The sequence below is a fragment of the Stegodyphus dumicola genome, chromosome 6, assembly GCF_044657685.1.
Source record: "Stegodyphus dumicola isolate Sdum_Otavi_A_Nest chromosome 6, ASM4465768v1".
NCBI classification, from domain to species: Eukaryota; Metazoa; Arthropoda; class Arachnida; order Araneae; family Eresidae; genus Stegodyphus; species Stegodyphus dumicola.
The window spans coordinates 113,952,205-114,024,293 of NC_140773.1; the positions used below are offsets into that span (position 1 = coordinate 113,952,205).

The 72,089-nt window shown below is 31.4% G+C and overlaps 1 protein-coding gene across 1 annotated transcript; it reads left to right on the forward strand.

Annotated features, from left to right (window-relative positions):
• The first annotated feature begins 3,432 nt into the window (after positions 1–3,432).
• Positions 3,433–46,769, forward strand: LOC118193994 (uncharacterized). Its single transcript, XM_035365166.2, has 3 exons — positions 3,433–5,208; positions 37,585–38,050; positions 43,029–46,769. Exons 1-3 carry the CDS (start codon positions 4,977–4,979, stop codon positions 43,423–43,425), a joined length of 1,095 nt encoding a protein of 364 aa, XP_035221057.1. The 5' UTR covers positions 3,433–4,976; the 3' UTR covers positions 43,426–46,769.
• Positions 46,770–72,089: the final 25,320 nt, after the last annotated feature.

Here is a 72,089-nt window from a genome sequence, read left to right on the forward strand (position 1 = left end):
ATGATTATAAGTAGCTAAATTAACTAGAATCAAAGACATAGATGAATAGTTTGCTTAGTACAGGAAAAAACATCATGAATTACAAAATCGCTTATTGCTCACAAGTAAGAATTATCAGACAAATGAATTTTAGCAAATATTTAACAACTGTTTCATTAAAATGGGCGCAACTTATTTCGAAATAATCTGCTATGTTTTATTTCATCCAATTTAAAGTGTGGCCTTTTATTAAAAGCTAATATAAATAAATGTCTTAAAAATTATTTTTAATCTTCCTTAAAGTGGAATCTCTCGTGGCTACCACCTCCTAATTTGTTCCTAGCAATGCAAAAATGAAAAATACTTCTGAAAATGGCTAATAATTTCCTTAATAGTAGTAATAAATAGTGTTACTGAATATCATCTCGCGAAGGCGAGCTTTACAAAAGACTAAAATTATCTAGAATCGTAGTGCTTCTTTGTAAATTTTATTTTAATTAACACTTTATTTTTATGTTCATACTATCCCTGTATTTACATTTTTTTCTGTCAACTTCTGCAAAACTGTAAATTTGATCTCAAAATAGAGAATTAGGGAGAGATTTTTTGGCAACGTTGCTTTCATAAACCACTCACAATATACGTATATTGAGTGTCATCCGGTTTTTATTAGTATCTCCCCAGACGGTATAGTGGTTAGGGAAGGTAAACCGCTGAGTTGGCTTCCGACCCAGGTATAGATATATCCATACAGAATTGGTTACCAACTCGGCGGGAGTCAATCACTAGCTACCAGGCTGCAGCCCTGGGCAGCCCCGGCTGAGCAGATGACATTTATAAAATGCAAAAAAGAGATATACATATGCATACAAGGCACTTGAAGAAGAGTACAACGATGTACAAAGAAATATATACATGTGCATACAAGGCACTTGAAGAAGAGTACAATCAAAATATATGTATATACATATAAATAGAAACTTATATACAGATATATACACACTTACATACATAGATATTCCGAAGCAAATAAAAGTACACATACTCTCACTCATATTGATATATAGACACATACATATACGTTATCATAATAGTTAAAGTTTACAAGAATCATGCCATTGAGGTACTCGTGATCCTTAGTATAAATTAGGTACCATAAATAAAAGATATAAACATGTACAGATACATGATTTTATTTAGCATTAACTTATGATCATAAGCAAAGAAAAACTTTCGATCCATCGTATAATTTTGTAAGGATCATTTTAATGAATATATTTTTTCTTGGATTACATCTGCTTTTCTGTTATTTCATCTATTCTGCTAGAAAATGTAAATGAAATGAATTTAAATATGGAACGAATATCTAATTATAGGAAAGTAAGTAATCACAAACGTATCACCTTTCATCTTATCGCACTAAAACGTCATTTGCGTCACTGAAACTTTTCCAGTGTTCAGGAGCGTAGCTAGAGGAAGGCAAAGGGAAACATCTGTCCCCGGGCGCAGCAGCATCCAGGGGAAGCCGAAATCATGTTACGGATTTTTAGAATGAAATGTTACCCATTTTTGGCAAACAAGAGAGGCGCGAGATCTTCAGTTGTTCCCGAACGCTGAGATCCTTAGTCACAACTCTGCTGGTGTTGCTTGTTTTCAGCATTTAGGTACAACTTAGTGAGCTTGCTCTCGATTGAAATCACAGATTAAATTTTCTCTTGCAAAGAATTAGAATTTTTTTTTTTTTTGTTGTTTGTTCAAAGCGCAAATAGCGGAAGTCGATTTTTTTTTTTTAGTTTCTGTAATTCCAAGCTTAAGTACAAATAAATCTTTTAATTATTACACATTGTTATGATTACTTACTTTTCTGCCATTGAAAGGTAAAGAAAGGAAGAGAATCCGTAAGGCAGTCAAAGTAGGTTAGAATAGTGCTTAGATTAAGACAAATAGACACTAATTTATTCCTTGTTAACAAACTAAATAAAAAAAAATACTTCAAAGGAGAGTTTATGTATCTTATCAAAGCCATTAGTAATTTTATTCTCGCATAAGTCATCTCAACTAGAATTGTGACTTTTGGAATTAACTTTGATATTTTCTGTTCAAAGATACGTATGTCGTACAGTTCTTGGTTTACGTGTGACAAATATTCGTAATAACGAAGCAATAGGTTTAAGTGCGAAAGCGACAATATTTTTTTTTTCACCAAATAGATAAGTTTCTTTAAATTAGTTAAATCAAATAAGTTTCTGTTAAATATTTTATGTGATGTTGCGATTTTTTTAACAAAAAATTTGTATTAAATAATCGCAACTGGATTACGTTTGCTGCTTATTATCATTAAAATTGCTAAGGACATCTTTCCAAAAATTTGGGATTGTTAGGTTATGATGTATCAACTTATGTAAAGTCTCATGAAAAGGAAGCTCAGTGTGTTGTAAAGCATAAGATTTTTAATTTATCTTTCATATTTAATGAATACGCAATTGTTTAACCAAATGGACCGTTTTAAACTAGTAAATTCTATTCTTAATAATTTATATATAAATTTTGTTTTCAGTAGCACATCTAATTTACATAATTTTAAATATATTTAATTTATTATATGCACAACTGCTAATTTTTATTAACATTTTTAGCATCGTTGTTATTAATAAGAGATGTTTCTAACGTCATATTCTACGCAAATCAATACAAAATAATTTGTTTTTTAATTCATGCTATTTGGAAAAGGGTTATCACTTTCGTAATGTATCTTGAATGTATTATATTCTCCACGGAAATTGCTTGAAAAGTTTTTATTAATTGGAATATATGACGTAATTTTGAATACATTTTTCAACTTTTCAATACTTTTTTTTTGTTTGATATACTTAAATGTATAGATTATACTTAAATGATATACTTAAATGTATAGATTTATAGATTCTTAAAACAACCATGCCTCTCGAAGGGATCTGTCGTACGCTAATAATTAAGAATCTCTAACTGAGATAATTTGGTTCAGCCGACACCAACATTTGCAACTTTTCGCGGCATGGAAATAAACAGCAATTTCGTATCGGAATATTGACCCATTTCCTCCACTAGCCTGGCATCACTTTTGCAACCTGTCAGAACTTCTTTCAACACATCACCGACCCCCCTACTTACCATCGGCCAGAAAGCAAACAAATAGAGAAAAACAAGAAACGACAACAGGACGGAATAAAGAAGGGCAGGAAAGGGCCAACGAAAAAAAGAAACCTGTAACAACACGACGTTTGGCGCTTGAAGTCACTCCTCCCTAAAGCTTCTTTCTCCTTCTCCAATCCTGAAGCAAAAACAGATCACCCTCTCCCCAATAGCCCCCGCGGGGGTGGTCCTGACTTCGTCCGGATCGACGGACAACACCCATGCGCCGTAACGCCGTCTCCGTATTCAACTATCTCTCGTCGAGATAATGAAAGTGAACTCCGGTCGTTTCAATGTGCGGCAAAGCAAGCAGCTGTTTATCGTTAAAACAAAATAGATGCCGTTTTAGGCAGTTGGAAAGTGTTATTGACATTTTGTGTTTCATGGTTATTCGTTTCCGTTATTTAATCTTAATGTAAATAATTGTGCAAATGCCTGTTTACTTAAGAGTTATCGAACTTTGATTACTTAAAACAAAACTCTAAAAAACTTCTCTATTTAGCTATCTGCCCGTTTAAAGTGCATTTCATAAGGTGTAAGCAATTATTAAAGTATGTAGGTTCAATAAGTAACAAACTATTCCGGGAAAGACCAGAGAAAAGTGTGTATAAAGAGTGAGAGAAGAATATCCCCATTTCTTTCGAGATTGTTCCAGGTTTCCAAAAATGTAAATATTTTCATCATCGGGATCTGGAAACTGAGTCTGAAAGCTGCTGTCGATATATTTTCGAAAATTGTGATTCATAAGTGAGGAAAATTCTTTGTGTTTTCAAAATCGGAAAGTTTACGGCGATATAAAAATATATATAATTGAGATAGTGGATGTATTTTGATACTCATTGGAAAACCCACTGTTGAAAGGCATTATCTTAAAAATTATAGTTTGTTATTGCTTAAAGTAAGAGCAATTGAATCTAATTGGAAACTGGTGGTTTAATTAATATAAAAGTATAGTTGTATCTCACCTTACTGTGTGACTTTTTCTTAATCATTTGGAACAAAATAGCAGTTGAAAACTGTGATGACATTTCAAGATGTAATAATACAAAAAGTTAAAGATTTTGCAGAAGCTGAAGTAAGAAAATCAGTTATTTGAAATACTGAATTCTCCGCCGCAGTTACTGCAGATGACTGGTCAAGCTAGAATTCTATTCAAAAAATGGGTCTGATCACTAATTATTTATATTTTAACACTTTTGCCGACAGATAAATTAATTTGGATAATTTTTCTCAAAAATATGACAAGTGTGTATTGGATAAAATAAGTACTCCAGTCGGCTCAGCTGAAATATAAACTTTCTGAAAATTATTGCCTATGTATTATACAATTATTAACAAGTATGCATTTAGATAATAGTCAGAATTAAGATTTAAAGAAGTCATTTCGAAATAATAAATTTTTTTGAGAACAAATAAAAACTTGAAATTTGAAACAAATATTCTTATGAAGAACCATTATTGTGCTTCTGTATTTTGTGCAGACTCAATACTGTACAAACAGTCATAAAGCACTTAGAGTTTAGCAAATTATATCTGGAAAACATATTAGTTTCTTGACAGAATTTATACTGTTTGTATTAATAAAAACTACAGTTTTCCGAAACTCATTCAACTGGTTTTAAAGAACACCTTGAGAACGATACATTGAAATTTTCGTTTTTAATAAAGAGGGAAAAATAAGAAGAATTGAGGCATTGAAGAATTAACAGTGAAATTCCAACAAGAGAGCAAATTATTAGATTAGATTTGTATGAAGTAAAATTTTTGCTATGGATGGAAGTGCACTTCTGCTAAAGTGTTTGTGGAATGTAGTTATTTAAATAATCATGACGGCCACCACTAAACCTAGCGGATTTAGTGTGAGGGATATTTTGGACCTTCCAGAGGGTAAGCATTCCCAGCATAGTACCAGTCCAAACACCAGGACTAGTCCAATACCTAGAGCGCTGGACTTATCAGATGTGACTATACCTGCTCTCTGCTACGGTGGACTTTGTCCGGAAGCAACGTATTCCAGATGGCTGACATCAGAAATAATACCAGCATACGCCGCCCTGCGTAAGTAGACAATTTTATGCTTTATTTGTTTCCCTTATGCTAAAACTAGTCAACCAGATATTGATTTAATAGTCATTCCAAATAATTTCAGTACTTTTTCTCGATTTTTACTTTTTTCAATTTTAGGATTTGGGAAAACCTATACATTATTAATAGAGTTATTAATTCGTATAATGTTTAGTACTAGACTAAAATTGCTAAAACATATTTGGCAAGCTATTGTAAACTATTAAGCAGTTTAACTAGTTTCTTAACTCACTGTGACAAATCTGTTTTAAGCATTATTTTTTGTTTCTGTCATCGTTGGTACAAAGGGTTTTGTTTCTATTAAATCGATTTCAATGAAGAGAGCTTTCGCTAATATAATATTCCAACTTGTTACAAAAAGGCCTTTCTAGTGATAGGAAGTAAGCTTTCTTAATAAGCAAATCATAAGAAATACATTCAATAATTAATAATTCTTCCAAATATCTAATTACGGGTTTCCGAGAATTTTAAAAAATACGAAGTTTTCAAAATTATATGTCAATTTTTAGCAGTTAAAGTTTTGATTTCCAATAAACAAATTGGAAATGTCCATTAATGAAAAGATAAGAAAATTTAATACATTTTGAATTTCAATGGATAAAAATATTTTATTACTCAGTAAATTAACAGATTTTAGCTATCTTTTTAAAATCAGTGTTTTGTAAACTTTTCTAGCTTGGTAATTGCTTGTTTGAACGCAAGTAAAAAGCAGTTGCGAACATTTCAATCAGTGCCTTTTACTTCAAGCTTATTCTAGTCAAGCAAATACCAATAAAGCAAGAAAATGCACATTGAAGTAAATAACATTTTAAGTAAATATTCTTAAAATAAAATAACCATAAAAATAAATAACTAGAAGACTTACATTTTTTTTAAAGTATACTGCATTACCCAGTGATTTCCTAACCAAATTTATAGAAATCGCGAACTAATTGCAGCTGAATGCAAAACTGAAAATTCATAACAGGTTTTATTACTTTAATACTGTAAAAAAGTCAATGTAATTTTGATTAAATAATTTTTAAAGGAAAATAAACTGAGACAACATTTTCCATAAAGCTTCTCTAGATGTTTTCTATTTTTTTTTTAAAATTTAGTTTATGTTATTATGTATTTAGTTTCGAATTAAGTTCATATTATATATGTATTTTATGACAAAAAGTATTAAGTCATATACTAATATTGGTTGTATTAAAATATAAATACCTACAACAATGTTTAGTTTTTGTCATGGAATGAGAAATTCAAAATCGAAATAGCTGTTAGTGCCACTTTCATTGTTTGTAAAGACATTTGATGTTTTAAGGGGACTCGGCACCTTTTGAATGATTTTTTTTATTTAAGCACTTTCATCTACTTTTTATGAATAATATTAAGTGGTTTTATGAGACAAAATAGTTTAGCTGAAAAAAAATGTTTTTGCTTTCAATTTTTGTTTAATTTGAATTTTTTTAAAAAAAATTCAACATTTAAAAATTCTTTCTTTTTCCACAATTTTCAATATTTTTCTTCAAATTTTTTTATTGTATTCATAATAGTGTTCTTAATAACTTTAGGGATCGATTTTTCAATTAATGAATTAGTTTCTGAGAAAAAAAAATAAAAAGCACATTTTATATGAAAACTTTAAAAAAATATGATTTCAGTAACATTTTTACTTCCAATAATTTTTCTTTTCATTATTTTTCAAATCCCATTCTTGAATCTATTTAGTATATAATTTTAAATAAGCAGTAAAATTATTAAATAATGTGGTCCATATCTGAACAAGTTTTAGGACTTTAAGTAAAAGGATATATTAAAAAATTGCAAACTGAGAAATCGCAGTTTAAAGAATGTAAACTGTCTGGACGGTCATTAAATCATTTCCAATTTCTTAAAAAATTTATAATAAAACTTAGTACTGCTCAATTGATTAATATGAATATAAATTACAAGCTTTTGTTTAAAACCTTATCTGGCTAGAAATATTGCAAAAATATCATAAAATAAAGTAGAATTTTTCTTTACCTGTTTTTGTTTTTTAAAACACGCTCAAAACAATTTTAATGAATGAATTAATTATAATATATTTTCTAAAACGCTTATAATCATTATTAATAATATTAATTTGTCGTTTTATTCATTTTTTAAAAAGCAAAATTTGAAATTTTAACGGACATTTGAAATTTTAACATTTTATTTAAAACCACTCAGCAGCTTATGTGATTTCTTCTCTTATTTTAGCCATTTGTTCTCGTACATAAATTGCATTTTAAATTAATTTATGTGCATTTTAATTAATTAAAAAGTTTAATGTTTGTTCCAGCACTATTTCAATAATGCTACGGTCAGAAATTTGATCACTTTCATTACACCACCTCTTTCTGTTCGTATCTAATCACAGATAATTTCAACTTTTGAATAAGCATAGCATTTTGGTTGACTGATAATACACATAAAATTATTTGCTGAGCTCAGTATAAATATATAAACTTGCCAGTTTAAAGGTGAAATCCAACTTTAATTTGTATTTAAATAAATCAGTATATACGCATAAACAGAGTTTTTTGATTACACTCCTTTTCATTTACACTGATTTTTAGTAAGTTACTAAAAAAATTAAGAAGTAAAAAAAATATAAAATAAAATAAACACTGAGGGGGTGTGGCATTTAAAGGGGTGTCAAAATTTTAAAAAACCGTTTTATAACATTTATTATTCTCAGATCATTTCAAAATTCCTCTTCAGTGTAGTAAGTGTATTAAGGTACTTTTTCAGCAAAAAATTGAAAAATCGGTAATTTCATTGATTTTGGGGTACCTAGTCCCCTTAATAAATGAAAAAAATATAATAAAGTATTCGAATAAAATATACGTAGCACAAATGACCTTTGAAATGGGAGAGATTATGAGTAGGAACATCTGCCGCGGTTGCAAAAATGAATATAATTTTTGTCTTTCCTAAACTTAACTTATAACTGCTAATGATCATATATTGTACCAGTAATGTAAGCAATATATCAACAGGCATTTTATATATTGTTGTTGTTGAGGAAGGGAAAAAGAGAAAATTGTAAAGGTGAAAAAAATGCGTCTATGGAACTATACTGAATTCATTAGTAGTCATACGTTTGAAATCTTGAATCAACTGTTATGGAAGCGTCTGAGTACCTGGCAAATAGAACTTTTGTATAATAAGTTTGGTTTCGTTTTATGGTCGCAAATCATAATGTAGACTAGTATCTAAGCATATCCTTAATCTTATGCATTTACCACATAACTAATTTTTAAGCTTTGTGATATTACATTTAAAGGTTACGTGATTTCGCTAGTTTTATTAAACTGCTGTAAATGTTAAAAAATTTCCAAATAAGCTTATTGAAAAACTTCGTGTAAAAGTGAATTAATGCAGTACAAAGCGGCTAACTTCATGGATCAATGACATTTCTTTTTTTATGCTAAGAGAAAGTTAGGTTTACCTGAACACATATTAGTTGGATTCAAAAGCAATTTAGATCTGGCATACATGTATGAGAAATAGTTGAAAATAGTCTACTAAAGAGTCTCATTTAGTGTTCAGTATGCAAGTAGAACGTTCACAGCAATAATGGAAAAAATATTGATGGTTCAAAATAATCTGCATCTTGAGATTAAAGACATCAGCATAAGTATATTCCTCAACTGAAAAGATTGGAAATCAAAGTCTGAAATCTTTACTACACTTAAATGAAATCTCAAATGGTGAACTCTTTCCCGCGTATCCAAGATAGATGGAAATATTTTCGAAGACATCTGCTCTTGATCATTTAAAATCATTTAACCGTAATAAAATTCAGCAAATTTTCGCAAACACATTTTATATTCACATGAACCTTTAAGGAAGCTATACGAATTTTCATTTTCTTATCGGTATAATTAAGCACGCATGCATAAATCTGAATCTATTAAAAGTTTCAAGACAACCATATTTGACAAAACACATCACTGGAGTAAGAAAACAATATATCACAGACTTCTACAGGTACATTTAAGTTTAGTGCTGTTATATAACAAGAAAAATCTTTTTCTTTCTTTCCTTTTTTTTTTTTTTTTTTTTTTTGTAAACATCTTAAAGAAACATATAGTTTTGGTTATTATATAAAATTACATCGCAGCAAAATGAAACCCGTAAACACAGTCATGCCATGGAAACTGACGAGCAGGAAGAAGGAAACGAATCTAGTAGAGTACCTTTGTCAGGTAATGTCCTGGAGCTAAACATAAGACTTTTATCTTCCACGCGCTCTTGCGCATAACGAAGTCTCAAAATAAATCGGCATAAGATCTTTAATTTACCGCCCAAATTTAATAATTCTGTTATTAATTAATAAACTGTTTCAAAAATAATAGCACTTTTTCATAATTTAAATCTTTACCTTACTTTTTTACAATGTATGACCCTGATTTAAATTAAAATGCATTTAATTTATAGCACGTCCAAGTGGAAATTTTTATAATTTTTAATAATTTAAATTAAGCCTAATTATAATTATTTTGTATTATTAATTTTTATTAATTAATTGTAATTAATAAAAATGTACTTAATACTACATATTGCGTAACTGGTACAGAAACATTAATTTTTTTAAAATACTTTTATTACATTTTACAATTTTTAATATTAAAAATGTTTTGCGCTATTTGGATTTGAGTTATTTTTCATAATAAGATCTTCTGCTAAGTGTTAAATGTAATCTAAAATTTTAAGAACGCTGTTTTTTTGATACAGTGAGTATTTAATTAAATTATGAACAGCATACATACAATCAAGCATTATCCTTATTATAAAATATTAGGAAAAATAGCACGGTAGGGTCTCCTTTTTTTAATTTCATGCAATAAATAGAAATACATATCATAGTTGGTGTTGATTTATAGATAAACAGTTGTAGGCTTCTGATTAGTAGGTAAATAACAAAAAAATTAAAAAAAAAAAAAAAAAAAAAAACATTCACATACTGCCGAAATTTGCCGTTTTACAAGTATGTGCATTTAACAGTGTTATATAAAGTAAACACTTTCAAACCATTAAAATCTTTATATCAAGATTGACGGATGTGAGAAACACAAATTACACACCTGAATTCATACAGTGATTATGCAATATTTTCAAACATATATGTATACAAAACATGTAATCAAAGCAAGCAAGCGGATTTAAAAGAATCAAGAAATATTAAAAAATACATTTTAAATAAATACGAAATATTTGATAAAATACTTAAGTGAAAAATGCATGTATGTGAGGGCTAAATAATTTTACTTCCGCTGTAAAAAATATACTTTTAAAATTCTAGAATTAATTTTTTAATTTCACACTTCCCAAAATGTGATGCATACCCAAACTTGTATTACTTAATTTACTCCAAAGTCAATCTCATATCAACAAATGAACAGCTCAACAATTACCCGTTTGAAAATATTAACAAAATTATGCGCCAAGAAAATAAATGAACCGACAAAACAAGCGAAACAAACTAAACGAAACAAACTTTTTCCGCTATTGTTATTTTGATATTCTTTCAGTAAGAACGTATATCTTACTGAAAGAATATCAAAATAGCAATAGCAGAAAAAATGATTTTATATTTTGACTCTTAATAAAAAATTTAATAATGCAAATTTGCATAATCATCTTTCTTTTTATAATCTTTTGTATTTCCATGAATAAATAATAATACGTTTCAAAAAATAATTAAATAAAAAATATTTTTTAATATATAACTGCGTAAGTTTGAGATTCTTTTGATTACTACGAGTAGATGTAATTTTTCTACTTTTATTTTGCTTCTTTTTTCCTCTTTTCCTTTTCTTTCTTTTCTTCCTCGTTTACTTTAATTTTTCAGCTAAAGATTAATTAATTCAATGAATTAAAAAATTTTGGGTAATATATCTAAAAGTATTCCTAATTTTTCTAGCTCTTCCTTCTTATTACAACAGCGAATGCACATTTCAAACTTACGAAATCTGAAAACGCATGCTGTGATATTAACGTCCTGCGATAATTGTGTAAACTGCTTTACATTTATAGCAATGATTTTTGCGACGATATTTTAAAATCACACAGCTACCATGAGGGTATAACCACGATACTTAAAAATTGAAAAGTTCTCTATTTTCTTTCAATTTTACAAAGAAGTTTGTATGACGATGAAACGTTTCCGTCAGCGAATTTTTGCGGCGATGTTCAGTGAATATCTTACCAACTGTCGATCGCAAAGTGCTTATCAGTCGATCATAAGCTATTCATATATTCCATTATTAGAATATTACTTTAAATTTTTATTCACTCACTAGTTGATCGCGACGTCGTACATACTATAGAAACAATTAATTTAATTTTACGAAAAGGATGAGAGCCTTAGTTTAGGGACTATAGATTTTCCAGTGAATGTTTTTGCCTAATTACATGTGCAGCCATGTGAAATACTGTTACAAACCTGGTAAATCATGTGCATTATTTATCTGTTTTCTACAACGAATTCAACAATTCTTCAGCGATATGTTTAGATCTTTTTAATATTACTTCAGATTGGAAGAAGGAATTTCTAATTCGGTATTTATTCCACCCGGATTTTCCTTCAGTTATCTAAAAAAATTTAAGCCACCTGGGTTGTTGAAAAGTGAGTCAGATAATGTTTATCCACACCCTTAACGATATGTAATCTTTGGTACTTGAAGAAGTCAAGATAACGGCTACTGGTTGAGCTGCTGATGTTTACGGTGCAAACAAAAACTGACAAGTGTTACAACGAAATTTTTACAACAGCTCTGCGATTAAAATACGGAATCAGTGACGTGTCGTTAAAGTTCAATAAAAAGTCGTATTCGCAAATCCTAGAAATATACCTTAATGCTAATTTTTCCATCATTTTCTTCTAATAAACTAAATTTCAGTTTTACCTTTGATGAATATTTATATGTGAAGCAAACATACAAACTCCAAAAATTCCAGATACAAACTCCAGAACGGAATTAAGTCCAATAGGAATTGAACAAAAATTTTCATACGGAAGAACAGATGATGGTAGAATTTTATCGATTATTTTTTAAAAGCTAGGGTCCAATGTTACTCAAACTCTTAATGATTAAAATAGTAGCTTTAAAATCTGACGTAAAATAATAACAAGATTGGACTACTTATGGTTATTACTTGGATATACGTCAAACTACTTTAAAATATGACTTTTTATTAACCCATATTAATAACTAAGTCGGGTTAATATCTTGTCTAAATACGTAAAGTAATCACACCATAATGATATTAAAATCAGCAGTTAACTCTAAATATTAATAAACTAGGGCTTTTAAACGGAAGTACTTTCCTCTAGTCATTTCAAACTGGCAGTCCGCGGACCGTGCGCAAATTTATTCGGATCGCGAATACTTTTCAGCTATGTATGTATTGCAAAGATTTCAAGTTTTTTAATTATTTTGAAGTCCTAATTTACATTACTTTCATTACCATTAAAAACTAGCAAGAAAACCATAAAACTGAGCCAATTAATTTACAATATGATATGAATCTTATTGAAAGATTTGAAGCCACGGAGCTGATTAACTTTTATTTTTTTTATTGTAAAAAGTCAACACACTCAGTTTTTCGTTAATAATAATCGTTTTGTTTGATGAAACATATGTGAACAGTTCTTTTTCAAAATTAAAAATTAATAAGAAAAGAGCCTGATTATGAAACGAGCAGATACAGTTCATGATGAAAATAATTTCTAGTAATTTTTTTCCAGTGCACGGATAGCGTACAAACAAAAAGCCCACCAGCGGCCGAGTGGTAAAATCGTTGAACAGTAGTAGTTCAGCCCTGGCTTCGAATCTAACCAAACGGGCTGACGGCAAGGGCGTTTTCGAGATTTTCCCCATGTGTAATGTGCATACGAGCCATTTCCCTTAGAAAGTCCTCCATGAAGGCACCCCTTAGGCAGATAGCTCTAATGTGCTTTGTTATAATAAACTAAACTAAGCCAAACGAAACCAGGATAGAAACAAATCTTGTATCTGCATGCAAAATTTAAGATTATTTACATACTAATATATGTACTTTAATTTGCATCGAAGAGGTTTTAATGCATAAGGGAAAGCGATTAGGATGTCGTTACTTATTCTCAAGTTTTTTCTCATTCGGAAAGTTTTTGTAATTTGTTTATTTTAAATTTAAATTAAAGTGATTTATTTAATGATTAATTAAACGTATTAGAAATATTTGAAATAAATATCTGTGTGAAATATGAATATCTAATTGTCAATATTTTCTAATTACAAAGTTTAATAAATAAAATAAATAAAAATACCTTGCAGGTACCAAACGTTGGATTTCATTTAGAAAATAAGCATAAATTTGAATTAAATTTCCTTCGTATTATTATTATTATTATTATTATTTACGTATATTTTAATAAGTATTTAGAAAGAGAAATCTAAAATTTGGTTATTTTTTGATAAAAGTTTTTATTTTACTTAAAAAAGAATTCTTTCCCGTCAGTTGTCTTCAGTTAACATGCATTCGGCCTGCATGCTGTTTGAGTATGAGACTACTGCTTAAGCAACACCAGATCAGTTTTCTTTCTGCTATTTTAATCATTAACTTATTAGAAAATTAATAATTTTATTAATTTTGATTTCGAAAGTTCCGCATTAATGGAACTTACGTGCGTTACTCTTCTTTACGGTATGAAACCCCACATTCTGATCAACTAGAATTTCACTTAACCCTCTCGCTGCTCATCCCGCCAATTCCACGGGCAACATAAAAGTAGCAAAATTTGCAGAACCCGCGATTTCCGAATTTTTGCCGTCTATTTAACTGTGCAACACGCTCTTTCTGTGATTTTTAATTTTTTATTTAAATGTGGGCTAACAGACGGCGTTAGTTGGCCACATTTCTGCCAAATACGCAAGAATACGTAATGTAGCATTTTGCGCACACTTTTCAGAGCTCAAAGATGTCTGACAGGAAGCGTTTCGAGAGTGATATAACCTATATTTCTGACGAAATTTCCGACACTGATAGTAGTTCTAACTCTGATTTCAAGTATACTAATGATAGTTATAGCGAAACAGATGAGAATTTCTCGGATTTCTCTGCAGATAATGATGAATCTGAAAATTCAGTTTCTATTGAAAGCGTTCGACAGTGGTGCAAAACTGATATGCAAAATATTACATTATGCAGATATTTTCATAAGTATATATGTTTTACCATTGTATTTCATAAAATAAATCATAATTTAACCAATATTAATTTTCAAAATTTTCCTCTTATATCATTATTCTTCAATTTCAGTATTCTGACAACCTTTTTCTATGATCTAATTCTATATTGAAAAAAAATCTTTTATAAAAAAAATTTGTATATTTTAACACTAAAATATATGTAGATTTGAAATATGTTATAAAAAAATACGCAATTTTTGAACCTATTTTGATAAAAAAAAGTACGCAGTGAGAGGGTTAACTAACAAGCCTCTGTTTTCTTTTACCATTTTAATTTAATCTGCACAGGTTAAATAAAATACGTATACCTAATGAACGGGCATAATTATAAGCCACACTTGGTATACATATGAGTGAGCATAAAGATACATTTAATTTCGTCATTTTTCATTTAATTATACTTTATAATACCAAAGCAGAATAAAGTACAAAATGAAACTGAAAATTAAAATTTTAATTCCCAGCAGGTTTGAGTTTTATGATCACTTCTGAGTACGGTTTTATTATTTATTACTATTTTTCATTCTTCCATGAAGAATAGCCTACACGTGCATATCTTTGTACGAATTAGAAGCTCCAAAAATGCATGCAATTATAATACATGATATTTTGTATTCTGAATGAAAAACGAATTTTGCTCACAATATATGTAGTTCAAATATAATCACTGTAATATTTTCAGTTTAAAAATAACTTAATACTGCAAATTCATAATAACATTTCTTTGCCATATAACATTTTTTCACGATAGATAACTTTGCAGCTAAATAAAAATCTAATTATTTTGCATGTTAAGATTAAGTAATAATTTTAATACAGAATCAAAACATGCGTTTGTCTTTAAACAGTTATCACGTTGCGTTATTACAATATGAATGCTATTACTATTTATCGATGGAGAATGCTGACAATATGTTGATAAACGGGAGTTTTTATTTTGTTATCACTCATGTAGCTAATATTCGAAATGCTTTAGTAATTTGGAACTGAAAGCATATACAGATGTTATATAAACAACTTACATTTTCTGCATCGCAGATTGGTTTGTGTGGAATGGATTTTTATATGGTACAAACAAATAAATTCACTTTTTGCGTATAAAGTTTCTTGGGGAAATAGAAACATTTCTTCTCAATGTGGTTAGATACGCCAAAAGGAATAGCATTTAAAATTTCGTATCAAAAAGCACTAACCCTATACTTGAAAAGAAGAGATAAATAAATCTTTGATAAGTAATCATACCAGATTAGTCAAAATTCGATCATTTAACCAGAATTTTGACTTGATTCTGCGATAATTATCGACAAAACTTCTTCGATTAGATATTAAGTTTCCCTGAAACTTTTCACATTCATAAATTTCATCTTCTTAATAATATTAATTTCAATCCAACTTTTTCCGAAATTTTCAAAATTCTAAAGTTTTAGCTTTTTTATAATTCCCGTCTGACTCCCCCCCCCCGATAGAAGCGGGTTATATTCATTGTCTTCTAATCCCACCCATTGATTTTCTACAAAAATTTTTGCAACTTAAACCTTCATTTTTTTTTTCTTTTAAAAACTGATTTATATCAGGTCTCCCTGTAACAATCCGGGGACTTTCATTACAAATTTATGACAATCTAAGACTGCTTCTTTGCCTAATTATGTTACATCTTCGGGAAAAATGTTTACAAAGCCATGGTCACTAACACATGCCTACCTATCAAACGTTTTCTTTAATAATCTGTATTTTATTACTTTATCCTAGATGTAAACTCGAAATAAAATCAAAATAAATAAATAAATAAAAATTAAAATGAAAAGTCTATTACTTTCAGTCAAAAAGGTGACACTTTAACATCAAAACAGAAAAGAAGCACGCCAAAGTGAAACATAATTAAGAAAGCAACAGCCAACCCTCTATTTGGAGGAGATTTAGGCAAGATCTCAATAGATTTTGAGGGCTGAATTTTATTTGAGTTAATGAAGGATCCTTTATGCCTTCCGCCTACCAGCGGCCTATCGGTAAAGTCACTGAACACTGGTAGTTCGGTCCGAGGTTCGAATTCCGCGAACGGGCTGGCTGCATGGGCGTTTTCGTGGTTTTCCCCGTGTGTAACGTGTATACGAGACAGTTTCCCTTAGAAAGTCCTCCACGAAGGCATTCCTCCCCTTAGGCAGATAGCCCTAGTGTGCTTTGCAATAATTAAATAAACCAAACAAAACAAAACCTTTATGCCTTCCTTCAATTCATGAATTGGATTTTCTTGAAGCTTTTCACATTTACAAAGGTTTATCTTTCTTAGTTAATGACTTTGTAGTACTTTAAAGACTTAGTGATAATTCACTAAACAGTCTGCTAATGTCAATCTCAGTTTATGACACCGAAGCATACAAGACGTTACAAGCTTTAAAATATTGACCAGGAGAACGCTTTTTAAAATGAATTCCATAAAACAAATTAGCCTCTAAACTCATTGTTCCTCTTCATCAGGAGAAACGAAATCTGCAAGAAAGGAAAGCAGGGGACGCAAAAGTCTTATTTATGACCTACAGGCAGTAAAGTGAAAGAGAAGGTAGCGCCATCTATCGAAAAATAGTAACGACATTGAAAAATTAATAAAATCTTAAAAGCGTTATAAAGGGTTGGATGGACTTTTGGACTTAAAGTCATTAACTAAGGAAGATAAACCTTTGTAAATGTGAAAAGCTTCAAGAAAATCCAATTCACGAATTGAAGAAGAATTTTTGAAGACTGAAAGTAAAAATTATAAATTCTGAAGCTTAGAAGGGTGGACAGACCATTGTTGCGGTCAAACACACATACCTTGATAGAGTCTCGAACCTGATAAATGGAGGCCCATACTGCTCGATTCTTAAAGATCTTTCGGTACTTTTCCGTTTCGCCGGCGCAAATCTCGCCTAGCAGACTTTATTGGCGGCAACATACGGGATACACATAAAAAATGTTAAAAAATGTTAGTTCTTAAGAATTTTTTATTTTGAAGGCATAAACATTTTAATATAGTTTAAAATTTTATAAAAAGCTAATAAATAAAGACAATAAATTTGTCAAAAGACATTAATTCAAGAATTTACTATGCTTTTATGATTCATATCACGAGACCCCCAAATGATCTTATCTCACGTAAACTTCGCTACAAAAATCTAATTATCTCAGTAATTATCTACATTAATTTCAAGTTAAATCTTAATTTGGAATACAAGTTTAAATGAAAGAATTATTTGAATTCGTACGAATAGCTTACTCAGAAATTATATAAAACCGCAGTGCTTTACTTCGCTAGTGCATTCTCGTTAGAATTGATGAATTTAACCCTTGACTTTGCCTTTTCTATATTTTCGCCTTCGGGTGTGCGGTGTGATTGCATCATAATTGACTTAATTACCGCGAAGGGCCAGGGCCTTAGGGCATAAAATTGAACTATCTGGTAAAAATTCTATGTAATTGTATGCCAGTATTGAAAGAAACAATCAATCTGATAAGAAATGGCTGGGACTTGTTTTGAAAATGAGGCGCAAAAGGCTACCAGCGAGGATATTCCGTTTGGCATCAGTTGTACCATTGCTGGCGACTTTATCGGCTGCGCCGGCAAAACGGAAAAGTACCGAACTTTCACCTTCTGGTTTCACGAAAGAAAAAAAAAAAAGGCTGTTCATTCTTCTCATATTATCCAACTCAGTTAAAGAATATAACTTTTCCCACCTATTGCTAACTGCGCTCTGTTCTATGCTTTTCCCAAAGTCTACAAAATTGGAATTCCGTTTCGACCGATAGTTTCGAACTTTAGAACGGTATCATATCCTTTGGCCAAATATTTAGTCTTCAGATTTTCCCCAGCAATTCATTATGGTTTCTTTTGATGTTAAAGGAGTATTAAATCAGACGAGCACAGTCGAAGGAGCACTAAATTGTCTTTAAACTAGGATTCAAGAATTCCATTTCACACACTGAAACTGAAGAATTGAGTTCTCATACAAAAATCTCTTTGATTAAACACACTTTGTTTTCCAAAATGAACGTTATCACTAAATTCAAGGATTAGCTATGGGTCTCTCCTGAGTCTTGTACTTGCTGACATTTGCGTGCACTATTTCGAGGTTAATTATTGGAGAAACTATCATTTCCTTTCTGGATTTGCTACGCATATGACACTTTCGCGCTTTTTGATGGTAATGAAAAAGATTTATCCGAGATTTTATCTATTATAAGCTCGATTGATTCAGCCATCCAGTTCACTTTTGAAACTGAATCTGACAGTACCCTTCCCTTTCTCGATATTTTTATATTTCGCAATGAATGTGATTCCACTACTATGGTTTACAGTTAACCATTTTCTGTTTGTTTATGGCCCTATGCTAAGTCATGTCTCCTAGTTAAGCAAAAAATGGCTTCTTTTTACTTTTATGTATTGCGCGCTCTCAACGTTTGTTGCTCAGAACCATTGCTTGCTAATTAACTCTATTATTTGGGATCAGTTGCCACTAATCGAGTATTTTTTTTCCATGGTTATTGATAAATCCTTTAAAAAATTTTAAGCTTATCATCAAAGAAGATATCCCGCTATTAGGTATAACATTAATAAATTTGTCCATTTCATCCTACTGTCAGTTATAAAATTGCACGGATTCTTCAAAAGTTCAGTTTTCAAGTTATTTTCTGGCCTATCAGTAAAATATATGGTTCGAATTTTAAAAAGATCCATTTCTGACTTTGATTCTTGGGTATTTTATAGCTTATGGTATGAGTGTGTTTTGAGCTACATCGGCCAAATTAAAAGAGCTTAAAGTTTCATATCAAGGAAGATGAATCTTGTGTCCAAAAAGGCGAAATTAACAAGTCCTCGATAGCTAACCATAGTTAGAAATTTAATCATAATTTTGACTCTGTGTGTGCAAAAATCATTCAAAAAGCTTTTCCAGTTAGTGAATTGGATTTTTTTGAAGTTTCTACATTCACAAAGATTTATCTTATTTAGTGAATGACTTTAAGTCTAATCCACTCCTTTCTAACGCTTTTAAAATTCTATTAACTTAATTTTTCAATTTCGTTAATGTTTTCACCGACAGATGGCGCTACCTTCTAGTTCGCTTTACTACCGTAGGGTATACATATTACCGCTGCGCCCGTTACTTTCCAGTCTTGCAAATTTCTTTACTTCTGATAAAGAAGGGCCTGTACCTGTTTGACTTCAAAATCGATTGAGATCATGACTAAATATACACCAAATATAGGGTTGCTCCTTCGGTAGTTTTATGTTACACTTTAACATATTAAAAAAATATTTTTGATGTACCATCAGCAAAAAATCATGAAACACATGGATATGAATAAAAATACTTTATTATTTAGTTTCTATTGTATTATTTGAATAAAATATTCACAAGAAGACGTTAGGAACAATCAAATGAGAAATTATTAAATCCCAAAGAACATTCTTATCCAATTACGAAACATTCTGAGTTTAATTTGTTAAACTTAATGAATATTTTGCTTCTATTACAAAGTTTTAAGAAATAAAATTCAGGCTTCTGTGAAATCAGTTTAGATTAGATCTAGGGTTAGAGGGGTTTTGAAAATAGAGAAATTAGCCGTTCTTGTGATCTGAAGAGCAAAAGGAGCCCAATTAATGAAATATTTTTTATAATGTAATAAATTAAATATAAAATTTCTCATATCTTTATATATAAGATTCATAGAAATATTATTAATTAATATTTTCATCGAGTCAGTCGTAAATTTAATAAAAAATTTGTTTTCCCGATTGCGGATTTATTAATGCCAAAATGAGGAACATTTGTTTGTGAGTTCTATTGATGAAAATCTAATTTAAGTTGTTTAGTATAGAGAACTTGCAGAAGATCTGAGCTAATGAATTTGTTCTCGGTTGTGTCTAATATTTCATGTAAAACTGCAAAACACTTTCATGTAAAACTGCAAAAATTTTAATTAAACGCTATTGAATATTCTATTGTTTGAATGTCTTGCTTTATATGAACCGTATAAAAAGTTTTGTATTTACAAAGCTTTTCTAATCTCTCAGTGCTGAAAATATTTGCAAAAATTACTCTGTCTTAGTTTAGAAACGTTGTATTTTGGGAATATATGTTTAAGATCAATATTTAAGAAGATAAAAAATTGAGCCATAGTTTTTTGAAGACTATGTATGATTAACTGAGGTACCAAAAATAATTATTTAGCATTACATAATGATTCATATTTTACTACTACAAATATGTGAAGAGATTTGAAAATGTAAAACCTATCGCATTTTCGAATCTCATCCCTGAAAGTGGAAGAGGCGTTCCGTCACTTCTCTTCGAAAAGCAAATAAAAACTTTTAACTGTTACGAGCCACACGTAAGATCTCTTGGAAGTGCAAGTTATTTGGAGATTTTTTATCTTTGAATTTTGAATTGTAGATTTAAAAACATACGCAGATTATTTTTCGTTTGTACTTTTGCATTTGGTAAACATATATTATTGATTGAACCAACGAAAATCTAATCAGTCTTCACTAATAATAATAAATAATTTTTGCTCTTTCTGCTAAGTTAGGCAATACATATCACGTCTTCCTTGACCTCTCATCACCCTTGAACAAGTCTACTTTGATTTCTGATCTCTCTTTAAAAGCCAAAATTGTGCCTAAGAACTTTGTCTCTTTAGCCCAAAGTCGAAATCACGAGTCTTTCTGTTTTACTAGTTAACATTACTTAATTTGCCTTATGTGCATTTTCTGAGCTAAATTTTGGTGTTTTATACTGTCGTAAAAGAAGCAGATGTACAGCATCTCCTAGAATAAATGGTGGATTTCATGAACTGTCTTTGAAGTTTTGATCACGGAAATATTAGTAAAATTCAATATGTCAGTCACTAACAACACGACAAAGTTCACAACGATATTTTATTTCGGTTCATATATTTTGTTTCTAGCAAGGAAACTTGATGTAATATTTGCAGTTGCTTGCGTTAATCTTTGCTTCAAGTTGTCATGTTTAGTAATGCTTTCACTGTAAATATCATGTTTGACCGAAGGACCAAAGGAGAAAAAAGTCTAGTGAGGTAAGTTCAGGATTTCCTTCAGGTCATGGAAAATAGCTCCATATTTGCCAATCCACCGTCTTAGAAATCGAAGACCTAACTCATCTCGCACATGATTCTCAGAGTGGAGTGGTGCTTCATTTAGCTGAAAACAGGTCTACAACTCAATATCATTTATTTATTTTATAAGAAACAAAAGAACTACAGCAAGTCTAGGTGCACAATGAATTTACAGTAGTTTCAATAGCTGACAAAGTACCAAAACGTTGAGAGATATTCAGCTGCAGTTGAGAAGGTCTTCGGGGAATCTCGAATGTGCTTTTAAATTTAATTTAAAAGGAAGATTAAAATAAGGGCTATTTAAAAGAAGGATTATGAATACAAAGGAAGCAATTCATAATTATTTCAAAAATAACTAGAGACTGAAAATTTTGTTACGTATATCCATTAAAGTTTCAAAGCAATGAAATGATTATGCACACTATGCAAGAAAAAAAAAGGGGGGAGCAATTCTATATCTCCCGTTCTACTGGGCCAATTGACGAAATTCAGCTTGCGTACATTCGTTGTGTACTGAATAAGAAATGTTGATCTTCATCCATAAAAAGGGCTGTCAGAAAGCTTTCTTTAGCAGAAAATTTGAGATAAAAAGAGGAAATTAATGAGAACTATAAGATTAGATTAAAACAATATCAAAGAGTTATTCGTAAAAAATTATAATCTGATTCTTAAGATTCTATTTTAACTCAAGTGTTATTCGTATATTTTTCGATATCTTAATATTATTTTAATAAGTACTGTTATCTAATGGCTAATAATAAATGCATACGCTCTTTCATAAAAAATATTTCATTTAAAATAAATTTTGTATTACAATGCTTATTTAACATCACATATTAGTGCTCAAATCCGTTCTTCATTCTTTCTCTTTTAATTGCTTTTAATATAAAACATAGCTCAACCCAAAAATCTAGGGAAAGTTAATCACAAAGAAAACAAAATGAATTTTCGACGTCTGAACATTTTTGAGGAATTTTAAAAATATCTGGCAAAAATGCAGAGGAGACTAAAAGGAGTAGATTTTGTAATGGAATATGTGTGCGAAAATGGAGTCTTGAGCATCTGGAGGGCGATGCTGAACGGCCGGTAAAAAAGTTCTTCTGACATAAATCGTCATTCCTCATGTGGATTTGAGTGGTATGCATCGCTATACAAATGCAAATCTCGTTGATATGTATTTTATCTAGGGGACTGCGAACGAAAACGGAGCAACTGGAGAATTGTCCTCTGTATCATCTTTGAATAGCTGTTCCGTTTTAGCCTCATTTTCATAGATAACATGCATGTCCGTAAGCTTAACCTTCCCATAGTGATGTACATCGCTCGAAATCCGTACGGAGAATAACTATTTACGCCAGCTAAACATTTTACATGCCACCCAGCAGAGAAATGTTTGTCCACACAATTCCTTACGATTAGTTTTATCGTCTTATATCGTTGTCAGATATTTTTGAATAACCTGTAGGTAATCAAAAATGCTGCATAAAGTTATATCTGCTTACTTGATTTTCAGATATAATGAAAACAAAAGACTTAAATTTCTAAATAATTGAAAATCACTTTTGAACTTAGCCGACTAACTTTACTACAGCGGATATAATATTTACTATCAATGTTCCAACACTGAAGCTGGCACTGAGCTCTGTGTACAGAGTTATAAAGCTATAATACCAATATGGGATGACGTATAACAACAATAAGCAATACGATAAAAACGCATGCTCTTTGTTTGAGAAACGAGTAAAAGAATTCCGCTGCTTCGCGGAAACATCAACACACTTTCATTTATCAAAAACAATGAAAAACTGAATACGCAGATAGACATTCAAGAAGTATCTACAAGCGCATGATCAGTATGACAATTGGCGATGTCGTCCACAATATTATATGTATGATTTCATTCAAATTAACACAAATTTAATAGAATGCAACCATATGCGTGCGTCTGAGTCCATAGAGTTAAATGCATTTCTTAAGATGTTTTATAATTTGTTATTCTTAAGATTTATTCTTTTTTGTGAGTCACCTATTGCATTTCTGAATCTTTGCAATGAACATTTATTGAAGTGATTAAAATAATTTATCTATCAAAGGGTTCATATTTATATTTTTCTAATTCGAAGAGTCTTAATTAAAAAGATTGTAGATATTCATGTCAAGTACGAGCATGAAAAAACTCAAAAGTGATACTAAAGGAGCTTCTTGGATTTATCTATTTATTTTTCTTTAACGTTTATCTAAATTTTACTCATATTTTACATATTTTTTTGCACAAAATCGATTTTATTTTTACCTCAGAAAACATCGCATGTAAGTAGACCGTCCATAACTTTAATCAGCTTTAGAGGAATATATTAAGGACTTCCTAAAAGTGCTTAGCATATCAAACATTTCCTTAATAAGGAACTACCCTGCCGACAGCTTCTGCGAAAACTTAGCTATCGCAGCGGGGCGCCTCGATGAGGAGTGCCGTGGGAGCCCCCTGTCAGAAATAGGATTAGCACCCTCTGGTCTGCATGTCCCTTCCAGATCCTAAATTAAAATGTCCACTGCAGTGAGTCATTCATCTTTTTGGGAGGTGAGAAGTAAGTTGGTGAAAAGAAAAGAAATTTCATATTTTGTATAAAGCCATGAAATCATGCATATATGATTGCCACAACCATTTTCAAGATAGACTAGAAGAGAACACGCTAATGTGACAATCAAAATCGTAAAAACAACCTGGTATTTAGCGTAAGTATAATCTCTCATTATACTTACGCTAAATACAAGGTTGTTTTTACGATTTTGATTGTTTTCAAGATTTTGTTTTTAAAAGATTTGGTTGCTGCATTTTACTATTCAAAATCCTAAATATAGCAATACATTGGAAAGGCAAATAACTGAAGAATAAACCGATTTTACACTAATTTAAGTGAGTTAAAGTATGTATTTCTTTTTGCCGAGATGGTTAGGAAAAATAGAGGGAATTAATTTTCTCAGGATGTGATTGAGCATAGAGAAAATGAAATCATCCTTGGCCTAAAGATAATCCCGATATTACCTAAGCAACCAATATAAAACTCGAATAACAATTTACGGTGCGAAATACTGCAAGATCCCAAGCAATTTATGTTCATTCAGATTTGGGTATTTGGTTTTTATTCCTTCATATTTAAATTTCATTGCATGAATTAATTTTCTGTTCATATATGCCAGCCTTGATTTGTTGTTGTTGTGACTTATCTCACTTGTCTGACAGTAACATCAAAACAGGTGGAATCTTGCACTCTTTGCCTCGATGAATTTCGTAGGCTTGTTCTGATGTTACTATCAGACAAGTGAGAATCACAACAACAACAAGAAATTCTTTAATTCATTGCTTCACTTTTCGTATCGTTTTCTAGCATTTGATAGATAACAATTCTTCGGAAATTTGTTCTTTTATAAATCTCACATAAGCTAATTCCTGGCAAAATTGATTCTTAAGCTGAATACAGAATTCAGATATTTTTAAGAATTCATGCAAAATTTTTCTATGCAGAGCCATTTTGTCAATCCTCCTCTGTACTACATTATTACTCAAAGGAATTCTTATACTATCAAAAGTTGATTTATGTAGGATGCTTTTTATTACCTCATTTACAACTGGTAGAATAAGTTCCTCACCGGCTTTCCGACTTTCCAATCAGTAAAGAGAACCCACCAGCGGCCGAGCGGTAAAGTCGCTGAACACTGGTAGTTCGGTGCGATGTTCGAATCCCGCGAACGGGCTGGCTTTATGGGCGTTTTCGTGGTTTTCTCCATGTGTAACGTGTACACGAGCCAGTTTTCCTTAGAAAGTCCTCCACGAAGGCATCCCTTCCCTTAGATAGCCCTCGTGTGTTTTGCCATAATTAAGTACACCAGTCAGTAAAGAATTGTTATAAGAAGCACGCAGTTCATCGTCATCTCCCCTAGATGTTGTCATGATGACAGTGCTTTCAAATACTTTTTTTGATTGTTTCTAAAAAGTTAAATCTTCATCTTTTTTGATCACTTGGGCTTTGTAAAATGTTCCTGAAGTTTCGATGATTTGTTAGACAAATTTTTATTAAATAGAATGACGTAGGTAAAGTACTATATCCTAGTAACGAAATAAAGCCATATTTTAAATATTCAACACCATATTTATAAGGTAATTCTCTCGCCTTCTTAACATCTCTTCGTGGCGTAATGGTCAACACACTCCGCGCGTATTCGAGAGCTGCGGGGTTTGAGTCCCGGCAATTTTCATCTCTCTTACAGCGAAATAACCTAATGACTCTACAGTGGCGACCGAACTATAAAAGGTGATGAATGATGATTCTTCACCACCAGGATTTGGCGACTGGGTCCCCAAATCCCCAGTCGTCCTCTAAAAGGGAGAGTATATAAGGTTTTCTCCCGTCTTCTTAGCATGACTTTGTGGTGTAATGGTCAGCACGCTTGGCGCCTATTCGAGATGTCCCAGGTGCGAGTCCCAGCGAGAGTATTGCTCATTTTTCATCTCTCCTGCTTCGAAATAACCTAATGTCTCTACATATTGCCTGCATTTTTGTTTCGTTTCACTCATACTGTTATCTCTAAAAAAAAGGACACAGTTTTTTTTTTTAAATTTTACTCAAGACGTAAAACGGCTTTAAATTTTACTGATATTTATTTTTAATAGCAATAAAAATGGGCTACAATTATTTTCTTTTATATTAAACCGTTCGCGGTCCTCTCGAAATTGTCCACCCACCCTCAAATTAACAAGACTCTATTGGAGGTCATAAGAACCCTTAGAGGTCTGTAGGAACAATTTTGAGAGCCACTGATAAATAAAGATACAATTTTATATCACGTGATGAATGCTGCTCAGAATCCTTAGTTTTAGCTCAAAGAGGGTTATTAGTCTCGAAATGGGATTTGTGCGTTAGTTTATTATAAACGGTGTATTATTATTATCACTTTTCGAGTTGTTGCCACCAAACATTATCGTCCTGTATTACTTTTAAAGAAATTAAATAATGAAGAATCTGAATTTAAGTATGTATGGTCCTCGCATTTTGACAAACGAAGCTTCCTAGAGCCAACAAGTTCTGAATAACGTAGACCTCCATCCGAACATGTGTACCTGGAAGCCCGAAGCTTTAATTTCGAATTTGTTTTTTAATGTTTTCGTATTTTGTAAAACTTTAATGAATTATTGATCAGCATTCTCAACGATTTGAAAGCGAGCAGTGACTACACTGTTCGAAATGAAATATTTTTATCTCCAGCGTACGAGACTGTTTCCATCTAGAAAAATATAAGATATTATACAGTTTTAATTAACAAACTCAGCTGTATGAAAGTCCTTTATTGCCGAGGCAGGTAATAAAATACTTTTAACTTACACGTGCAAACAGGTTGCCTTTGGTAAAACCAAAGATACTTTCAAATTTAATCTGGAAGGTTATTGAGGAATAAACTAAGCAATTTAAAAGCAATAAACACAGTTCTTAAGAATATTTTTTTCTACTTTTTAATGGGATTTATTTAAATAAACATGTATCAAGCTCCTGAGTATGGCAATTTCAAATACTCTATTGTGAATACTTTAGGTATGCTATTTTTAAATATTTTGTGATTTTGCCCTTGAATTGAATTTTATGCGACGTAAGTGCGAATAATGTGATATTTAATAAATAAGCTAAATCATAGAAAGTTAATAATAAAAAGGCAAAAAATTATGTGATCCACGTTATAAAAAGCTGGATATTGATATCCTAAACTGAGAATAAACTGAAAAACATAATAAAATTGCATACCAATACTTAACATTGCATCGTGAATTCTAAACATATGCTGCTTTGCAGCTTTTAAACATTTTGTGGTTGAACTGTTTATTGAGTAAGTGTGGAGAAAATGATGTTTAATAATAAAGCTAAAAACACCAAACAAGAAAAAAAAAAAAAAAAAAAAAAAGGGAAGACAGAAAAGAAGAGAAAATGAATTAGCAAGTGTGAGTGCAAGAGCAGACTGGTAGACTGCGAGCTCACCGTGTGCGTATAAAACCTTAACAATCCCTTTTGAGCGACCGTTAAAATATGAAACCTTTCAGATTTTTTCCTTATTGAAGTTTTAGCTCCAGACTTGCTATTAGTCTCGAAGTTCACTTTTTATCCTTATCACTTGAATATCTGAATCACTTTTCAAATTGTCATCACCAGACGTTATCGCGATGTATTATTTAAACATATATATATAGATAGATAGAGAGAGAGAGAGAGTCTTAAAGATTCTAAAGTTAAAAGTAAATTGGAGCCAATCCTGCAGCTATAGCGCAAGATGGGTTTAAAAATTTGCTTTTAATTTTAGCGTCTTGTTATGTTTCTTTTTTTATATATATAAAGAAGAATCTATAGACATGGCTGTATTTTCCTCGTATTGTGGGAAAACGATCTATAGCCAACGAATTTTTTTTTTTTTTTAAATCATGGGGCATGTTTACTCATTACTAAAAATTTCCTTACTTTTTATTTCTCATTACATTTCTATTGACATTTATCTTTTACTACTTTAATTTATTATCAGTTTACTCCTTTTTATTTGTTTTTATAAGTTTATTTCACATTTTTATAAGTTTATTTCAAGTTACATTTATCCATTTTCCATCACTCTATTTTAATTTAATATTTTTAAGCCTTTGCATATATTAATTTTTAATTGTTTTAATTTATTCCTTTCTATTCATATTTTCTGACAGCCATCCACCAGACTCCGGCTCTCCTAATTTTAGTAATTAAGCTTTGCCTTTTTCAGTGGCTAGCTTGCCATCGCGATGTTGGGCCTTTTACCACTCTACTAAGGAGCTGTTTACATAATTCACGTACACTGCACAAAAAAAAAAAAAAAAAAAAAAAAAAAAAAAGAGACAGATCTATACCTCTCGTTCTACTGGACCGATTGACGAAATTCAACATTCGTTTTTCATGTCTTGAAAGCGCCACTCAGGATATGTATTAGATTTATATATAGCATTGTTCTAATATAGGTAGTTTGACACAAAATCGGACTTTTTCTAAAATAATATAACATTTTTTTTCCATATTTCGATTCTACGTCTCAAATTACGCCAAATTACCAAGTTTTGTAAAAATCATACAAGTAGTTTTTAAAAATTAGCTCTCAAAATTTTAGCTCCTCAACATTAATTGAGTTTGGCATATATTTATTAATCTCCCTTTTTTTATTAAACTTATTTGATTCTTCCTTTCACATTTCGAAATTCAGGTTCATTCCAAACAAAATTCACCCATTTTTATTATTTAGTTTTAAAATTTGTATTTTTAAATAATTTTTATAAATTTTTCGAAAAAAATTTAAATTATAATCAATAAAAGCTTTACCACCATCTAAAAGTAGACGTATTTCTAAGCATACCTGCAAAAAATTAGAGTTTTTTTATTCAAAATTTTAGAAGATATACGTGAATTTATATATTGGCGTGTTTTGAAATTTGGCATATTTATTGAAAAGCGATAAAACACCAGATGTGGTTTAGCCACTTTGCTAACATTATTTGAAAGTAGGAACGATGGGACTTTTTTTCCGCTAATGCACAATGTAAAAAGGTAGGAACCAGGTACCTTTTTACCGCTCCGGCATAGTGGAAGGGAAAGGAAAATGGATTGCAATATATTAAGAAGTTCGCTAAGTGAATTATTGGCAAACTGAAGAAAATAGCGCCAAGATAAATATTTGAATTTCTCCGTAAATATCGCACCAAATTTTACAAAATTTAATATCTAGGCATAATTTAAATCGTGAAATCGAAATCTGGGAAAAAATTGGTATGTTATTTCAGAAAAAGTCCGATTTTGTGTGAAAATCATCGTATGTTAGAACAAGGCTATATATAAATATAATATAAATTTTAAGTCGCGCTTTCAAGACATGAAAAATTAATTTGAATTTTGTCAATCGGCGGGGAATATAGAAAAAACTGTCCCACCTTTTCTTTTGCACAGTGTACATGCCGCATACTCACTACATTTTTGCCATAAACATCAATTATTAGCCTATCAATTTCAGTAGGTGGAGCCGAGCTTTTGGATTCCTCCTAGTGTAAGAAATGTGCGAATTTTATTTAATTTAATGACTGGTTTAAACTCATTTTATAACTGAAAAATGCATCAAATAACCCAAAATTAGCACAAATGCATTAAATCCCTTATTTAAAATAAATAATTCTTACAGCATATCAGACAATAATTGAATGCAGAAAAAAAATGTGCAACAGTATAAATAATTTCGAACATAAGCTACCCAGTAATTTATCGAAAACTATTTGCGCTTCGTGCGATCCTCCTCCCTAAGTATCGATTTTCTATTAGTAGGCCAGGGCCCCACTTAAAAGTCTTTCACAAGAGCTAATCGTTGTAATTTTACACATATAACCTCTCAGGAAAAGCTAACTATCCCATCGAGCATTAGTCGCAACTGAATCCTGGGCCTTTTCTCACCCCACTTGGTTATTCACGCGAAAAGTGTTTGGAAAAGCTAAATAGAAAAACAGCACGCAAGGAGCACATTATGTTCCAAGTGGGTCGCTTTTGTGCTTATGTTTTCTCTTCATAAATTCCTGTCTCAGCCGCTAAAATGAGCTTTTAAACCGTTCAAAACAAAGCCGAAACGAATTTTCTGGTATGCACGGAAGGGCTTTTAACAATCGATAGAAAAATTGTGACTAATCATAATCGATTTTATAACTGGAGTGTTGTTTTTGGAGTAATATAATAATGTTAAAAGCTAGTTACAAATGTTGGATTCGGTAGTTAGTATTCAGTTTAAGGTGGAAAATGATTGCCCATTGAGAAAAAGAGTCATCGGAAAAAATATTTTTGGATTTATATATTTCTGCATATTTTGAAGCACTTTTTAAGATTTTAGCGTCAGCACTTTATTGGCAAAATGAGATTAGAATACTCAGTTTTCAATAAATTCATTTTCTTCACTAAAATTCTTACGTTTTGGAGTAACACATAAAACGTTTGAAAATGAATTTTATTGAAAATGTTCTGTTTCATATCTTAGTTGTCCCTCTACTTTCACTAAGAATGTTCTTTGTTTTATTCAAAATTATGATTATATTCCATTTATTTTACTGGTAACATGTATTAGAAATAAATGCTTACAGTAATTGAAATTGATCTAACATTTTATGCAGTTTGTCTTAAAAAAATACGCTAATTTTCTTAGCTTCAAGGTAAGTTATTACACAATGAGAGATTCAGATGAAAGTATTAATGCCTATTAATACTAAGTGCTATTGTGCTTAATATTATATGAGGCAGTAAATCCGAGAAACACGCATAAGATTATTTATCTCATAGTTAATAATATAATTCAATATTGAAAAGAATTTTCAATTTTAAAGAAAGCAGGTACAATTCATTTTCTAAAATTCATTTCTTCCTTCAGTAGAAGTACATCATTTTCCAAAGTTAAGGATACTTAAATTTGATGCTATTAGAAATATGATTGTTTGTTATTTCTGAATATTGGGCGTTACCTGTATTTTGAATTTCTAAGCCTTAAATAGTAGTTTATTTCGTTATTAAATTTATTATCAAGCGCACTGGGTGGATAAAAAGTTTACAGCATACTTATTTTTATCTTCTTTCTTTTAAACGATGAACGCATTGCTAACTGGTTCTATCAATTTGAGAGCACAATTCGTTTGCAATTTCCATTTAGATATCATAATCAGGAAGTGAATAAAATGTACACATGTCGAATAGTGTCCGGGGAAAACGTCGCGGCAAATACATCGCGGACGTAAACGTCATGGAGAAAACATTGTCGAAGCATCGTCGTATGGGACATCGTGGAAGAAAAGAAAGCAAAGAGAAAACATTGTCATAAAAAAAATCTCAGAACTTTCAGATTTATATTACGCCCAAAAAGGTGTTTTTGTTTTAACGCTTTGTGTGTTACCTTCATTTATTAAATATCATGTTCTTCACACTTAATTAAAATTCAATTCAAGAGCAATACCACAAAATATTTAAAAACAGCATATCTTTAGAATTCCCCATACAGAGTCTCGCGCGCTGTAGATAAAAATGTTTTGTTTTCATACAGTGTTGACATTGCTCACATTTAAATTATTTTGTTAATTAAGAAGTTTCACAAAATATGAAATAGATAGCAAAACAAATTCGAAATCTGAAATTCGGGCGTCCAGGTGCTCATGTTCCGGTGGAGGATTAAGTTATTCATTTTTTGATGGCTCTAGGTACCATCGTTTTTTCACAATGCGAGAAATTATGCATTCGTTCATGCATATTCTTCGTTATTTAATTTATTTAAATATAATACAGAGCTCTGATATTTGGTAGCAACAATTTGAAAATTGACTCGCCATTTATAGTGAAATGCCACAAAATGCCATTTTGAGACTAATAAGCCTCCTGAGCTAACGCTCCTTTGGGCTAATAAAGCTGTTCAAAAACTTCGCAGTTTAAACGCCGTCGTCGAAAATGGTGTGGTAAAAATAAAGCACCTACGAAGCATGGCAATAATGCCGCATACAACCGCTTTAAAAATTTTCATATTCGCATAATGATATGTGAGAGTAAGAACGAATGAAGAATGTTTATACTTTTATATTTTACATCTTTGAATTCTAATACAATTTTGCTGAAAACATAAATAAGAAATTTAAGCATTCAGAAAATGAAAGTGAGTAGAAAATAGTTCTAGGTATAGTAGTTAATTGAATTTTAAAACTTTTAGAGTTAACTAATAAAGGACAATGTTTAACTGATATTGTTTACAAAGCTTTATTGCTAATTTTTCAGGAAAAACACAGTCTAAAAAAGATTAGAAAAAGAAGATGTAACTGCATGTGGTTACCTATATAAAAATTCATTAATTAATTATTCTGTTATAAAATTATGTTAAAGGCTATAAGTAGCATTAATTTTCAGTTTTTGAATTCTTAAGTTTCCTTCCGAGATTTTCAGCAAAAATTTATTAGTTCAAAAATATTAAAATAAAAATATTCCTCATTTCTTTTTCACTCATAGATCATTATGCGAATAGGAATTTTTAACCTGAAAAATACATGTCTGCGATATTGTCGTCATAGCGTTTTTATATTTTACCGTGATATTTTCGACACCGAGGTTTCTAAATTGAGAAGTTTTCTCCTTGCTTTCTTTTCTCCCATGATGTTTTCGCCTTGCGTTGTTTTCTCCCCAACGTTTTCGTCCGCAATGTTTCTGCCTTTAACCATATCGAATAAGGTTAGGTAAACTGAAGGAAAGAAACTCAAGGGCTAAGTGCCTAAGGGGAAGGATTACTTCGTGCAAGAAGTTTTATGGGAACTGGTTTGTATCTAGTAATTACAAATGGGGAAAACCACGAAAACTCTTATGTAGCAAACCCCTTCGCCAAGATTGGAACCTTGATCGAACTAAATGCCGAACAACAGAGCGGAGGCAGGAATTCGTGAATTCTAAGGTAATGATTGTAAGAAGTAACAAGGATATAAAAAAGCTAAATTTACTGAATGAAGTTTGATCGGAATTATCTTCATTAACTTGTGATAACTTGTGAGAGTAGTAAGAAGTATTTTCTTCTCCGGATCTGGTTCTGCAAAAAGTATGAATAATATCTTACTAATGATCTGCGAAGCATATTGGACTTTACAAAGTGTTATCTTAAACTGATTAAATGGCTTTCTAAGATCTTTTTGGATCTAATTATGCAAAAACAAAGAATAGTATCTTAATAATGACCTGCAAAGTATACTGTACTTCACAAAGTATTGTCTTAAACTTACTAAATGGCTTTCTTCTTTTAAATATACTTGTGCGAAGAGAAAGTAAAATAGTTTTCGAACACCTACATTAGACCATATAACAATATGATGAAACAAAGCAAATTACAGTGGGGACATCTTTTCTGCATTATAAATTTAACTTGATATAACCGACGACTAAATTAAATATTTTTGTATACTAGAAGTAGTATCTCTCGAGATAAATTAAAATTTCATAACTCTTTATGCAATGTAATATCACTAAACTAACTTCTAAGAACGAATAATGAAAAATAACTGATTAAAAATATTGGATCTGTCAAGTTTAAAAACTGTCCAATTTAGTTTAGTCGAAAACTAACTCAGGTTTTATTGTACCATAAATAATAGAGTAGAGCACAAATAAGTAATGTTACATTTATGCAGTTTAAAAATATTTATTGAATTAATCAATAAATAGGTTCGCGGAATAATTATAATAGTAAAGAAACAAATATTTGAATCTCGCCAGTCTTGGACACGAATGAATTTTGAGACTAAGAAAGAAACATTTAAATAAAAATTAATTTTTTGAATTCATTATTAGTATCAGGGCCAGACAAAATGAAAGGCTTTGAATGAAACGACTGATAGTATTAAAAGTTTCATTAGAGTTCATCTGCTTTTAATCATATCGTAACTATATTTAAATTTTAAATTGAAAGGAATTACAATGAAGATTCAGCAGGAAATTAAATTTTTTTATGTTTTAATTTGATCACTTATTGTTAATTACTTTAAATTATTGATGAAATATATTTCAAGGCTAAATTAGAAAGAATTTCGAAATTTGAAATAATATGTTTTGAAGCTGGAAAGGAATCAAGGGTCTAAAATTTGATTTTTTTTCGAAAATTTCAATTTCTGCTAAAATTGTTTCCAGCTTAAATCCGAAAAAACTAATTTCTAGGAATTTTATATTGAAGATTCATGACAATCGATAGTAGATTATGTTAAATCATTATCCTTAGTCATGTTACAACATTTTGAAGATATAAACAGTTTCCAATTTCTGTTTGTTGTTAACCAACCTCATTACATTTAAGAACGAGTCAATAACTGTCGAAAAAAACAGAAAAGCATATTTAAGAATGTTTATAATTTGTTTCAAGTGCTCTGAATGCTTGGAATTTATTTATTTTAATCAAATTTCGGAATGTAGTTTGTTATTTTACTTTTTGTATCAGTCATATTTAACTGAAAAAGTCTCGATCAGTTTTCCTTTTAAAAAGGCGCGTTAAGTTTACAAATAATTTTAACAAAATTTGTATATTTCTTGTAATAATTTTCTTTCAGCAATAAGAGGTTATACATTTCCTTTTTATTTTTATATGAATTCTATGTCTTAAAACAAAGTCACTTTAAACAAGGATTTATTTTTAGTTCGCAACATATGAAACAACTTAATGACGTTTTCTGAAATTGAACGCTGAAACAGTACAGTTTTTTATAAAATGTTGTTAATATTCGAAGTGATTGTTTCTGATTCATTAATTCTGATGTTAAAAACCGTAACAAATTCCTAATCTTTGAATTTAAAGATCTGTTTTATAATTTTGACCTAATTTACACGACATATCAGTCTTTTTTATATATGGATGATATTTTATTCCAAAAAGAAAGTTTTTGTTTATATGATTTTACGATTCTAATGTGATGTTTCTAAATCATTAATGAATTACAAAATCTCAGTGAATGTTTCTAATTCATTCATTCTGATGTTAAAAACCGTAACAAATTTGTAATCTTTGAGTTTAAAAATCTATTTTATACGTTTGACCTAATTTACACGACATACCAGTCTTTTTTTTATCTATGGATGATATTTTATTCTAGCATGAAAGATAAGCGCTAGATTAAAAAATATACACAAAGCATTTTTTTTTGTTTTGGGTTAAATGACGTTTTGGATTTCTAGCAGTTATTATATTTTGATTGTTTTAAACATGAAAATTTCATTATTCTTAAAAATAAATTGAAATACGTTTTATTAAAAAGGTAAACAAAAATACTTTTATAAATTGTATTTTTTTATTTTTTAACGTATTTTTATAAATAAATTTAACATAATTATAATAAACAAATGAAAAAGTTATTTACATCATGCACTTTGAAAACACCTAAATTTGAAACATTAATTTACTGATTTGAATATAAATTTATCACAAAGGATTGCTATTTTTGTTACACGCTATTTAAGATATTTTTCAATAAATAATATTATGCATTATGTTTTCTTAATTTTCATTATTCCCAACTTTAAAATATATTATAATAATCATTATTTGTGTAACATGGAGTGAGTGAGTTTATTAGTCACTCGAAAAGAGAAATTATATCAAATTGTTTAGCTATTTTGAAATTACTTACTTCTGCCCATAATTGTCCTGTTAAGGTATTTATCAGAAGCTCACTGTGAGTTTAGCACACACATCAATTAATGCTGCTAAAATTTTTAAAGGGAATTTGAGAATTCGCTTAACAGTATAAAAAAATTGCGTGTGTTTAAATAACGATGTTTTTATAGCATACTTTAAGCCAGTGGTCTCAAATACGCGGCCCGCTCATCGCTCCCGGCCTCGATACAATTTTACATGGCCAGTAAATGCATTTGAAATATGCATTTGTTGTAAATACAGCGCTTTACAAATGTAGAGGAATAGACAGAAGTTATATAACCGCGAATGCTGTTGAGGGCAAAAGATGTTCAATGAATAAATAGGCTAGGGTTGTCTCTGTTACCGTATGCTTATTTGCCAGGCCACGTGTTAGGATTTCGCAATTATTGTTGATTTAAGTAGCCATTAAATATTCTAAATAAAGAGTTACAAAGAAAGATTTAACGTGTGTTCATTTATTATATCTGTATTAAAGTTCCTAAAATTAATCTGCAATCTTGGTAAACACAAATAGGCTCAAAAACTTTCGTAATTTTCATATATTTTAAATTCTGACACATTATTTCAAATGAAACATCTCAGAAACATGTAAAGAAATAGAATTATTACGATAATAATTTGAAGAAAGATTTTAAGTTTTTAATGATTTGAAATCCGATTTTAGAGTATATTCATCACTATTAAAAATTAACGTGAATAATGAGCAAAAATTCTACAAAGGGAACTAATTATTTACAGTGTGATAAGAATATTATTATATATATCAAAGTTAAAGAAGTCATATCATATCAAAGTAAAAGATTTGATTAAATTTCATTCGTACTTTTCAAAAGACCTTCAGTTAGAAAATTTTGCAATAATAATAATTATTTTGTTAGGCGAGGAAGCCAGTTTCTTATGATTTTTATTCAAGGCTACATATATTTTATCAGAATGGAAACGACATCAACCGCCATTTTGTAGTGAGAAATAAATATCATTATTTACAAATAAGCAAATGGGTATGTGTCGAGAAAAATTAAAGAACGAAATTAGATTGTCATTATTTATTCTCAGGTTTTACCTGAAAACTTGGAAAGTTTAATAATTTATTCCTGTTTCCTTTATTCAATTATTAGTAATAAATATCAGTCTGAAAATTTAATATTAAATTATCAACACTCTTGATATACAACGTGTAAACAACAGAAACTCCTTTTAGGTACCAACCTTCAGAATTCAGATTCAAAACAAACTTTAATTCGATTTTTTTTCGTTGTGTTATTGTTATTATTATTTTTATTTGTGCTTATGCATGTTTTTTTAATTTATTTAGTAAAGAAAATAATTTAAAATTTGATTAAATTTCTTTTTATTTAAAAAAAAAAAAAAAAAAAAAAAAAAGGAAATCTAGTCTGTCAACTACTTTCACGTCGGTGTATTCAGCCCACATGCAATGTGAGTTGAAACCACTGGTTTAAGCAATGAAAAATGCATAGAATTATATAGAAAACAATTTCACTGAGACATTGCAACTAATGGAGAACAGGAGAGCAATTACAAGATAACACAACGGAGTTTCATTTGTTCTGACAATCAGAGTTGTTCGGAGCTCTTCTGTTTCTTACCTTCATTCTATTATATAGTACCTTCACGTTAAGAAATTCTTTGGGAGTTGGATTGCAAAACTATAAAAAATTTTAATTTATATCACAGAGTATTATATGATAGGAAATTACTGAGACTAAAAAAAGTATTGACTTTGTCTTCTTGATTTTTGCAGCTTTCGCTCATATGGGACTCGAGCCCTGTTTGACGAGCACTGAACACACGTTCCTAACACATCATGAGCTCACCCGGAGTACAGATGAGAGAGATGACCTCGATGAAGACGATGACCTTGAAGACGATGATGATGAAATCGTAGACGAGGACAGCGCTCTAGACGACTTACCAGCCGCTTCATCCTCTCCGCCGGACTTAACTGCGGACGGGGCGGCATCCGTTATCACTCGTGGACGGCGCGCCGACGATTCAGATTCGGATGAAGTCACCTCTTCCCAGCAACCGACTACAAGCATTCTGAACTGTAGCACAAGCAGCAACAATAATAATGTTGGAGGAAATGTAGGATGCAGCAACAACACTCCCACAAGTTCAACATCCGGAGATACCTCTAATCCTCCAATGAAAAAGAGGAAAAGACGGGTTCTGTTTTCCAAAGCACAAACATACGAACTAGAAAGGAGGTATAAAATTATTCCAATACTTTCAATCAATAGTTTAACTTTTTGAAATATTTTATTTTTCACCACAATAGCAACTATCAGCATCTTCATTTAAATTAAGAAACTTTCAAATTTTAATTTCTTAATAATGTGAATGTCGTAAGCTGAAATATTTTCGTAATAATTTAAATATCTCCGAAATGTTGTAAGCTTAAAATTTTATTTATCGTATTAGTAGCTTGGTTCCGTCTCAGTAAGGAGTGGGTTTATTTGAAGGAGACTTGGTAGTTTTGTTGCGTGTTGCTTGCTCATGAACAGTACTGAACTCTAATGCATTTGTTAATAATTTAGGTAAAGATTAATAGCATTATAACGCTGCTAACAATATTAGAAATAAATTAACAACAAAGTGGGATTTAGTTTTCAGTCGCCTTCATTATATGAAGACATAGTTCTTGGTAGCAGTAACAAGCTTATGCAACAGTTTGGAAACTTCCACTGTCTAGCACATTTTTCAGACTGAAATAATCACTCCGTTTTAGTTCTGTTGCATTTTACATCATCTGAATAGTTATGATTAAGGATAATATTAAAGAAGATGCAGAGCTCATGGAGAACGTATAATAGGAATAATGGTATAATGGAGAGATGGTCCATGAACTCCCTGAAATCGAGAGGTTTTAATGACAGACACAGCGTAGATCTCTAAAATCCTTTGATGTAGGATATGGAAAATTACAGTTTTTGAACTGTTAAATAAAAACATTATGGAACAAGTTATTCCATCTGTAATGTCAGAACATGTAGTTTCACACTTCTTCACAGATCGACTATCTAGCTTCAGCGTATCGTGTGGCTAGCCGCATTTGTAATACACTGAAGTTTAGTTACCATACAGAGTTCCTCACTTTGTAATTCTAAGTTACTGTTGGAAGTGAAGAATCTTAAGAACTGATAAGAGAATAATCGCTTGAGTTCGTGTGATAGGAAACAACTACATAGAAGGTTAAACTAACCCTTTATTATTCCAACTAAAGTTTAAAAAAACTCCATCTTGGAGTGTACAATAAGGGCGACACTTGGGCTTGAACTTAAGAGACTAAGAATTAAACTAAGCTAATCTTAACTAAATAGATATAGCCGAAGCTATAAAGATTCTAACAGAGTTGGCCCCTTTACGTTAATAGACTGCGAAGCTATCAAGAGCCTAAAGTACGGCCAAGCGTAATAATAATTTACGAGAGTAGCCTAAAAAATAGGACGCGTGCAGCCAGAATACCTAGTATCTCTCTCACTCAGACCGAAGAACTTCGCGGCTAAATACCGCTCTTCCTCATTATGTATTCAGACGTGATTCTAAAACTACGTTCTGGCCGGAAGTGGAAAGTTGAAGTTAAGAATCGATAGCAAAGGAAATTTAACTCAAAATTTAACTGTTAATAAAATTAACGCAATCCTTACAACCATATTAAAAGTTTACCGGGGTAGGTAAGAAAGTAATTTATTATTCCAAAATACCTGAAAATTATTTACATTTGTAGGAACGTTTCATGGTGGTTGTTTCAGGCAGGAGATACTATCATAAACATCTCTCACGATCAATTCTCATTGAGGAAAATATCCATGTAGCATTTCTGTCACTGAGAATTGAATCTAGGTATATTCAGTAACGTTATCCACTTAAAGATTGGTGGATTCAGGAAAACCTTTAAGGAAAATATTTAAATAAATTAATACTGCAGGAAATTTCACCAAATGTTTAAAAGAAACATGTGATCTCTTTAATCTTGAAGATACTGGATAAAGAAATATAATTAAGTGATTTTGCTTTCTCCCATTGCAAAAAATTAAGTAAGTCTGGAAATAAAAATCGTAAAAACAACCTTGTATTTAGCGTAAGTATATTGAAACACTCGATCGATTTCGAGGGCAGCTAAAGGTCCCTCCTCATCAGGAGAAAGAAATACCTAGAAAGAAGAAAAATAAAGGGGAAGGAGTCTCAGAAACACGTTGTCCTTATCAGCACTGCACGTGGTTATAACCAGATTTTTAATCAGAGTTACACTGGCCGCCTACTTTTACATTATTCGAAGTTCAGATTTTGAGCGTGAAGGTGCAGTTGCCCCTCGCTCCCTACTTTAAACTTCGCTAATTTTTCTTGTCTTTTGTTACATGTTTGATCAGATAGCCTGGCTCAGTAAAAGTAGGCGGCCAGTGTAACTCTGATTAAAAATCCGGTTATAACCACGTGCAGTGCTGATAAGGATCACGTGTTTCTGAGACTCCTTCCCCTTTATTTTTCTTCTTTCTAGGTATTTTTTGGTCCTGATGAGGAGGGACCTTTAGTTGCCCTCGAAATCGATTGAGTGTTTCAATTCACATTTGCGTGTTGTCACATTAGCGTGTTTCTCTTCTAGCCAAGTCTGGAAATATTTGCTTCGAGCTATTCTGCTTTCTTCATATTAAACATCAGCAAAACGCTTAAGTATTTTGATTTTGCAGAAAATCCATCATATTCGTGAATGATTTTCAGACATGATGCTTGCCTTTTTTTTTGTGATTTATTATACAGGAACGTGGATGACGGGATCTTATCACGTACCTATATTGTAATGTTTTACGTATTAGATAAAAATACAACAGAAATCTATAAGTTTAAGGTACAAGGTAAGAAAGCTACTTACAAATAGTTTGACAATTTCAAATTTGTTGCGTATCAATACAAAATGATGATCGTTATCGACGTTCTTTCTCCTATACAAGAGTAGAGAACACCTAAAGTACCTGACAGTATTATACGGGAGGATAGATAGGCGGTTTATTATCTCTGTAAAACCGATACATTATTTTATGACGCAATATAGTGAAATTTATTCGAGAAACTAAACACGACAATGATATGTTCTATATCTGTGGCTTGATTGCTAAGTAAAGCAGAGAAACGCCATTGCATTAAAATCAGCAGAAACTCATAAAACGATAGAAAAGAAGCCAAAATCTCATTTTAGAGCCTCCAATGCGGGACAAAACCTACGTGATATACGCGTATGATTCCGAAATGAAACGAAAGTTCTTTTAATAGAAAGCTTTGTATTCTTCGTGATAAAGGAATTTAGTCAGGTAAGTTGTAAATGAAGTTTAATCTGCTTCTTTGATATTAAGATAATTTTTTAAAAGTTTACTTTTGTCAGAGTGTTAATGTCAAGTTATGTTGCAAAATTATATAGCGTCTAAAACTTGATTAACTTAACAAGGTAGCAAGAGAACTATCTTTTATTCATTTCACTCTGTGTTAGACAATATGTTCTAAAGTCGAGCTTCGAGAAATGTCTTCACCTCCTATTTTTCTCTTCACGATATCATACTCTTCCAGAATGGCAAATTTAGCCCCTTGAAGACTTTACGCTCAGCAAATGTTCAAGAGACAATAAAAACAGGGATGAAAGACTGACAAAAACATTTGCAAGGTGTTCCGTAGAACGAAGGGCGTTATAATTGATAAAATCCCAGAAAGAGAAGCATTTAAGAAATAGAAGAAGAAAGTAAGATCTGGGAATTTAAAATCATCATTATTTTGCTAAAAGGTTAGTCTTTATTCCTCTCTGTCAATTATACTTTATGGAAAGCTAAATGTAAGCGGGACTATAAAACGTTACGCTGTATTGATTGACAAATTTCTTTGACCGAAGTAATTGCTAGAGTTCTGTGGTCTTCCGGCCATCACTGCATGATTCTCCAGTCATTGAGGAATTAATCAGAAATTACCCTTTTGCAAGACAATCATTTACAACTCATATTAATTAGGGCTTACAAGTGAGAGTTGCAAACAGTAGTTTTCCATTAGTTAATTTTTCAGTTATTTTCTCTCAAAATGATTTTCTTGCCTGTCAGTCTACAAATGCTAGTTCTTAAATTAGGATTATATTAGCTTGCGAATCCCTTCCATTATATCACAGTAATATGAGTATCCCCCAAAATTAGCATCAGGTCTGCAATACGTTTAGTAGTATGCCTAGAGATTTGTAATCTGATTTTTTTTTATGTCATGTGTGCAGAAATTGATCAATACATTCATCAAAGATGAGAACTGATTTAGTCTGCTCTCAAATTCTGGATGTCATATGAAATGATGGGAATATATGGTACCGAAATAATGTGCAAGAAATAAAAAAAATGTGGTTTTACCTTTGTTCTGGTGTAAAAACCCGTCGTGATAAATGGACGTGCTGACTTATAAGTGCTATAAAATGGGTCAAAAGCACTTGAAACAATAATATTTTGCAATATTTGATTCTCAGATGTTAAAGCGATGAATTCTTCAATACCATGCTTATTTTCATGTTTAATTTATTGCAATATTTAAAACAAAACATTTCTTTATGATTAATGCTTCAGAACCACAATGTACAACCAAATGCATACACATCTTGCTGGATGCCTAAAATATTAATCAGAACGAATGATCAGCTGCTTTTCCAAATATTAACACCACCGAACACATTATGGAGACACAGTTTTGCTTTTGATTCGCTTTAAAGACACAAGTAGGATTTTATCTGTAACACAAAAAATACTATGTCTTAATTTCCTCAGCTATGCATGAGTCATTTTAATATTAAGTTTATAATGCAGTTACGAGAAAAGCATAACAATCCAGGTTCCATAAGAAGATATTTCTTTAGATAAGAGTAAGTACTGCCCATTCACAATCCAGTTTACCATGCAGAGGTACTTAATTTTCACTGAAACGCTTAATAAAGTTTAATCAGCGAGTGGATAGAACAGTTTTTTATATAATATCTAGATATGTATTCGTTGGTCGCAATGTAATGTTTATATCTAGTAATTACTCAACACGTATAAAAATTAAGGCCATCACCTGGATTTGGACATAAAGGTATTATAAACATCGGTTTATCTTTTTATCTTTTTGTTTTTTATTTTAAACTTCCTTTGATTGTAATATTTTCCATAAACTTATTCAATAAATTTATTACAGATTCCGTCAGCAGAGATATCTCTCTGCCCCAGAGCGGGAGCATTTAGCCAGTATCATCCGCCTGACACCGACACAGGTAAAAATTTGGTTTCAGAACCATCGGTACAAGACGAAGAGAGCTCGGCAAGAGAAAGGCCTGGATGTAAATCCTCTGCCTTCCCCGAGAAGAGTGGCAGTCCCTGTTTTAGTCCGGGACGGCAAACCATGCCAGCCGGCAGGCTCCTCTCTAAAACAGCAACAACAAGAAGGAACACAACACTCCTCAAATTTGGCCACAGATTTGTCTTCGATAACATCGATGACCAACATGGCTGCCATTAGTAACTCTTGCATTGGGACATTCAGCATGATGCCAACGTACACTCATCCTCTAATACACCAGCACAGGTGGTGGTGACATAGCATAGACAATAAAAATTCTGTGTGTAGCAAAAAAGTTGGAAATGTATGTTCCGAACACACTGAACAAAGTGTTTGTGGCATTTTTAGGTCAATGTATTGTGATCATCTCTGTCAGATTAGTTATTTATAGAAAGAGTATATATAATTAAACGGAAAAAAAAAGTGTTAACAAGAATAACATTTAAAGCAGCAAGCATTTTAGCCAAAAGAAAATGTCTCAGTAACGTAAAAATTTTAAAATATATTGTAAATAAGGTTTTTGGCACACAGATACTTCGATATACACACATAAAATTACAAAATGATACCTAGTGCTTAATTATTTAATTAAAAAATGGACGAATATGGGGTATTAACTTGATCTATGAAAAACATGCTCGATCAGATTGACAAAAACCCGGGTTGGTCGTTCCCGCATGGGCTGTACTTTTTTTTCAAGAAATAATAATTACGTGCCATATCGTTTAAATCGCAAATAACAGAATATATCTATTGACATGAATTTTACCTAAATTTAATTCATAACATGCGATACTGGTTCATAAAATATCCAGAAGCATTCAACGTCAATTTTTTATTTATTTTATTACACGCCCCGCCTTTAGGCAGTACCCAGAAAGAGAAGGATGTTCCGTGGAGGACTCATAAGGGAAACCAGTCCATATGGACTATACACACGGGAAAACCACCAAACGCCCATGCAGACAGCCCGTTCGCCTGGACTTGAACCCAGACAGAACTACAAGTGTTCAGTGGCTTTTTCCGCTAGGGCATTGCTGGGTCATGATCAGATTTAAAAGCTAAATAAATAATGATAATAATAGGAAAATTAAAGAAAATATAGCAAAGAGACCAGTTTCCAGTTTTAGATGAAGAATGTTTCCAAAACCAGTAATTCATATCCTGTTTCATTGGAAACTTTATAACCTTCCTTTGACCCATTATGAATGAATTAAAGTTCGTTCTAATCATTACTCTTACTTTAAAATTTAAAAATTTTGTTCCCTTTCTTGAGAGTGCTGCTTTCCCAGTCATACATGAAAAGACATTTATCTATTTAATTAACAAATATAGTTAAAAACGTGAGTTAAAAAACAACAGATTTTTGTTTTTTTTATAAAAATTATAAAGAATTTACATAAATTTTACATATTTTGCAAATAACACTCTTATGTTCAATCTATAAATATCGGAAACAAAGAGCTTACGATAATTCAACTTAAACTTTAATGTTAAGTTCAGCAACAAAGACCTTGATGTAGAGGAGAGCTTTAAATGATGGAATTCTGAGTAATCAGTATTTATTTAATCATTAATTATTAATTACATTAAGTGCATAATTTTTTAAGGATAATTCATAGAGTTTGACCTGCTTTGGTAACATAAACTAATATCAGATTCCTAACAGACGTGAACTAATTGACGCTGTCTACAATAAGCGTCTTGAAATGGTTTAAAACAACATTTTTCTTGCAACAGAACTTTAACATAAGGTCTTGTGCTTAATAAAACAACCACCGCGATGACACTAAAATAATACTCAAATTAAAACGCAAATTAGTACTCTAAGCTTAAACAAGTAAATTTAAATTGAAGTCGGCTCAAAATTCTAACCATCGAAACAATTTAAATGACGGCAGCTACAACCCAAAACCGAATGATTACAATTTTTTCAGAGTTGATGAAAGCTAGCAAAGTGGCCTTGAGAAATAGAAACACGCTTTCTCTTATAGTTCCAAAACCTCGACTTAAATACTCTCTAACTAGTTTACATCTATAGTGAGGAAAAGAAAAAGGAAGTGTGATAGTAAAGGCTGAAATTTAAATATATATTTTGTAGCATTCGGACAATATACAGACTATACTACAACACACAAAATATAGTATTATGTAGTACATATATCATTTGTGTTTATCTATATTTTTGATTATTTTAATTTTTAAAGAAAAGTCATTAAAAATTCCATAAGTTATAATATAAATTCAATAACAGAATAATTAGGAAATTTTAAGAATAATTTTAGCTACTTTATCATATTACGCAATTATATTTCTAAATAACTAACATTAGATATGCAAATTAATGTCATATTTATGAGTATAAATAAAAGTAATGCTAAGTTATTTAAGTAAATGCGAACACTTTATAAGCTAGGTAAAAATTCATAATAATATTAAAATCTTAACGAATTGTATGATGTCAAAATCTTTGTTAACGAGAACAAAAGTAATGATTCATTTAAAATCTTTGTTCGCAAGAGTAAAAATAATAGCCAAATAAAATCTTTATTCAAGGTAAATTCATGAAAAATATTAAATCTAATGCACATTTTTCATGGAAAATATGTTTCTGAATAAATGATGTATATGATTGCTGTAAAATGAAATGAAGTTAGATTTAACTGAATATCTTAAAATTATTTTCGAGCAAACATAGTTGAATGAGGAAAGCATAAATACAATGTAGTTCGAAGTTAAATAGCAGCCAAATTTACTATATTGAACCACTGGTAAAATTCCGGAATCTTGTTACATAAAGCGATAAATATTTATAATTCTTGAATTTATATGAAAATGAATTTCAGAACTTAAGGCATATAAATAAAAACTTCATAACGAAAATTATTTATTCTTAAGCAATATTGAATGAATCACAGATTCCATATTTCCTTATCTTTTTAACTTAAACATTAACGAATAATTAGATGCAAGAATTGTCTTGTATGTAATAAAATGTATCTTTTATTATTAAACTACTTAATTGGAATTACTTAAAAATTAAATGCTATGCGCTGAATGAACGATGTTTTTAAAAAAAATTACATTAATCATTGCAGAAAACTGATGCTGTCACGATCTTTCCTTAGACTGAATCTGTGCTTTATATTTAATTGGAACTTATTGTTACAAAATGCTATCCAATAAAAATTGAAGATGATGCCAAAAAGTCAATAATCATTAGTGAAATAATCTAGTGCATCATGTTCTTATCTAAAAATTTCAAAACCAGAATTACTTAATAGAAGTATGTTTAATGTATTTCTGCGAAAAAAAAAATTCTGAACTTGTAAACAAAGGAAGGAATACCGTGTGAATTGAAATGATCAAATATTTACCAGGTAAATTGCTTGAATTATCTCTATAAATCAAAACAATTGTTAGACTTCAGTGGATAATTCAAAAAAAACTATTTATTTTATTCAAAAAGAACAATCTATATTTGTTGAAAATCAGTTATTGTACGTCTTAAAATCTGTTTTATCACATATCACTGCTGTAAGTAAATGTGATGTAGATAATGTGTAAAGTATCATTAAAATATGTGTTTCTGTTTTTGAATCTAGTATACATTTTGTGATGCATAAATTCAACATATACAGTTTTTAGATAATAAGAATTACGACACTGATTGCAGAAATCAAACACTTTATCATAAAAAGATATTCTTTTCAAGAGTATAAGAAGGGAACAATAATGGACATATACATCTAAATGTGTTATAGTTAAAATTATTTTGACTATGCATTAGTAATTTTCAAAAACAAAGAAATGCGTAAGTTTAAAGGCCTTATACATCACTTATTTTTAACCAGAGATAGGTAGATTTTATTACTCTATCCATCTCGCATCTGTTTTATCCCCCAATTAATTTTAAATAACTTAGTTCAGTTTAAATTTAACTGCTAGAAGGTAAAAAGGTACACTGCTGGGGGGGGGGAAGGGACAGTTCTGTATCTCCCGTTCTACTAGGCCAATTTACGGAGAAATTCAAAAATTTATCTTAGCGTATTTTTTAGTTTTCGCCAAGAATAATTTACTTGGCGAACTTCTTAATTTATAGCAACCTATTTTCTTTTTCTTTTTTCATTGTAGAAGAGCGGAAAAACGTCATCGTTCATACTTTCAAATAAATTTTACAAATTGCGCATTATCGCTTAAAGAAAAAAAGATACCAATTTCAAAACGCTCCAACCTGTAAATTTATGTATATCTTAGGAAATTTTGAGTAAAACGCTCTCATTTTTTGTCGGTGTGCCTAGAAATACATCTACTTTAAGATGATGTTGAAAATTTTATAGGTTATAAGACAAAATGTTCTTCGAAAAATTATGAAAAATATTAAAAAATAAAAATTTAAAAAATAAGTCATAAAATGTGCGAATTACATTTGGATTAAGAATAAATTTCGAATTCTGGAAGAAGGACTCAAGTAAGTTTAATAAAAAAAGAGATATTAATAAATATATATCAAATTCAAATAACATTGAGGAGTTAAACTTTTGAGAGCTAATTTTTTAAAAACTACCCGTGAGATTTTTACAAAACTTGGCAGTTTCGCGTACTTTATATCGTAGATTCGAAGTATGGAAACAAATTGGAAACATTTTTAAAAAAGTCGGATTTTATGTCTAAATACCTATATAAGAAGAACGCTATATATAAATTTAACACATATCTTAAGTCTCACTTTCAAGACATGAAAAACGCAATTTGAATTTCGTCAATAGGCTCAGTAGAACAGGAGATATAGAACTGTCCCCCCTCTTTTTTACGCAGTGTACATGCAATCATTAAGTAATTCATATGCATTACATTATTTTAGTACATATTTTCCTTGGATGTAGACTGAAAATTATGAATTTTAGAAAGGCATGTCAGTATGTCAATAGCTAAAAATATTTAAATATTATTATTTAATTAAGGTGAAATGAAGAAGGAAATTGATGCGTTTTGATAAATTTGCAAAAGTATTCCTGTATTTTAGCGGATTTTTAAGGCCTAAAGAATAAATTATTATACGAATACTAGTGCATAGATAGGTAGAATGTCTGGGCTAAGGTTCTCTTTAATATTAATTAAATACTGAGATGTCTGTTATAAATCAGATAAGATACCACTTGAAAATTACACGTAATACATAAAAGTGAAGCTGTATTTTATTATTTTTACACATTATTTACAGTTTTCAAAGTCAGGTTTTATTCACATGTAAGATTCTCACTAGTGTATTTCTCAATTACTGTAGAAAGTGACGAATCTGAAGAACTAGTTAGCAAATAATCGCTTAAGTTCGTGTAACAAGAAAGAAAAAGATGGAAGTGTAACTAACCTTTTATTATTCCAATAAGATTTAACAAAACTGCGCCTTGGAGTGTACAATCAAAGCCGACACTTGAACTTAAGAGACTAAATATTAAACTAAAACTAAGATTAAATAAAGAAATATAGCCGAAGCTATCAAGATTCTAAACGAGTTGGCCCCTTAACTCTATTTGACTACGAAGCTTATCAAGGGCTTAAGTACGGCCGACCGTAATAACAGCTTGAGAGAGAGAGAGAGAATAGTCAAAAGGCAGACGCGCGCTAATCAGAAACTCTGATTCTCTCAAACTCTGCAAGTAGACTTCGCGGTTTAAATACCGCTTCTCCTCATTAAGTACTATTTAGAATGATTCCAAAACTACGTTCTGGCCGGAAGTAAAGAATTTGACAGGAAGGGAATTTTAACTTAAAATTTAACTGTTAATAAAATTAACATAATCCTTACATACACACATATTGTTTCATTTTATATCTTACACATATTTCACATTAAAAGAAATATTTCTTAACTTGTTTTTGAATTAGATTTTGTTATCTCTCTTAATAATGTTATACACAAATATATGTACGAGTATGAATATATATACAATATATACACAAATATATGTATGAATATATATGTATGAATATATATACTTGTATATATATATTGTTGCGTGCGTAAGGGTTCGTAATATATCGAATGCACAAGTCCGCTAATAAGTTAATAAAATTTATTTTCATCAAAAGAAATATTTCGGAACTCTGGAATTTTCCGCAGAAATATTCGTTCACAGTATCACATAGTATAATCCGTAGTTACACTTCAAACTACTAAGAATGTTAAATACAAAGCAATGCAAAGGGCATCCAAAGAGAAAGCTAATTCGGATTTATCTTAATTCACGCGGAAATACAATTCGCAACAACAATAAGTAAGCAACTGAACTCATGTGCTCTCTCTCTCTCCTGCCCTTTATAGTTTTCAACCGGCCGCCGAGCTATTTCTAGTACTTTCTGCTTCTCAAAATTACTAAAGAGAAAAACGACGGTGGAATTATGGTTACACCCAACATAGTGGTCAATTTTATTTATTCAATTTCAATACATATTACGGTAATACAGGGACAAGACCGAAATGTAGCTAAACGGTAGCCAAATTCGAAAACAAAACAAGTCGCCCAAACCGTTGTCAGCTTCGCGATATCTCGCGAAATTACCGAGACACCCATTTACTTAATGTCAATTTCACTTGACCCTGTATTCTTACTTTTCCGGCTACAGAGTATACGGTGAGGAAGTCGACGAGACAGACAGAAAATGTAGCTGCACTGAACTACTTGAGGGCTATAGAGTAGCAGAAGACAACAACAAGAAAAAGCGAGAAGTAGAAATAAAAATATCTTATTAGGTATTGCAATGATAATTTTGCTATCTATTCTTATTCAAATGTAGATTTCTTTTAATTAAATAATATTGTGATAGTTACCGGTAGTTTACCCAAGAATACTTTTCATCTGGCATTTTTCTATCGTAACAGCATCTTTCTGGAAAAAAAAAAAAAAAAAAAAAAAAAAAAAAAGAAAAAGATTATACTTGTAATTTTTTCCTTCTCGATTTTTGCACGATAAAGTACCACAAAAAACAATAAGGGAGCAAATGCGGTATGTAATCTTTAATTAAAATATTTTAAACAATTTTTTTTTTTTTTTTTTTTTAAATTTGTAGCAGTAATTATAAATACAAGATTTTTCCTCAATGTGTAGAAAAACGGAACCCAAACATAAAAGGAATTCAAACGTAAAAATACAAGTCGAATACAAAATTTTAAGCAAAAGTTTAAAAACATACTAAGAGGACTAAAACGTTTTAAAGCCTGAAAAAACATCAAATTAAAATCAGAAGTAGTTCACAACCAATTGTTAAGATCTGAAACCACGCCAGTATCATTTAAAAATAATACCCACTGTAAATGGATAGAGCGTTTAGCGTTTCGCATACATAACTTCACACGTCACAAAGCCCGAATTTCTATAGTTAAGTTGCTAAAAGATCATATCCTTATTTTAATTAAAAAGCTGCAATAGGTTCTTCATGGGAAACTAGGGATTTTATGTAGTGTATATCTCAAGTTCTTTTCTTTGATTTATTCCATTTGTTTGTATAATTTTTATGGTGTTTTTCACAAGTATTATTTTAAACAGTTTAATGAAACTTTACGATAAACACACCTTAATTATTGTTTTAAAATATGTGTAACTCAAAATATTGTAGCTTTTATGAAAGGGGACGATATACTAATGCAAGTTAGTTTAGATTACAACTTCCTTCGATTCCTTCGATTTTAGGTTGCAACAATTAATCATTTTGTACTATAATTTTTGAATTGAAAGAAGAAAATGTGAGGTCAAAAGATAAGCAGTTTTATCTACTTCAGCTTAAGCGTTTTATTAATTATATACTTCAGATGTTAAAGTAGTTACTAAAATAGGAAAAAATGATAGTATTACAAGCATGAGGCAACATGAAAAGAAGAACTCAATAGCATACAATGAAAAAGCACATTAACTTTGTGAGAAACTGATCAAATGAATAGTTTGGTTTCTTTAACTATGGCAAAGCATACTAGGACTATCTGCCTAAGGGGAGGGATGCCTTCGTGGAGGACTTTCTAAGAGAAGCTGGCTCGTATACACGTTACACATGTGGAAAACCACGAAAACGCCCATGCAGCCAGCCCGTTCACGGGATTCGAACATCGGACCGAACTACCAGTGTTCAGCGACTTACCGCTCGGCCGCTGGTTGGCTCAAATGAATAAGCGATTATGTGACAAATAAACGAAAAAAAATCTGATGTGGACAACGCATGATTTCCTGGATTTTCTGCGCAAAACAAGCAAAAGACAAAAATGCTGGTGCACCGAAATTTAAAGTTGATTTTTGGCTCTACTGGGTAGAACTGCGCTGAATTTGGTGCATAAGTTGATTTAATTGATTATACTACAAAGGGTTGCAAATGCAAACGAATTCACGTTGCGTTCGCCTTAGCTGTACTTAGATTTTGAAACTGTTGTTAATCCCACAACTATTGCACACAGATCAACTAAAGGCATACATGTATATATACGTTTGGTACGACTGATTGCAATAAGAGAAACAGAAGCACTGCTAGATGTTATAGAAGTCCTATATACAAAATTTCAATGTTCTTCAGCTTATCGTTTCTGAATTATGGAAGATACATACATACATACATACATACATACGTAGAGATGTCACGTTGCGTCCGCCTTAGCTCCACTTACATTTTTAAACTGTTGATAATTCTACAACTATAGCATGCAGATTAACTAAAGACATACATGTATATATACGTTTGGTTTGGCCGATTGCAATAAGAGAGATAGGAGCACAGCTAGATGTTATAGAAATCCTATATACAAAATTTCAATGTTCCGCAGCTAATCGTTTCTGAATTATGGGAGATACATACATACATACATACATACGCACAGGTATCAAAGGGAAAGAATCCCTCCTGAATCCATTTTGCAAACCGTTTTGGAAAAAAAGTCCTTTTATTCTATCCGAATGTACAGATGTCATGCAAAACAATCTTCCGAATTGATTCAATAGTGGTTAAAATGGATATTTTCGTTGAAATATGACACTTGAAATTTTTTGAATGTACAATACTTCGTACAAGGAAGTAAAAGACGAAGATTTTTTTTTCCCCATTTTCTTTTCCTCTACTCTTTTAAGACATGAAAAATACTATCCAATGACAGTAAAACGGCCTGTAAATGTGATTTTATTTTCGTGTTCGGCTATAGAAGGAAAAAATACCAATACAGGAGTAACGGAAAATGATCTTTTAATATTCAAATCTCCGAAATTATCCACATATTTGGGCATACAGATGTGCCATACGATTTTGTTCCCAAGAATTTAGGAATCCTTTTCCACTTATATTGCCTATGTGTACTCTAGGAAAGTAAAGGTACATTTTACTTACAAACAGGAAGTTAACTGTAACATAGCAAGCATCTTGATATTTTGGCACTTGAAAAAATCTTTAGCTTTCTCGTATCTATTTTATTTGAAAATTTGTTGAAAATTTACATGAATTTGTACATAACAATAGTGTTTCTGAGCTTTAATCATCATAATCCAAATATTCACAGCTACGTTCTATCTCGATCCAATGTTAACAGATAAAAGCAGCGTGGTAAAAGAAGAGGCAAAAAGGAATTCGGTAAAAAATAATTCAGACAAGAAATAATAATAATAAAACGAGCCCTTTTGGGGCCATCATTTTCTAAAAACGATAATTTCTGAAACCAACCAGTATTTTTGAGAGCATGGATAAGCACTGCTAACGAAACTTATAATATTATTATTAAATAAAAACTTTCCGTAATCTGGCTGAGACAATCAACTTTATATTAAGATGGCATAGCAGCAAGAAATGGTGAGACATTTAACCATATAGTCTCACAGGTATATTTCCAACTATACGGTAACTGTACAGTTCCACCTCAGTTTTGACGCAGCACATTTCCTGAGGCAGGAATTAAAGGTCTTCTACTTCCTTTCCATTACCACCAAAGTTCTCGAGAATGTTTTCGACACGCTAGTGTTTAAGTGCCAACATGCCGTACATGCACTATATACTTACAAAAATCCATGCCTTCCATGGGATTAAAACCCCAGCACAATGATTTGGCAAGCAGCATCGCTAACCACTATACCGATCAAGCCAGCTGTATTAAAGAAGTAGAATTTTCTAATTGAAACAACTTTCTTTCTAAGCTATAGTTCTAGAAATCAACGTAAATTGTGCAGTAACCAACTTAAGGAGTTCATTTCAAATTCTTTTCGTAATGGCATAACAATTTTGTATAAAGATGTTGTCAATTGTTCCTAGTTTTCATTTTTCTCATATGATTTTATTAATAAAATAAGCTTTGCTCATAATCTATGAAGCAGCATTGTTAAAATAAAGCATTTCATTCCTAAGCCTTTTGCATTAATATTTTTAATTTCCTGTTGGTTCATTTGATAAGATATACAAGGTATTTCAGCGCAGCGGTTACAAACTTTCAGGAGAGATAAAGTACTCTTAGGCAATGGGTATTCACATAGCAATGCATGGTTGGAAATAGTCTCCTGGAGCTGTAGTCACGACACAAAACATAAGAAAGAAAGGACACGAATAAAGTGATAGAACATATTTATTATACTTAGTACTATAGAAACGAAGAAATAAGAACAAATACAGACAACGGCCTTCATCAAAGAAGGTGTTCGAAATTACGACCCGAACCATGATGCAGCCCTCACATCTCCGGCACATAGAAGATCTGATGTTATGAAAAATACTGGATAGGTCCCGGATTTCCCCCGCAGTTGAAAAGATGCGTGCAACAAGTTCCGCAGCACTGTTAACGGGGGTTCATACTCCAGTGCCTTGACGTATTTCCTAGAGTAAGTAGTCAATACAAGTGAGGTCTGGCGATCTTGCTGGCCAATCACCGCAACACCCTACAGATCCAATGTTCTCACCGGCCGTTGCATTCAAGTGGAGACGCACATCAAGACTGTAATGTGAGGGGTCCCGACATTTTAGCTGTACTAATCATCATAAACATGTTTTTCTCACCCTTCTCGAGTCCTTCCTTTTTTGTGTTTTGTGTCGTTACTACCACATCAGAAAAACGTTTCCAACCATGCATTGCCATGTAGTTTTACGTCATCTAGGTGTACTCTTCTGAAAGTTTGTTACCGCTGTGCTGAAACACTCTGTATATTACATGAAAGTTCAAGTGACACGAAAATAATTCATTTGTTAATCTAATCGACTGTATTTATTTCGAACTTGATGTTTCAATGTATGCATACATTTGGTTTTTATTTTTAAATTTTTAAATTATAAGCATTTAACCTTAGATTAAAAAGATTAAATAGTCCTCAAAACGAAAACGAAAGCATTTAAAATAGAGGCACGATTAAAAGCTAAATACACTGCCGGCCACCGTAAATGCAAAACCCTGAAGGAAGCATATAAATAACATGAAATTTACATGAATTAGCGGAGGTGAGATGTGCAAATGATTAGAATTTCAGCGCAGACGCACATCACGCGCGCCTGTGGCACCACTTCAAAGCGCTATTTAAGGCTTGGAGTTTTCGACGATTTCAAGTTCGGCAATTGTGTTTTTCTTGCGGTTTTTTTTCAAAAAAAAAATAAATAAATAAATAAATAAAATAAATAAATAAATAAATAATAATAATAATAAATAAATAAAGTAAATAAATAAATAAAATAAAATAAAATAAAATAAAGATCAATTATGCCTCATAGTAAACAGCGATCATCGTTTGATCAAGTATCCGAGTTCTACAGAGGAAGGATAGTGGCCCACCGAGAATGTGGATTATCTTTCAGGGAAATCGGTAGTCCAAAACAAGTGTAATGCAAATGTAACTGTAATGCGAAACCAAACAACTGTAATGCGGATATGTGACCGTTGGATGCAGGAGGGTACGACGGACCGACGTGTTTGATCACATCCACCTCAGTGCACTACTTCACGTGTTGACAGGAACATTGTGCGCATTGCAGTGACGGATCGCTCAGTCACATCACGAACCATAGCACAGCACATTCAGTCTGTAACGCATCAACCAGTGTCTGCGCGTACCATTCGACGCCGTTTACAGCAGAGTGGTCTGTCCGCAAGACGTCCATTGCTTCGTCTACCCTTGACGCAGAACCACAGATGTCTCTGCCGCCAATGGTACGATGAAAGAAGGATGTGGACGGCAGAATGGAATGAAATTGTCTTTACTGACGAGTCACAATTCTGTCTACAATACCACGAGGGTCGGATTCGAGTCTGGAGACACCGTGAAGAGAGAGGAGGCTGAACAGCTGCGTTGTGCGCCGCTACACTTGTCCTGCACCGGTTATTATGGTATGGGGCGGTATTGGATATCACTTTCGCACTCCTCTAATACTGCTGGTACTACTTTAATACTGCTCCTCTAATACTGCTGGTACAGGGCACTGCTGGTACTACTTTAAACAGCCAGCGCTACATTTCCGAGGTGTTAGAGCCAGTTGTTCTTCCTTACCCTCAGGGCTTGCCCACAGCCATATTTCAACAAGATAATTCGCTACCACATGTGGCACGCATTGCCCAAGGGTTCTTCGTCAATCGCCAGTTTGAATTGCTTCCCTGGCCGGCTCGCTCTCCTTATCTTTCTCCGATAGAAAACATGCGGTCCATGGTTGCTGAACGATTGACCAGATTACATCCCAAGCTGCCACACCAGATCAACTTTGGCAACGTGTGGAAGCTGCTTGGTCTGCTGTACCTCAAGAACACATCCAAAGTCTCTCTGAATCAATGCCGAGGAGCGTGGCCGCGGTGATCTCCAACAATGGCGGCTACTCTGGCTACTGATTCAGGAAGGAACCACACTTCACAGAAGTCCATAAATTTAATCATTCGATACTTGGTCAACAGGTTATCTACTAAATAAATTTTGTTGTGATATATCTTGTCTTTCTTGCTGTTGCAATTTGGGTGGCCAGCAGTGTATATGCTGATGATCTGGGAAAGGAAATTTGAAAAATATACGACAGGAGATTGAAAGTAATAAGGTGGGCGACTTTTATTTTTACGATGTTCGAACCGGCTTAGGAAAGAAATGATTAATGTAAGAAAACAAACAAGTAGGGAGACTTCAAAGAATAAATGCTTTATTTTGACTTTAATGAATTTTTAGTTTACAGCACAAAATTTATATTGCAGAATTTTTGTAATATTTCTGCGCTTTGCACATAAGTTATGTTTTCCATTTCTTGATGCATTACAAATGCTTATCGTTTATGATATTTCAGAAAATTAAGTATAAGGTAAATGTTTTCTAAAGTTTAGTATGCTTAATTTTTTTGGATAAATATAAAGAAGTGGATGTTTGTAATACTGATGGATTCATTTGTTTCAAATTTTACAGCAAATATTTAATAAAATCAATTAGGAAAATGCTTCATAAATTTAAAATAAAGCCATTTAAAGTTAATTTTAAGGTGTAAGTAATAATATGCTTACTAAATATATCATATCTATAGGATCTATTTGGATCTATAGAATATAGATTAACTCCTGATATATATCGTAAAAGAATCGATATTATATATATACATAGAAAGAGGCAGAAAGAATGAGTGTACATATTTTTTAAAAAAACTTCGTATTTTAGTTTCGTGTCTTACTTTTTAAAGTTTCACACTTAGTAGTCATGTCATAGCATCAGCAGCGATCTGAAGCTTCTTCGAAATACCATTCCCATATACACTCATCTACAGGAGACAGAATTAACTGCCCAACATATCCTCTCTTAGACCTTCCAGGCCCAAACTCCGCTTAGAAACTCATAAAAATCTCTAGTAACAGGCAATTCATTCGCTGACGAAACCATAACGCAAAGTAAATGGGATCACGTCGAACTCATAACCGATAACACAGTGTCACAGAGCCACTATCTTTGGTCTGCTCCGGAAAAGACTATTTTCACTCGTTGGACAAATCCCAGGGATTCTTTATGACTTCCATTGGCGGTAGGGGGTATTAGGTTAAATCCGACAAGGCGCCTGAAGGGGTGTTTCTTCGCCCCTGCTTGCTGAGATTGGTGAGAAAGAGATGGATTGCTCAGTTTCTGCTACTAGGGTATTTCTTCGGAGTAATTTTTTTTTTTTTTTTTTGTTAAGCATCACCTTTTTATAAAGGGAGAGCAAGTTTGTTACATATAAGGGTTGAACTTAATGCAGGCTGAATTCTAATTTAAAACGCGCATTTGAAGTACTCTTCCAAATTGGCAATTATATGTATTTACGAAATGAATGCATTTCCTCAGATTCATGAGCATAAATAGGCATGAGCACGAACATTTCAGGGACTTATTATGTATTTTGTTAAAGATGGGCATAAATTTTCTAATGCTTTGCAATTTAGTACCATTCCTTTAATTATATTATTATATTGTTATATTTACGATTTAACAGTTGTTATACACAAAAGGAAGCTTTAACTCCTAAAATAAGAATTTTTTGTTTTTTAGCTATTCCCCAATTGAATTGTTAAAAAAACTTGAATTTAAGAATGGGCACGGGAAAAAAACCTTCAGTCAGCAGTTTGTTACCAGATATCTTCTCGAATGTTGTATTTGTAATACATGTTATTGCAAAATGTGTCGTGAAAGAGTTGTTACATCAGACTTAATCACAAACTTATCTATCTCTGAATATGAAAACTACTTCATAGATTAAGGGAATGCTATAGTTATCAGAAATACTGATTTGATAGAAAGAAGGTGAAATAAAAGAAATTACATTTTAGAAAATTCCAGTGCAAATGATTTGAAAGTAAGTTTTAGCTTTCCAAATTTAAGATAAATTTAAGAAAATACTTTCATATGAAAACAAAAGTAAAGATTTGAAGTTAATAAAAGCAGAAAAATCATTTTCGATTTCTTGTAACAAAAGTTTAATTTTTATAATATAAATTCAAATTACATTCTTATTTAAAGAACTAAGTATTTCTATTCTCAATGAAACACACATTATTATGCTCAGGACTTCTGAGGCATGATTAAATACGGAGTTCTTTATTTAAATTGTTTCTTACAAATTTAGTATATGAATTACACGAAATAGTGCTTTTGCTTTGCATATTAGGATATGAAAGATAGAAATGAAGGATGTTTCCTAAATTAAACGAGGTTATATTAAATAAAAAAACTCATGTAAAGTGAGTTTCTAATCTATGCAAAAGAAATCTTGTATAATAAAGAAATCGTCTTCAAAAATGAAAAACATCTGATTAATTTGGAAAAGAAAAAAGTTTAATATCTTATTGTATAATTCTTAGACTCTTAAGGCATAAACTTATATTTAGCATAAAGAATTTAAACAATTGTTTTGCTCCTTTTTTAATTTAGCTTTTCTTTAATATTTAATTAATTTTTGTTTTTGATTCATTTATTAAACTTATCTCTAAATTTATCAGAGCTTTCCATGTTATTTATCTCTCTTTTCATTAGAATTCGCTAAAATTAAAACTAGATATGTAATTCAGGATTACAATTTATGACGTTAAAATGTAAAGTTAAAAAGCAAAATAAAGTATTAATGTTCCAAAAGTGACTAATGTTCGAAAATGCTTAAATTGTGAATACATAATTGTTCGCAATGGCACTTTGTTGCACTGCTGATAACCAGTATGCTTTTATAATATAGAAAAGAAATTAAAATATATATTGGTATCTTTCAATGCTTTGATGAAAATACTAGCAGTTAAGTATAAATGAGAAGACACTGATGAATGGTACAATAACTTTAAATTTAAAGTGTTGCAAAGAGAATATACAGATAAAATGTCTCGATCAATAACGAAAAAAAAAAAAGATTTCTTTCCTTATAATTTTCTTATTTTTTGGGTTAATTGATTCATGCAAATTAAGTAAATGCTTAGGGGAAGGACATTGTTAGGGAACCTGGCCCGTTTTAATTTCTTTCTCCGAATCGAGATATTGTAGTGGCCCAGTTAGTGCATGAGAAATAATTATTTTTTATTTCATATATTTGTTCATATATTTAATTATTCTATAAAATTAACCTTAATATTTTGTTAATATTCATATTTATATTTAAATTTCTTTATGCTGAATGGCAACTAGTTCTAGTTCTGATTCATGATTGTTAGGTTTTGGTTTCAAAACGTTGCTCGTAACGTCGCATTTCGACAGCCGGAAAATAAAATGCAATAACTTAGCTATTTGTTTATAATTCATGCTGTTTCTGATTAATTTTCGAAATGTCAACAAATGACTCTTCTGAAACTGCTATGAAAGATACGATACAGTCACCGGAGCTTCATAAGGTGAGTGTAAAAATACCTCCTTTTTGGACTGATAAACCGGAAATATGGTTTTTTCAAGTTGAAGCTCAGTTCAAAATTAGTAATATCGTTTCAGAAGAAACGAAATTTAATTATTTAGTTTCACAGCTTGAACCTAAGTTCGTCGAAAATATTTGGGACATTGTATCGAACGATAGTGCCACAAAATATTCGGATGCTAAAATTAGGTTATTACATTTATTCAAAGAAAGTGAACATGTACGGATTAAACATTTGATTACTGGTATCGAACTTGGAGACATGAAACCTAGCCAACTTTTGCAGAAGTTGAGATCAGTTGCTACTACAGATGTGTCTGAAAATCTAATCAAAACTTTATGGCTGGAGAAGCTACCTGATTCCATAAAAAATATATTATTAGTTAGTGATGAAGATGTAACCAAGTTAGCGTCTATGGCAGATAAAATTAGTGATATGAATCGGAAACCAGAAGTATTTAGTGCTAATGCTCCTTCCGTTCCCGCAAATGATTTGTTGCAAAGAATTACTTTTCTTGAACAAAAAATTGATCAAATCACAATTCGCTCAAGACGCAGGGACTCGGATTTACGTAATTCACGTTCACGATCTTGAAGCCGATCTCGTAAACGATATGACCCTACTGGCAAATTTTGTTTTTATCACTTTCGTTTTGGAGCAAAATGCATTCCAAAGAAATGCAAGCCTCCGTGTGCTTGGGTAAAAAACGATTTCAAAAACCAGGAAAACTCGAATCTGCAGTAGGTTCAGCGGCAAACGCTGCTGCAGAAAATATGAAGGATTGTCGCAAATTTCGTTTATTCGTTCGTGACCGAAGATCAAATTTGCACTTTCTTATTGATAGCGGAGCTGACGTAAGCATAATTCCTGCTACTTCACAGAATAAATGTAAAACTGAATATAAACTGTATGCAGCTAATGGCACACATATTTCCACTTATGGCATACAAACGCTAACTCTTGATTTGGGATTACGTCGTGATTTTCAGTTTCCACTCATAATTGCTGATGTCACAAAAGGTATTTTAGGAGCTGACTTTCTTCACAAATATAAATTGCTTATCGATATAAATAAGAAAAAATTAATTGATGGCGTAACACAGCTTTGTGTCCAGTGTGATGTCGCTGCTATTTCCAGTGATGTTCATATATTTAATTATTCTATGAAATTAACCTTAATATTTTGTTAATATTCATATTTATATTTAAATTTCTTTATGCTGAATGGCAACTAGTTCTAGTTCTGATTCATGATTGCTAGGTTTTGGTTTCAAAACGTTGCTCGTAACGTCGCATTTCGACAGCCGGAAAATAAAATGCAATAACTTAGCTATTTGTTTATAATTCATGCTGTTACTAGTCATAAATTAATTTTAACAATTAGTAGCCAAGGCTACAATATAACTATTACGAGTTGTGTACATATATATATATATGCATATATATATATGTACAATGTACAATGTATATATATATATGTAATAAAAACAAATTTAGACGTTTTGATGTAGGAATACTGAGACGTGGAAATGCAGAAATTCTGATGACGAAGCACGTAGATGGAATATTGAAGAGGATCCATACTGAACAGAAAGAATTCTGATTGAGTAGTGTTCTAATATGTTGAGTTCGTAATATTTAAGAAACTTGGCAGTCGAGGCGGATTAAATTCCATTTTTATTCAAAGTGACATTCCTGGGCACAATTTATTTGTCTCTCTAATCGTGCCTATTTCCAGAACATTTACACTGATACTGTTGCGATAGAAAAAGGGCGCAATGAAATAAGCAGCAACAAACATAGAAGCAAAGTGCGCATTTATCCATTATGACAGTCTGTTAAGAGAAAGGTTTTGGTTTAGGTTAGAAAAGATTTGAGTTCAAATTTTGAATCAGCTCCGTCATCAGCGTTACGCAAGCTATGCTACATAGATTTATCCAGAAATGACGCAGTCCAGAAATGTTATTTAATGTTTTCTAGAATATGCAGAGGACATACCCAAATTAAAAATGAGAAGTTAAAAGCCTACTGCTAAAATGAATTACAAACCTGATTTACATATTTTTTAATAGTATATATGTTACATACATATAACATAGTATATATATATATATATATATATATATATACACTATGTTATATGTATAATAAACGTATAGGGGAAAGACCTGAATTATTTTAGACTTTTAACTAAATTTTCTTTTATGTGAAAGTTGGATAAATAAAAAGCGGTTTTGAGTCTCAAAGTGATTCAGAGGGACGAAGCATGTATTCGACACTCATTAATCAACTTGGTTTAAGGCTTCAAAATACGTTTCCCTTGACAAGTTCTGTTTGAAGCGTTAAACAGAGGAGACTAACACCTTTATTATTTTTGGTTTTGTCATGTACAAATTTCCTGTATATTAAATATTTTTCCTTGAAGTGTACATTGTATAATTCCGTTTTTGAAATTTTCTTTAATTTGCGTTCTACCAGTTTATAACGTAAACCGGAAAAATTAGGTTGGACCTTCAAATTTTAAATACGGAATTTTATTCTTTTTTGTTCCGATTTTTTAAAATTTTTAAATTTATATATATATATATATATATATATAATTACAAAGTTTATTTCGATTTATTAATGCACTTAATTTAATTCAATCTTATATATATATATATATATATCTGTAACATAGTAATAACATAGTATAAACATAGTAATAACATAGTATAAACATAGTAATAACATAGTATAAACATAGTAATAGGCCAAAAGTTAAAAACAAAAATCTTTTAACCAGTCCCTGCGCTATAGCTTTAGGACTGAAGTAAATTAAAGCACCTAAAGTTAAAATTAAATTGGAATCAAAGCAAGACATTTCCTCAACAATATTAATAATTAGAACCGTGGAAAAGAGGTTTAACGCAGTATGTAAACATCAAAATTAAAATTAGAACTCAGCAGTAGAACAATGCGAAAAGGAAAAATACATACAAAATTATAAAAATATAAAAATTGATCTCCTTTTACTGAAACCCTGATATATATCATGCTACATTATGCAATATATATTGCATAATGTAATATGAAAATCTAAAGAGGCCATGCTTTACCGGAAAAGTAAGAATACAGGGGCACGTCTAACATTTAGTAAATAGCTATCTCTCTCGCTAAATTGGCGAGATATTGCCAAGATGGCACTGGTTTTGGGAACTTATGTTTGTCGCCAAATGGTACATTTTGGTCACTGTATAGCGTGTTACCTTTATAACACCTGTATACACCTGGACGCCTATTCTATGATCACTGGATCTGTCTACAACTTAAGCGAACAATATTGACTCAAAGAAACCAGTATGGACAGCTATCAACAACTTATCGGAGAAAGCCATTCTGTGGTCCTCAGTTGGTGGGCGGGTGGGTCCATTTAACTTTACTGAAAGGGGACAAGGCTTCAAGGAGCTTTAGACCAATCGCAGTACAGACGAGTGACGAAATTTATAGCGCGCGCTGGCTGAAGTTCTAGGAATATTCTCCCATTATTTCACTAACTCACACGCTGCATTTGTAGTTCGAAAAAAATTGCACAAAACAGTATTATGACCAACACGCAGTGGAATATGCTGCTGTGTTATGTGAAGGAAAATTCCGTTTTTTAAGGGGAAACTCAGGAATTTAGAGCTAAGAAATAAAGAGTGATATGGGATACCACGAAAGCAATGGTAAATAGATAAAAGTAAATGAATTAAGCTTACTTCAAATCCTTTTAGAAATAAACAATTTTAATCATTTAAATTTATAATATGATTAATTTGCATTACAATCTAATAGCAAACTAAGTTTTTTTTTTTTTTTTTTTTTTTTTTTTTTCCATGCTTACATTAAAACTGTTTTCCCGCAATTTATTTTACAGTTACTATTGGAAAAATATTTCTTTACATAATAAATTAGAAAGAAAATATTTCTTTCTTAATATTTCTTCCCTTTTTTTTATTTTCTTTTACTATGAAAATTATTTCTTTCAGGAAAAGAAATAAAATTCATTCACTATTACAGTATGGCCGATTGCTGCTGCATTCAACTATCACACAGGCATCAAAATGCTTTGTTTTAAATAATTTATTCTATAATTAACATGAAAGAAAATATTTTTTCAATATAAAATATATAACCAAAATTAAACTAATCTATCCTGTATGTGTGATTAATTCGTTTTGCAATTTTTGTCACACAATTACTAACACCTTTTTTTTTTAATATTACATTGCTGTTACTTGAATTTTTTATGTATATAAGAACTGCTCAGTTTAAATATTCTTCCTTCTCAAAAGATTTTATTCTGTGAAAATAATTAAAATATAATAATATTTTCACAGTGTAAGTACTAAAGTAAAAATAATCAGTTCAGTCTCTTGCAGTTGAAGTATTTGTCAAACAAGCGTTTCGACACATTTTAAATAGAAAACTAATAATAATCAATATCTCTTTTACAACATAAAAATGAGAATGCTATGAACAGTATTTTTTTTTTTTTTTTTTTTTTTTTTTGTTAAATTTGCAAAGAAACAATGATTTTTTAATACTATAATAGGTTACAAAAGTACTATTCCATGAATAAACCCTCAGTCTTATAGCATTGTTACTTCATAGCATAATACAATAATAATGCAGTATAATTCTACTAACAAGCCCACCAGCTGCCGAGCGGTAGAGTCGCTGAACGCAGGTAGTTTGGTCCGAGGTTTGAATCCCGGGAACGAGCTAGCCGGCGTTTTTGTGGCTTTCCACATGTGTAACTTGTATACGAGCCAGTTTCCCTTAGAAAGTCCTCACTTAGAAACCAGTTTTAAAACGTAATAAAATTACACACAAAATAATAATAATAATAAATAAATAAATAAATAAATCTGAAAGCCTTCAGATTTTATATTACTTCCAAAGGGCCACTATTTAACGTTTTGCGTGTTATCTTTATTTATTAAATATCATGTTTTCCGCACTTAAACCATAAAATTCAATTCAACAGCAATATTATATAATTTAAAAAAAGCATATCTTTAGAATTTCCGATACATAATCTCCCGCGCTAGAGATGAAAATGTTTTTTTTCTGTACAATGTTGCTATTGCTCGCTTTAAAATCGTTGGGTTTCTTAATCAAAAACTCATAAATGCTTTACAAAATATGAAATAGATAATAAAACAAATTCTCAGTTCCAAATTTGGGCCTCCAGATGCCTATATTAGGATGGAGGATTACGTTATTCAGACTTTCATGGCTCTAGGTAGCGTTGTTTTATCACTGTGCGAGAAACATTCATACATTCTGCAGATTCCTCATTATTTAATTTCTTTAAATATAATAGAGTGCGATAATACTTGGTGGCAACGATTTGAAAAGTGAAACGCCACAAAATGGCAAAACGAAATTAATAATTAATAGCCCCTCTGAGCTAAAACTTATTTTTGAAAGTATCACATTAGTAGTAGTACAGCTAGTGAAAAAGATATTATAAAGCTATTTTATAGTTTTATAATTTTTTTTAAAATTTTTATTTTACAGTAGTGTGAATTTCGCGTAATAATGAACGACATTCCTTTTTGTGTTCACAGTATTATTGGTAAGGTATTCAACTGTTAGATTTTAAAGTAAACGTAATTCTTGCTGTACATAAATCGAGTAGAAGCTTATCGGATGTCTATATTTGTGTTAAATAAAGAAAGTTTATGTGCTTGATAAACTTATCATCTTCTACATTTTTAAAGCATACAATTACAATTTATATCTATAATTTCTGGAATAGTATAACTTTTCTTTCAGTAGAAATTGCGTTCTTGTTTTCTGAATGTGGCTCCAAATACTCTCTCAGTTCATCGCAAATTAAAATAACTATAAATTTTGGCAATCTGAAATACGCAATGAAAACATCTTTTGGCAGAGCAAAAGCATCAATATATTTTCTTTAAATTCGCCACCGATTCAGAGATCTACGACCGTATTCTTCGTTTAAATATGAAAAAATCAGCAGCGAAAACACATACAAAGCCATTGTCTACTTAGTACGTCAACTGCACAACCCTGATTGACGGCGCGGCAACACTTTTTCAAGCGCTTTCGACAACTTCCGTACTCAGAGAATATAGGATGTCGGGCAGACCTGTTTTTTACTAGCAGCGACATCTGGCGGCCCACAACTTCCTGTCGACTCTCGTAGCGTAGAATAACCGTCCAGGTCTGGCCCCTATATAACTGTAATCGGTATGGAAAATGGATAATAGACGCAGTAGCAAAGACGTTGCAAACTGGTCCGAGAGGTTGCAAAGTAGTTGTGGTAAATTTTACGACGTCTTTACAACGTACCCAAGACGAAAAATATTTGCCGTTACATCTTGGCAATTTGTCGACGTCGCTGAAACGTCATGACGATCGCTTTTAGACGTGGTCGTTTTAGCATAGCATCTTTTTAGTTCATCAGCGTTACTTTTAGATTAAAAAGAGACTATATCTGCCTTTTCAAGAATCTGAAGTCCGCATAAGATTTATTTTCCAATGTTTCATTACTTTATTTCATCTAAATATATTAATATGTTATGTCGCGAATTTCAATTATTAATATGTGTTTTAAGTTATTATTATTCTAATATTTTTATTTGTATTCATGTGTATTTTAATCTGGAAAAAAGTATTCTTAGGCTCTTAAGGTGTTGTTTAACTTGTTGTTCTTGAGTAGGAATTGTAACTAAGGCGGGAAACGGTTGCGGGAGCCATCTGGTTTATGGCCTTTTCCAAATTATGGAGGCAGTAGGGTATGTGTGTCGCCCTTTTTTTAGCTAATGCGTGTGAAACGGAAATCGTTCGTCTTGTCGCTTTGTTAAGGTCGCAGTTTTCTTACTTCAAGACAGTGAGAGGTGTACTAAGTTAGATAATTGGATGCACGTAAAAGCCAGTTTCGCTTGTTAGTTGGGGGTCTATTTTTTTTCTCACGTTGTGTGTACAGATGTTTTTCGGATTGCATTGTCAGATTTTCTGGTGTTTGATTCGTCATGGGTGTGTCATTTTCTCAATTTAGATAACATAAAATTCCGGCATTGGTAAGATTTAATTTTATGATTTTTTTTGAAAGCCTATGAACTCACAGAGGCGGAGAAACCGAGTTTTCCTGGGTAGAGATCATTCTGATTCAGATTTTTTGAGCGAAAAGGAAAAGGAGAAGCAGAAAGTTTTGTGGGGCTGCCCCCTTGCGGGGCGAGCGACTTGTACAAGCGGGCTGCGGTGATGGTTGTAGCGGAGTCTGATTTGAGTGAATTTTGAGCAGCCGCGATGTGAAAGAAAAAAAAAGCGATCGACGGGCGTTTTGCCCTGCTGCCGGCTTTGCCGTGAGGCCGGTTGCCGAGGCAAGAGGACTGGGTACCGTTTTTCTTTTTCTGCGGGATGTTTAAAAGTTTTGTGCGAGATGCAAGGAACATTTTCCTGCGAGATATCTAAAGAAATGTGCGCGAGATGCAAAGAGCATTTTTACTGAGAGCTGATTGAGATGTATAGAGAAAAATCTACCAAGAAAATTTAGCACAGATTTTCTTTCTTCACCTGTATCGCTGGTTAATCTCCAATAGCCTTTCTCCGAAACATTCAGCATAAAATGCTGCCTCGCCGCTTCGATGATGCACGTGATTGTGCTAAAATTGTGTATATTCAGCTACCTGTTATTGAATTGAAAAAAGATCCTTCTGAATTGGACTATTGGTTCCCACCTAATGGACAGTTAAAGCGATTCCTGGCTGTTTGAAGAATTATTAGACTGTAATGGGCTTGGCTCATTTCCATGTGGATTGGACACTAAGGAGCCTGGTAATCAGGAAAAACTGTTTTCCATCTGTGAGTGAAATTTTAAGTATATTTTCTCTGTCTCTCTCTCTTAGTTTTCCCGAATGCAGAATGATTTATCTACCTGTATATTGTTATTGCTTATATAAATTAAATATTACAGTTAGAAAAATTGAGAAGTTATTTATAATTTCAAGAGAATGCCAGTTTTAGGAGGATTAAAATTTGTTTCGCCTACTGAATTTTGTGAGCTAGAAAAACGTTACTTTCTAATTTAATGAGAACATGTTATATGGAGGATTAAATTTTGTTACACCTACTTAATTTGAAAAAAATAATGTTAATCTTAATTAATGTAAGCTGGTGTAGTATTATGTGTTATTTTGGCTTAGAAAAATATGTGGTAGGATTACTAATCAGTTATCCATTATTTAATTATATAAAATAGTCAAGAATTTAATAAATGTGTGTTTAAAATTTTAATTGTATTTGTGTATTTATGTAGCGTATAATTTACTGCGGTCTGTCATTGTCCCTCCATTTGTTTGAGCCGGGAGGCTTTTAAGAATCATGGAGTAATTAATTGAATTGGGGTTATTGATTTTTTTTCCTTTGCATAGGTTACTCACAACGCAAACCTTAAAAGTTAAATTGTACTATACCACTATACGATTGATTGATAGATATGATATACGATTGTTTATTTGATTCATCTTTTGATTATTATGAATTAGATTTGTTTAAATGTTTATAAGAATTTCGATGTTCTTATGAATGTTTTGAATTATTTGATTTTTTTTTTTTTTTTTTTTTTGTTAATTTCTTCCGGCACCATGAATCAAGGTTTAAAGTTAAAAGTATTTAAAAACAAAAATTTTTTTATATAACAAATCTAAGCTAGATTCATCTAATGAAATGTAAATGTAATATAAATACTTGAATTATTAAATTTAATTAGTACTAAAATAAGTGATAAATTATTGTTTAAAATTTTGTTAAAATAATTAATACTTAAAATATTTTTATCAATATTATAGCAAAATATTTAAAAGAGAAACTAATCTATAAAGTAAGTTATTAAGTTATGCATTTTATAGATTTTAAAAAATCATATTTCCGAAATCAGTGCAAATCACATTTTAGCAATTATTTCACTCCTGAAATATGACTTTATTATTTTTGAAGCAAGGACGAATTTATTTGAATTAATATGCTGACATAATAGGAAACATTTTACCGCATGCAGTGCAAAAAGTAAAATTTTCGCGAAGATATGATTGTGCGTGAACATATATTCACCGGTAAAAATGGGGCGCTTTGAAGAATTCTGAGAAAACGTCCAGTGTTAAAAAGACGATGCATATCCATGCATATTTAACGGCTGTCCAATATATATGACGGAAACTAAGTAATATATATATGGTGAAAACTAAATAAGGTCGGAGAGAGCATTTGCTCTTAGTAGTTATTTAGATCAGAGAGATTTCGGAGCGTTGAAATATCCGTGAGCGATTCACCTTTTGGATGCCTTTGCATTGCATTCTGTTTAACTTCCTTAAGAGTTTGAAGTGTAACTACTGATCGTATTTTGCGATATTGCGAAGAGCTGTACGAGTATTTTTGTGGAATGTTCCAGAAATGATTTTTCTTTTGATAAAATATATTTTAGCAAGCTATCATTGGTTCTTTGTGCATTCAATCTATTAAGAACCCTTACGCACGCAATATAACTATCCTTTCTTCAGGTTTGTTTTAAAACTAGAGTTTGTCTTTCTTATTTTTAGAGTTCATATAAACATTTCTGTTTCAAATGATATAGAGAGAACCTTTTTTTCTAAGTTGTTGTGCATGTACGTAATAATTTCCTTCAAAATATTTCATCTCTTTCTATTTATTTATTGTTCCAACAATTCACGACAAATTCTTCGCAACTACCGAAAGGCGTAACCTCAGTCAAAATAGGCTAAAATTTACTAACGGGAAATATTCCGAACCTTAATCGTCTCAAAGCATCATTCAACTAATTTCCTTACATACGTACTGTAAATGAGTTCCCTAATAAATTTTCCTCCACTTTGTAAACGCTTGCGTGCGAGAGTGTCGGAAACAAATCCTCCGCGCAACCTGCATTTATCCCTAAAAACGTCACTATTTCCCTTTCGAACCCAGAGGGGCCGGGAACTGCGGAAAAAGTCGCTTAGTCACTTAAGGTCGGAGTTCAGGATCAAGCGTAGTGACGACATTATTAAGAGCAGCTGATGTCGTATAAAGCCGACTTCTCTCTCCCTCTGTGCATCCCCACTGACCTGGGATCAACCCCCGATGGCTAGTTTGTGTCAGCCGACAGTCGCTGCAGGAATAACAATTTCCTCGCGGTAGCTCAGTTTTGTATAGATATATGAGAACAAGGTTGTATCTTTGGCCCAAAACGGGTCGCCAAATGCCAAGAAAGTGAAGTTCAGGTCGCCAGTTACGGAGCTTCAACAGCTTTCGTTGTTTAAACTGCGTCTACTTGAATTAATTTGCTCTTAGCAAAAGACTTTTAGTTTTGATTAGCCACGAGAAAAATAAAATTTCTTCATAACCAAATGTTTTTTCAACTTGAATTTTAACGGAGGCCTAACTCCCTTGGAATGCCAGTTGTGAATAATTCAGTAGGCATCGCTGTGGTGACCTGTTACTATCTAGGTTTATGAGCGCTGTTTGGATTATTAAATATATTATTTTCGCCCTCCTTTCCGCTTACCTTCGTAATGTAATTGGAAGCATACTCGACGCGTGTTCGAGTCCCAACGAAACACATTTTTATTGTGTTGCACATTTTTTACGCCTCCGGCATCAAATAACCTAATGACTACAAACATAACAGGAAACTGTACTAAAATGATACAGTTTTGGTCATTTATTTGAAAAAAAAAGTTGGGTTAATATGGCTCTTTAATTCCCTTTTTAGTTTCATTTATGCATTTTAAATACAATCGTAGCTTCAACAGGAATTGAAGCAGTTCTCTCTCATTCTTTGTGCAGAGTGCATAATAAGTAAAGAAATTGTTTTTAAATGAAACCATAGATATGGCTTTCGTATTATACTTATTTTATTTATTACCTTCTGCATGAATGCAATTCTCGTCACATGTAAATTGCATATTATACTAACAATATTTATATTTCATAAATAAAGGTTATATGATGAAATATTCATATTCTTGCCTTAAAATGCAATCTAGAAATGGCTTTTTTCGCAGTTTGAAGATAGTATTATGTCATACATATATCTCGATAAAAGGTGGCACAGAAGTCAACCTACCCAGTTAATGGAGATATGTTATGATAGATGTTCTTATGGGATTTCTTACATTTTGTGAAGAAATGCCATATAATTTTATTCTTTCTTTTTACTTCTTTTCGAAGCTGTTAAAAGATAAAATTAACTACAATATTTATACTTTTATAAGTAACAATAAAAAAGGTATCCAAACGGCCACTATTTTATTAATTATCTTGGTGCCACTGAAAAATATGACAATATTTTTACTGCAAATAACGAACTCGCAAATAATGAATGAACGATGGTACACTGATGAATAATAAATATTTAGCTGCAATTTCGAAGTAAATTAGGTTGAAGTATGTTACGATAAAAAATAATTTTCTCTTTTCTTTTATACGCTCTATGAATAAAATTTCATTGTCAGTTTATTACATGGTTTTGAATAACATACGATATACATTTTATTTTACTAAAATTTAGGTCTAAAAGGTGCAATGAATTTTGAGCAGTTTTATTCCTTCTTGAAAAATATTTTATAAATAAACAAAAAAAGCTTGACTGAAGAAGAACGTTACATTTTCGGCTTAAGGAAATTTGAAAGTTTTGAAATATTAAAAAGAGTATTGAAATTTGTTTCAAGAGTAAATGAAAAGTCTGGTAGTTGAGTATTCTAGTATTTGAAAGTTCGCGGTTTTTCACGAACTTCCAAATACTGTTGTATATTACGAATATTTAAAGACAGAATTGCTTAAAATACTTTTATAAAATATTTATTTGCATGTCAGAATATGTATTTAAATATGAATGCATTTTGAACAGAATTAGCCGATTATCTCTCCAAACAGTAAGCCTATATGAGAAAAGACACATTATTTGATGTTCAGCATACAATAGGTTTGTAATGCCTTTAAAGAATTCTTAATCATTATTTCCATATCTTGCTATCTTTCTTTCGGTTTCATACGCACAAGAGCTTGTAATGTCATTATATTCTTTCTGAGGAGGAAATGGGAAAATCAATAATCCATGCTTTTCAAACTACCAGACGGATATGTTGACCACTACGCTATAAGAATATATTAGAAAATTTCCTTTACTTCTTTCCTCCAGAGCTTATGTCAATTATACGCTGAACTTTTCCTCCAAAGAAAAACGTCGAATAGCTAACGCGAAGATCGGGTTAAGTATAAATGTCAATAGAGCGCGATAACTGTAATTTAACTGGGGACTGTATGATTTAACTTACACTGAAGCGAAAGGTGGAGTATTTAATCGCTTCCGTGCAGTCACTGCCAATGTTCCAGCTAAGATTTGAAGTAATAAGTGGCAGTTTTGGAATTTATAAATTTTACTTAACAGTAAGGTGTAGAATAAGTTTAGATGCTCTTATCAAATTGCATTAATTTTATGTTCTTGAAATAAGTTTAAATTGTACATTTGATGAAAGTAACTTCTCCTAAATAGTGATTTTGTTGATCTTAGTTGCATTTAATTTTTTTCTCAGATATCTTGACTTGTCCCACTGATC

Coding starts and splice junctions, on each gene's coding strand:
- LOC118193994 (XM_035365166.2), top strand. CDS start 4,977: ATGACGGCCACCACTAAACCTAGCGGATTTAGTGTGAGGGATATTTTG. Junction 5,209..37,584: donor ACCAGCATACGCCGCCCTGC/GTAAGTAGACAA, acceptor TGATTTTTGCAG/CTTTCGCTCATATGGGACTC. Junction 38,051..43,028: donor ACATACGAACTAGAAAGGAG/GTATAAAATTAT, acceptor AATTTATTACAG/ATTCCGTCAGCAGAGATATC.